This window comes from Fulmarus glacialis, unplaced genomic scaffold (assembly GCF_000690835.1).
Source record: "Fulmarus glacialis isolate BGI_N327 unplaced genomic scaffold, ASM69083v1 scaffold4662, whole genome shotgun sequence".
NCBI classification, from domain to species: Eukaryota; Metazoa; Chordata; class Aves; order Procellariiformes; family Procellariidae; genus Fulmarus; species Fulmarus glacialis.
The window spans coordinates 42,691-107,593 of NW_009197045.1; the positions used below are offsets into that span (position 1 = coordinate 42,691).

At 44.5% G+C, this 64,903-nt stretch overlaps 1 protein-coding gene across 1 annotated transcript; it reads left to right on the top strand.

Annotated features, from left to right (window-relative positions):
• The first annotated feature begins 28,164 nt into the window (after positions 1–28,164).
• On the top strand, positions 28,165–60,374 carry ADTRP (androgen-dependent TFPI-regulating protein). Its single transcript, XM_009572384.1, has 6 exons — positions 28,165–28,317; positions 35,336–35,470; positions 36,911–37,012; positions 48,965–49,080; positions 53,974–54,125; positions 60,331–60,374. Exons 1-6 carry the CDS (start codon positions 28,165–28,167, stop codon positions 60,372–60,374), a joined length of 702 nt encoding a protein of 233 aa, XP_009570679.1.
• The last annotated feature ends 4,529 nt before the right edge of the window (positions 60,375–64,903 follow it).

Sequence of the window (64,903 nt, forward strand, 5' to 3'; positions counted from 1 at the left end):
CTGGCTATTCTGCCTTAAGTTTCAGTGTTTCCAGTTGGAGCTGTTCCACTCTGTGCAAATAATTAAGCATGAACAGATCTGGTTTGGTTGCCCTCATGAAGCTTAAGGCAGAATGGGACTAGAAAAGGGTTTTCATGAAGATAGTCATGATCCCCACCACGTCACGCCATAAGGAAAAGTTGCAAATTTCCTCCACACTGAAAGAAGGAAGTGAAGTGGAAAGCCCAAAACCTGGGCAACCCGTCTCAGTCCAGCCGCAGAGTGGAATTGGAAACAAATGCAATTAAGGGAGGAAACAACGCAGCCGGTGTAATGACACGTCAGTGGAGCTGTCCTGGAAACCTTAGAAGCCAGGTCTGCCTGCCTGGGAGGAAGATGGAAGACTGAATGAGGCAACAAAGAAAGAGAGAAAATATCTGCTCGCTCCGCTTGACCTCAGCTCAGCAGGGTTTCTGAGAAATTCCTTGCGTGCTCCGAATGTGCACATCTATCGGCATCCATTATCTCACTTGGGGAAAACTCTCTTAGATGTTTGAAATCTGAGTGAATTTCTCAGGGCTGCTGAGCGAATCAAACGATATAGGGATAGCACTGGCAAGGGGAAACGTAGACGTTTGAAAACTACTCCCTTACACACCCAAATGTAACATAATCTGGCTCCTTGCAGATCTGTGTCTTGTGGTGGATTTCAAGCTCCCAGGGAAGCTTTTCCTGTGGTTGGGACATTCATAAAGTCTCCCTCTCATGTGGGTGCTCGAGCAGTTAACACCATATACGACCATGTTGCAGATGCTGCCTGAACCGGGGCACGCATCTTTGTCTTTTTATTTTACGGGGGCTCTTTCACATGACTGATGGCATTTAATAATGTCTCAGACCTTTTCCCTTCTGAAAAACGTGCTTAAAAATGACCAAAGGATTCAAACATTGAGAGGTCCAAGCCAGGCAGCCAACATGATTGCATAAGAGTTGCTTCCTTAGGAAAACCATGCTAGTAAATAATAAAATTCAAATAGCTGCTTTTCTGTTCTCTGAATTCTCTAATTCTAGCAAACTAGTTTGCCAGTAGGACTAGAAAACATTTTGTATGCAGAAGTCACTCAACCTGTATTGGCAAGATCCTAGAGATTCAAGGCCTCTGTCTCAATTTACGGGTGCTCTGTGTTCTACAGAGGTGCCAAAATCAATCCTTCATTTAGCAAAACCTTCCCCCATTTGCCTGCTTTTTTTGATGTGAATAAGTCATGGAAATTCTGTTGACTATTTTCACAGCCCAGTTGAAAAACAGATACAAATTTGTGCAAAACTGAGCAGCCTTCTCTTCAAAACACTTTCTTCTCAAGAAAAAAATTTTAAAAAGAAAAAAAACCTGTTGGTTGGCAGTGTTCATCAACCTATATAGCTGGGGTGAGCAAAACCACCTCACTTACAGACTGACACTGTTGTGGAAGAGAGGAAGATGACAAGGCAACGGCGAGGGCCATGTTCCGTACCTACCATCTAACACCCAGAAGAGGTGGACCTGCTTCCTCTGAAAAACCTCAGGCAAACATGACCTGCCACAGAAGCACCTGGGAGGCTGGGATTATGTTGACTTTTCAGGTGACCAACGTTACAGGGCTGGATAACCTAACTGGCATTTCCCACACCACCTACAACCTTACCACCACTCAGAGCTGTCCCCCTGAGTGAGGTGAGATGCACGTGGGTTGCTGGCATGAGGGACACGGCTGTGGGTCCAGCACAGCCCAAGCTGGCAGCTAATGCCAGCCTCCCTCCCTGAGGGCTGGGAGCACAGACGTTTGGGAGGAGGTGGAAGAGGAGGAGGAGGAAGGTGGTGTCAGTGGCATGTCTCACACCATGTGTAGCAGCAACTGCAGCAGCTGAGAAGGCTCCCATGCCAGAAAACTGGGTTGCAGATAACCGTGAGATGTTTCTCCCATGTACTGTGGGTCTACAAAACAGCATGTGGGTGGGTTATCTGCATTGGAGGGTGCCTTTTCCCTTAACCAAACTTGGGCCAATAGCCCATCATTTCCACCAGTACCCAGCTTTGCCTTAAGAAGCAACATGTGGCTTGAAAAGTGCCTCTGTCATCCTATATGTAAATAACAGACACCGTGCAAGCTGCATCATGTTTAACCGAAAGACAATAATAGCTTCTATAGATTTATTGTTGACTGTGTACACACTATCATGAAAATACATTTAAGAGCCTGAACACAGTACATGTTTTCTCAGTCTGTGTTCTTAAATTGATAAAATACATCTGCTCTGAAGAGCTATTACAGCTTATCACAGAAACTTGGATCTAATTTACTGTCAGCAAAAAGCTTCTTTAAAGACACTCTAAAAAATACCATAAAACATGATAATTCACATTAAGACTACATTTAAACACTGCTGAAAAGACAACTTGTCCTGAATAAAAGACAACATTCATCCAGGGTGATAGCTAGCATAAAACATAGCCAAGATTGGAAATACAAACTTTAGTGACTGGGAGTGCTTCAAGTCTTGCCTGATGAGCCTTATATCGCTCAAGTGACCTACAGTCTGCTGAAAACCATCTCTCCTTAAATCACCTCCCTTTTGAGTCCTCAAAACCACCCACCAGATGTTTGAGAAACCCAGACTCATTGCTTTTCCCCCTCCACGACTCTCCTCACCCTCCTTTGTGGATTTGGGAGCGTACCCACCAGAGACAGGCAAACCTCTGCCAGATTTGGCCAGGGTGCGCTGTGGTTGCCTGCTACAGCTGGCGCTTGGTCACTTGTCCAGGTCTTCTCCTCAGGTCTTCTCCCTGCGCTCACGCCATGAGCGTTAAGGCAGCACTTGGCGCTATGGGGGAGCGACTCCCTTCTCCCAAAGGGAAGGGCTGAGAGTGAATAATATAATGGCCAGTCTCTACCCTGTGGTGTCAGGGTCAGACCCAGCCTTCCTGATGATCTTGGGGGCTTCCAGGCAGCTGACAGCTTTTTGCAGCCCTGTCTTAGACTCTGATCCCTGCTTGCATATGGAAGAAAACTACTTGCCCCGGGAAACAAGCAGTACCAAGGTGCTGCCCTTGCACCATGGACGCTTTGACAACTGGATCCCTCTTCCTTGCAAACGCTCCCCTACCGAAGGCCCAGCGGGTGGCAGGGCAGCGCGGCCTGGCACGCGTGCGGCTGCCGGGACTGCGAGTGTTCTCCCTGCACCTCCTTAGCCATCAGGTGAGGCCGGCAGAGTCACCCCCTCGCTCCAAAACCTGCTTTCCAAGCATGCAACAACCTGCCTCCCCCCCACCCAGCTGCTCAGCAAAGCAACCACCCCGCTATGACCTGGTGGGGCAAGAGTATTGGGCTTGGCCACACTTTTAAATTTGTTTCCACTTCTGTGTAGCCCCATTAAGTGATCCCTAACAGCTGCTGTTCAAACCACATCGCTTTGTTAACTCACAGAAAACACCATGCCGCTCTAAGGCCCCTGCTCAGTGTCGCTGGCAGATGCACTTTTGTGCGAGGCTGTTCTGCCAACACCAGTGGATGAGCATCACCAGCAAAGCAGGGTTGCACGCGAGCAGGGAGGCTGCAGGAGGCAAATGTACGTATCAGGTTAGAGGTGCAGCGCCACAGATGAGTATAAAGAAGGAAAAGGAAAAACATGTAGGTAACTCTGCTCCCCCAAAAGGATCAAACTGCAGTTTTAAAATGACCAATGCCTTTGTGTTATTGCTTGAACAACTCAGCCAGATTCAATTCCTCCCTCTGAGCAGAACTCAGACTTTCCTGGAGACCTCTCTGCAGCCATGGGTAAATCCTGGGGTTTTTTTGGCAATGCTTAAGTGTTACTAGGATCACTTTGCATGCACTCAGGTGTCCGTATAAAAACACCACCAAAACCTACCCAAAGCATTCAGTACCAGGTAACTAGCAAAAGCTGGGGACATCTATGTTAAATGTTTTGGAAATACCACTGTGGAGCATGCTCCTCAAGACACCAACTCCGGCTATTTGGCTGACATTAGAAAAGGGCCTGCTCAGCCCAACATCCACAAATCAAGAGTGTTGTGCAGTAACATAGCATTCTTCACTGCAAAGAAGAAGAAAAAAAAAAAAAAATCAGATTTCATCGCTGCTTCTTGTATTACAGTTGCTTAAATGAAAGGCTTTGCTTCAAATTCTCCTGCAGTCATTTTCTGTCTTATTTCTATGTTATGCTTCCAAATAACAGGCATTCGTTTGGGAACCGCAAGAAAAAGCAAGATGTTGAGAAGCTATTGATCCGCCAGGTGGAAAACTCTACATTTCATTTCCAGGGGAAATGAAATAGCGACAGAGCAGCTTTTTTTTTTTTTTTTTTTTTTTTTTTTAGCTTGGGAAAAAACACATCATCCCTTCAGTAAAATACTGGCATCATCATAAGATTGTTTTATAATAAGAACAATCACAAAGACGATTCGTTCTTTGAATTTCGTTTTCAAGCCTGCACATCTATTGTATGCCATGCTTGTACGTATAGTCACTTGTGAATACAGTTTTGCGTCTTATTCACAGTGCTGATTAAAACTAGAGAAGAAAAAACTGCTAGCAATGCTGACACTCATCCCTATGGAAAAAGCATCTCTAAAATGACCGCTTGTGTGCCATGGAAAATGCCAAACCACAGTACCTCCCTTTCCATTAGCCACTCCACAACATTGTTCCCTGTTGCCACATCTCCTACTTCCCCAGCAAGAAAGCAAAGATGCCACCAAACTCCCCGCTATCCTTAAGTCATAGATTAAAAACTTTTTTTTTTTTCCCCCAGCAGGAGGAGGAAATGGGCCATGTATAGGGTTGCAGAAGAGTTTGGGATGTTGCAGTTCTAGACTTCTGCAAAAACATTTCTTTGCAAAACTGTGAGAACCAAGAATGCTCTGCTTGTAGTGGGGTTTCAACTTCTCATCCTGGCTTCAAATATTTTCTTCAACTAGTCCTTAGCTTACCGTGCCACTTCTCTCCAAAATAGAGCGTCTGCCCCACAATGTCTTTGGCAAAGTCTACTCTAATGTATCCTGGGCCTTCAGCAATTTTTTCAGCAGCAAAGGCAGAAGAAGTTGATACCAGCAGGTACCCATTAATTACCAATCTCAGCCACTGCTCTTGTCAGATGTAACCAGGCTGACCACATCTTTCTCTAACTTAATGAACACTGTGTGCATTGCAAGGGTCAGAGAAAACCTAGGCAGACAGTACCTGACATTGAAAAAGACCCTTTAAAAAAAAAAAAAGTCAAAATCATGTTTTTCCTGTAGTTTCTCCAGAGCGGGTGAAATTGTAGAGAAAGGACAGCTTTTAGAGGAATGAAGTGGATTCTGGCATGCTTTCCCCTTTTGTGTTCCAAGCTTTGGGTTGGAAAAGGCTGCATTGAGGGTGGTGGGGGTTTTTTTTGTTAGTTTAGTTGTGCTGCTAGACATGTATTTAATCTTTTTCCCTGATATTCCTGTTATGAGAAGTTGCAGCCAGAGTTAGGGAGACATTTATCAATAGGGAAAGCGCACACACAATTACTACAGCATGGTCTAAAACAAAGGGAGTTCACTTTTCATTACCCTGAGGCATTGAAAAGGCTCTGCCATTCTTTGCTTCATTATTATTCTCTCTCTCGCATTGAAAACTGGCATCCACCGTTTCCTAACGAAGACATGGTCTCCTTGCAAGCTTTCAGCGGAAAGACTGGAGGTGGACTACATCAGCATGGTTGAGGTGGGAAGGAACCTGTGGAGATCATCTGGTCAAACCCCCCTGTTCAAGCAGGGTCATCTAGAGGTGGTTGCCCAGGACCACATCCAGAAGACTTTTCAGTATCTCTAAAGATGGAGATTATGCCCTTAAAAGTATTTTCCTCATGTAAATGCATGAAGTGCCTTATTTTACCCAAATCATCCTTCCACAAGAAATAAATCCCATAGATGATGGATAGGTCCCAGTGTAAGCCTGCAGGTACTGCACGGTCGGGATGGGCATTCATTTCTCCCATGACACCAACCAATCCATTCACTGCTCATGTAAGAAACAAATAATCCCACTTTCTCTTTCCTCTGCCCTTTATCTTTTTGCCCCTTCACACACCCACACTTTGCCTGGGACACTGGGCCTTCAGAGGGGATTACCGAGACTGAAGGATCCTTGTTCTGAGACGCCCAAGAACTGCACAGCCAACTGTCTAATCCCCTTATCCCACCATGAGGGGCAGTAAGGGTGACAAACCTGGAAATTTTACATGGGGCAGATGGGTGGTTTTGTGGACAAAGGAGCAACTAAGCAAGTTTCAGTTCAACTAGCTTGCTGCCCTTCCCCTGGGGAAATGTAACTCTCACGTACGAATTCAGAAGCAGTTAATTATGGGGTTACCTGACCGGGTCTCTCACTGATCTCCAGTATTTGGAGATTCCTTCAGCCACTGATCCATGCATTTCCAAATTTTGCTAACATACACTAGTGCAGTTCTGCATAGTCTTGTTATCCAGGTAACTACCCTGTAGTTGTTTTTTGGGGGTGGTAGAGTATCTGGCGTGGGTTTTTTTGGTTTTGTTGGGGTTTTTGTTTTGTTTTGTTTTTATATTGAAACGTACTTAACTTTTCGACTTCGCTGACTTGTGGTGGTAACAAGCTTTGCAGACAATTGTCCCTTATGTAGGAAACCTTCTTAACTGTATGCACAACAGTATACTTACATACTTTTTGGAAGCTAGCACAGATTCCCCAGAACTTTCTCGTTTTCCTGTTAGGTGCAGTAATATCCCTGCTCCAGCACCAGTTGAAATAATTAGGAGCCATCTCTCTGAGCTTCAACAGGCTGAGAACGAAGCCTCCAGTTTGCTGTGTAAGACTTTTTGTAAAAGCATACCACAACGAGCTGCCCCACGCTGTGAGCGAGTCTTATTCAAGAAGGTGGCTGGGGCAGCAGGAGGCTGAAATTTCAAGTTTCTCTTGCAGGACTGAAGCCTCCTGCTCTTACCTCTAGTAGCAGGGAGATCTAGTACTGTGGCACTGCAGTGCCTGCGCTTTTTAAATAATCCTGTCTTGTATTATAGGTTTGTTTATCCCAGTTGTTACCATACTTAATTCTGCATTAGAAAGATGGTGTGACTTTAACAGCCCAAATAAATGGGATAATAATAAATGTACTTGCTCAGGTTGATAATTGAAAATCCTATTAATGCGGGGGAAAGCATGATCCATTTGGCTTGTGTCAGCTTACGCTTTTTTTTTTTTTGTATCTCAGATTGGATAATCAAGTTGATTTCATTTTTATTTACAGTTAAGTTTCACTGGTGAATTCAATTGCAAAGGCTGAAGAAGGGAGAGGACAGAGCCCTGTATGAAAACCAGCTGTTGACATTGGAATTTTTAAAAAAATGAGAGACATTTTCTGCATTTCTTTGCCTATCATTGCCTAATTTGTGGCAAATCACAAACACATTCCTACGGATGAAGATGATAGTGTGAGAAGACTCTCATTGTTCTGGAGGTCACAGGAAGTCGATGGCAATGGGAGGACCTGGGGTCCCCCTGCGAAGAGATTTCTAGTGTTTTTAGGATTTGAATCGAGGGTGAAATTTAATTTGACAAAACTGCTTCAAATTAATGTTTTGGCAAAGATATTGTGTACGTTATCATTCCTACCATATAGATTTGATTGCTATGTCAGGTTGTTTTCAGGCTTTTTCCACAAACAAAAATTGTGCCAAAATATGAAATTCTCAATTAAGTGTGCAGTCTATTCTGTAAGCAATCCAAGTCCAAAACACAGCATTACTCTTGTCCTTAACCCTATAAAATGCATTAGAAAGTCTGAATTCACATGTTTCAAATTAGCTCATAGCCTAGATGGGCTTGGGCTGCGATACGTTGGTATCACATACAAAATATCCCTCCTGCATGATGCCACCCAGCCGAGGGGCACGAGCAAACAAGACGGCAGCCATGGGTGCGTGGTAAACAAGAAGGGAATCGTAGTAAGGGGCAGGTACAGAATTTGCCTGCTTCTACCTGGAACAAACACTATCTACAAGCAAATCTCAGGGTTGCTAAAATGCTTCACTCCAAGGAAAAGCCAGGACATCCCAGGGAAGGGCACCAGGCAGCCAGCCTCCGTTAAAACACAGCTTGCCCCGTTTGCACAGTGCAGTGAGAGCACCTTAGCCACGCTTTAAAAAACGCACCTTTTAACCCAACCCACCCATGCCCTGGGTGCAGCACCATACTGTTTGCATCTTTTTCCTGAGGACTTACATAGTCATTCACTACTTAACTGATTTGGTTTTGCATGCTGATGAAGTCCTGCATTTTACTGGCTCTCACCTACCGACTCACTTTGATTTCTTTAATCGGGCCATTGCTTCTCTCTGTTTCAGCGAGCTGGTTTCTAATTCCTAGTTCCGCTTGATTAACCATCACGTTATATAGTTAAGGCTGTTTGTTTTATTCCTGTAGGTTCAAGATGCCAATGACATTTTTACCAGCTCTGCCTGCCTCACCGGGCTGCAGTCGGCAGCAACGCGAGAAGGAGATGCAAGACACAAGCAGAGCAAGTAGGCCGTAGCTACGCAGCTCCTAGGAAGCAGCTCTGCAAGGTAGCAGCAGGTAACAGCTTCTAATGCCTTAACATCAAAGGGAGGTGGCTCCCCCGTAAACATTACCCGGTAAAAACTCAGTCATACATCAACGGTTACTGCTGAAAAATTAAAATCTGTAGATCTTGGAATCAAACTCAGAAACGAATAAACTATTCATAGGAAATTATATCGTGTATTCCTTCATACCCATCTCTTCCTCTGTTTGCAGATTGGCCGCCAGCATATCCCAACTTTTAGACGTATGTATTGTCTGACATAATTCATCAAATAACTTAATCTACATGACAAAAATTATGCAGATGATTTGTGAGCAGACTCCACAAGCATTTAATATTCAAAATTCAAGCTGTGGTGATTAGTCTTGATTGAACGCACAAATCAGCCAGCGTCTTGCTGTATTTGAATGATTAACTCCATTTTTGGGGGGAAAAAACCACTTATGTTTATGATGAACTCAGAATCTGCTTTTTTGGGACTACTCTGATATTTTATACTTGCTTGGTTCTTTGCCCCACCCCCCCCTTTTCTTTTAAATTCCACAGAACTCTCACCAGCAAACCCATTCGCAGAAAGTAAACAGAAAAGGTGGATGTATTCCAGGAGATTCTTGTAGAAATTTGGAATTTAGAAAAGTTTTCTACAACACTTGCTCTGACCCCTGATTTTTTCAGACAAATAATGAATTCATGCTGATGAACAGTGGACAATTTGCCGACACCAAGTCAAAGTGCTTTAGAATTATTTTCTTCCTCCTGCTCTGTCTTTTTTGCCTAGGATCAGATCAATGGATGTGAAAGACCATAGACTGGGGGTCTTCCCTTTAACTATTTTCAGAGGAATATCTTGAAAGTTTCCTTTCTCCTTCTTAAGATGAAAAGTCCTTTTGGACTCCATTGTCACTTCAGCACCAGTAACGAGATCAAAATGAAGGGTTTCTTACTTCCCGCCCCCTCCCCCCTCAGTGTATACCTGGAAGAATATCAGAGGCTATCTGAAATTCTGAATATCTGCCACGTTTCCTCTCATGGCAGATGTTCTCTTCGTCCTTGGACACTGCTGCCCTTTACTTATAAGCCCAGAGCCAAGGAAGGATGCTCTAGAACAAAAAAAATATCAACTACTAGAATGCAAATATCAGTATAAATATCCTATTACTAACAGGGTTTGTAGTCAACTGCATTATATTGTTACAGCAAAATACACAAATCACCTACACCTAAGAGACAACTGAAGTGGTAAGTATCCAGTAAAAAAAAAACCAAACCACTATGGGAAGAGCATGAGTTCCCTTGGAAAACAGCCTTCCAACAAAATCAGAGAAGCACAAAGTCATGCCAAGATATCAAGTTTCACCGACACTTTGTTTTGGAAATAACATCAAAAAGTAAATGTTGTCAATACCAAAAAGGAATCTGATAGTAGTATTTACAGTTTCAGCGTGCTAAAATTAAGTTGTTTAACTTAATTTCAAAACCACTTTTGCTTCAGTTTTCAGTCAATCAGGTACAATCAGTCAATAGGTGCAATCCCTACCTATACCCTCAAGAAAAAGAGTGGGATGGAAATGCTTCAATTACTCTGAAGCATTCTGGGAAGAGGATTTGGGGTAATTTTTATTATTGTAATTATTTTGGCCAAGAATAGCACAATATGGGGATGTTATTATGAATCAGCATGAAATCACACCTGGAAAAAAATTCAGAAGAGATGGTGAAAGAGCACCTCTATCCTGCACCCAGCTCCTGGTGTGACAGCAAGGGGGTAGTTGTTCAGGTGCTGCACACGTTCAAGCTCTTTCCTTTTCCTGGCAGGGAAGGTCTAAGGATCTTTTGGGTCTTGCAGCTTCTGCCCAAGGGGGAAGGAGATGCTCAACCTCCTACTGCCAGTGACAGAGCAACCTCAGGGCAGGGACTTCCATGGTAGAAACCTCAAGAGCACAGAAAGGGTAGCAGGAAAGTTGGTGGGTATGTGGGAGAGGGAAGGGCAAACAAGGCAGCTGCTTCTGGGGATAGGGCAAAGGTATTTAACCGAAGTTTCTGCAAGAGGGAATTCCCCAGTAGCTATTTTATTGCCATTTCCGACCGAAAAAACAGGGCTTGGGGAAATTCAGCACACGGGTAAATGGCACTGAGAAATACCCAACTCTCTATCTCCCATTTCTGCTTCAGATGAGGAAACTAATTGAAGCCTACTTCTGCTCTTCAAAGCAGCTGCATCATGTACACACACACACAGTTTATATGCATCTTTTATGCATCTTTTCATGTGCCCAGGAGGAAGATCGGGTGAGGGGAATGATTCCATTTACAGAGATATAAAGCCTAGATTTGTTTCCCCGAGAAGAGCAAGGCGAGGTCGGACAAGGTACAAGTTGGCAGAGCTGTGCCTTTTCATGCTGCAGGGTATTTTTGGCAGCTCTGAGGGGGAATCCCAGTTTCAAAGTGAGCCTTGCCTTACAAACAGGAGCTGTCTTATGACGAGGAGCCCATCTCACAGGCGCTTGTAGGGAAGGGGGAGTCACACCACTCCCCGGGAAAGAGAGATGCCTCTAAAACCCAGGGAGGTGGGAGGACAAGAGGGGGGTCTGCTCCATCTTGAGGCCTCCCAACAAACACTGCTCTCCTGCAGCACGCCTGCAGGCACTGGGGCTGTGGCCTACCGCAGACGACAGCCGCCTGGGAGTCCCTGGTGACAGGGTACGGTGTGCCCAGCAGCCCCAGATCCAGCCTTCTCCCCGCCCCATAGAAACACCCCAACACACCCCAGCCATCGGAGCCCTCCCTCACCTGGAAACACGCGGGCATGATGAGGACAACGTGAGCAGGCGTGGATGGGACCCTGCGCTGCATTAAAGGATGGTGCCCAGCAGCGTTGCTGCAACATGCTTTTAGGATGCCAAATCCCAAACCTGTGACTTGTCACCTCCCTCAGAGCGGAGGGAGGGGGCTATGCTGTGGCCAGGGATGGGGAGGGGGGGGGCTCTCCCGTGCTAAAGCCGGACCCTTTCTCCCAGGACGGGGTCATTTCATACACCCAGCGACCGGATGGCAAAGCTCAAATGTTGCGCTAGCCTGTTTCAGGGGAAAAAAAAAAAACAAACCAGCCCAAGACAAAGCTGGCAGAGCAGAGGGAGCGCACCACGTGAGCGCAAGCGCCTACTCACCAAAACACAGCTGGCTGGAGTTATTTTTAGACCCGCTTTGACAGGGTCCCTTTAAATTTCACTGGCTTTTGTCAGTTTGTATCACAGAGCTAACGTTGTTTAAACAGAGCATATTATTTTTGGCCCGTGAATCACAGGACTCACTCAGAAGCCTTTTCATGCAAACCATTGAGAGGCCTCTGTTTTCACCCCACCGGATTATTACTAAAAAAGCCTTAATCACCAGGTACGGCAATTGGCTTCAAAGATTTGCAAATTAGGAGTAAGCTATCAAATAGCTTCATGGGGGCTGTAAGCCATGCAAATCCCATTGCCGTTAATGAGGGCTTACGCCGCTAAATAATAGTATCTTTTCTATACATGCACACATATATACACACACACGGAGAGCGTATAGTGCCTTTCAGCCGAAGGCTGACGGAGCGCCTGGCTGATTTACCCCCTTAGAGGAGCCACGTGGGGTTTCCCCGGCGTAGCATCCTCGCTAAACCTAACCAGCAGGCGAGCGGGGAGGTCCCCCCGGGACCGTCCTCTGGGAGCCAGTGCTCTGGGAGCAGCGGCAGTAATTGCTCGGCTGTGGTTTTAAGGGAGATGCTGGCAGAGGAGCTGTGGGAGTGTTACGAGGGAGGGCGAAGTACCAGGGGACTTTTAAGTGTTGCAGGAGGAAAAAAAAAAAAAAAACAAACCAAAAAAGACACCAAGAAAAAAAGGGAAGGGAGTTTGTTTTTCAGCTGTATTCCCAAAGACCTCTGTAAATACGTACGCCTCGTGCCTAACCGCTGTCAGCGGCGACGGAGAGCTTCCCGGCTCCTCCACGTCAGGAGGAGGAACATCCCCAGCCCCGAGCTCGGTGTCTACGTAGGAGCGTGGTTCCCCGGCCGGGCTGGGCCGCGGGCAGCCCTCCTCCTGCCCTCCAACATCACCAGCGCCCTGAGTCACAAGCTGCCCGGGGCTGGGCGCCTCGGCCGGCAGACCGCAGCCTGCGCAACGCTTGGGGAAAACAAAACAAAACCAAGCCACGTGCTCCCCTCCGCTCCGTCCCAGAGTTCGCCGTCCTCAGGACGGATTTACAAGATGATTTGCAGCTGTCGCACAAGACCGTCAACCTTCGGAGGCATCAGCCCCTTCACAGCGCTGACGGGAGGGGAGGGCAGGGGAAAAGCAAAGCCCTGAGGAGGGCACGGCTCTGGGAAACCCGGTCCTGCTGATCCGTCCCAGTTGGTACTGGCTTTCCTCAGCTTGTGCACATTCAAAACCACTATTTCAGAACAGCTTTTTTTTCTGGGAAATGTTTAAAATGCAAATTTTTTTTTTTTTTTTAATTGGGTCTAGGGATTCTCCTCTGCTCTAAATAAAAAACACAAAAGCAAAAGAAAAAAGCACATAACTTGCATTTCCCAGGTTGAAATAAAATAACGTGTTTGCTCTTTAGCACTGGGGATTTCCAGGCTCTTCCTTCTTCTGCGAGGACCAGCCCCTCAACGTTGCCGGTCTCCCCAGCACAGCTGGAGCCTGCGGCAGGGCCCGGGCAAAGGGCAGGGCATGAGCAGGCTGTCTCCGAAATAGACTCAGCTGCAGCCACGTTTCCTCCTCCCTGCCCTTTATGTGACAAGTCAGGAGCCTTGCCCAATCCTGTCTAGTCTGATTTTTCTTAACCGAGGTGAGCTGGACTGCAGTTTGTCTGAAAGGGGTAAAGAGAAGGCGGTGGGGAGGGATGCGACAGACCGAAAAACCAAGGAGGTTGGGAGGGACAAGAAGCAGGATTAAAATGGCAACAATCATTCCCAGAATAAAAATGGTAACTCCCAAGAAATGATGGCTTGGAGAGGCTCCAGACTCTCAAAACTTCATATTTCTTTAAAAAAAAAAAAAAGGGCAAAACAAAACAAATTAAAAAATAATACAAAACAAACAAACAAAAAACCCCAAACAAACAAACAAAAAACGAAAACAAAAAAAAACAAACCAGAAGGAGAAGTCTGCCTAGCCCTCTCCATTTTAAAGGCCACTTTCCCCAGGTGGCAGCTGCAGTCATGGCCTTTGCTGGCTGCACAGCCCCGTGGAGCGGGCATTTAACGCCATACCCCAGCAACACGTCCAAGCACAGCTCCTCTCCGCGCGCATTTCAATCTAACACCATCATTCGAGCATCCCAAATCCAACCATCCCAGAAGGGCCGAGAAGTGGTGCGGCACCTCAGCGATACCCGGGGTGGGAAGCTCAGGATGGGGCAGCATCGCCCCACGGCACAGCTGGGATGCGGGCAGACGGAGGTTGCAGGTGAGGCACCAGCTCTGCTGCATGCAGGTCACGTCATTTTGCCTTTCCTTGCTCTCCCCACCACAAACATGGAGCAAATAAATGCATTCAAGTCTCAGAGGGAAGACTGTAATAAGTACTCAAGAAGGGCTCAAAGCTACAGTAAGAAGAGGTGTATGAACACAAGGTCAGATGGTTGTTTCTTTCCCCTGAGCAAACATTTCCATTTTGTTCACCCTCCGATGACAGTTTCTCACTTCGTAAGGAAATCTTGGCCCACTCCAGCATCTTCTCTGCAAGACATATCATCATCTGGGACTTGTGGATAACTTACCCACTTTAAAAAATACATATCACATCCAATTACCATTGTAGCTTAATAGGGAACATATTCTTTCCAAAATAAACCTGTTGGGCCAGTGAGCTTCAAGTGACTTTCAAACAAGGCAAAACAGAAACAAAACAAACGTGAAAAAGCATGCCTACTTTCTGGTTCCCCTCCGCTACAGAAATAAAACAGGTTTTTCCTCAGTGGAAGATTCCACCAGAAGTGGAAGAGAGATAGGGTTACATCGAGAGAACAAAGCCTCCTTCATTAGGGGAGAGAGGAAAAAAAAAACATTATTTCTATTAAGAGAGAGGAAGAGTCTGATTACTGTAAGTTGCTATTTCACCTCAACAGTCAATCAAGAATAAGAAGAGAAATTAGTTAGTTTTGCCGTTGAGGACACAGAGACCTTAGCAGGTCCCAGGGAGCAGCATCAGGAGAGCTTCCCACATGGTCCCTGGGACAAAATGGCCACGAGCAAGGGGGAAGGAATTAACACCTTAATGCAGAGCAAGTGTCCACACGGGCAGCTGCTAGGATGACCTGATTTTTGGGGCAGGTCAGGAAGTGACAGGACAGTTCAGTGGCTTGCATGGCAGTCCTTTACACCATATGGCATCCCTAAGGAGCCCAGATCCCTTCCCTCTAGTGTTTCACTTGGATTTAAAGTTGCTGGGCTATGCCTCTATTCCTTCACAGGAGACAACCAGCATTGGAAACGTCTTCTCACTCCTACCCCCAAAAAACTACCTGGGTGGAAAATGAACAAGACGAGAAGGTTTGCTAATGATCTCCCACAACTTTTTGACAAAACAGCCCGCGCTGGTGGTGGGCAGACACCCGGCTGCAAAGGACACATCGTGCACCCGTGGAGAAAGGATGTGTGAAATCAGTCTCCTCCACTGGTTTCCTCGAAGCATGCCATTTCTGCAAGACTTGTGTACTACCAAAAAGCAGAGCTACTAGAGAAAGGGCAAGACATCACATTGCTTCCATTTAACCAGCATAAAGCATCTGTATTTCTTAAGAGCCGTCAAACCCAAGTTACCACCTTCAGATAAAATTGTTTGCTGACCACATGTGCACATGGTTAGATGAACTCTGGCCTCTGAAATGTTGGAAGTGGGAAAAGAAAAAGAAGTGTTTAGGGGCCAGGGGTGGGGAACAAAAAACAACACACAAGAAATCTCCTTTTTTAAGTAGCTCTGAGGCTGCTGAGTGATCTCAATGCCCGCGCTGCCAACCCAGGGGGCTGGGCAGGCCCGTTCCACCCCCCGGGGCAGCCCCAGGAGCTTCCCCTAAGAGGTGGCAGCAGTGAGGCACGGGGTGCTAGAGGTGACCTGGAGATCTCAGCCTGGCTTCTTCTGGGGATGGCCCTTCTCCAGGCCACAGCTGAGGCGCAGCCCAAAGCGTCCCCAGGGAAGGGGATGAAACGGGCAGAAACGCCTGTGCTTGGCTGGGTGCGGAGCCCATGGCAGCCTGGGCGGGAAGAAAAGGACTAGAGGGAGGGGAGGGCCAGGTGACGAAGGCTGATTTTCCACGAGGCTAGTATAGCGTCCCCGGAGAAGGGTGCAACTTTGTGCAAACAAGAACATGTTCAATTAATGCATCTCCCCGACTAGAAGAGGACTATGGCCCCTGCAGGGACTTTCAGCTGGCTCTGTACAAATCTGCTGGGGGCAGCGGAAACTCGACAGGGGCAGCTGCAACCCCAGTTCTTGTGCATTGCTTCTCTGCTCTTTCTGCACGCCTTTACCTTAGTTTAAACCAGTTGCTGGAGTCACACAGGGCCCTGGGTTTGGGGACGAGGCTGATGAAATTGTCATTTTCATCGATGTCTAAGCTACCAGTTACAGCTACAAATACTAAGCAGCACACTGGAAATACACTGGACTTACTCAAGCTTTCAATTTACTCTGCTTTAGGTAGAGGCGTAATCACAGAATAAGCAACCTACAAGTTAAATGTGACTTCTGACTGAGGAGCGGCTAACACCATGGTGTCATACAGAAGTCCAACCCAGGGAGACTCCTCCTTCCATCACAGCACTATCCCGACAGAAATGAAGCAACCCATGTAAGGTCATTCAGCATGTCGTCACAATCATTTTATAAACATATATACACACACCACACCCCCCACACCCCCCAAATAAATAAATACAGGGAATCCAGAAGACAGAATTCCTCTCCCTGCTTCATCAAACCATTTTTTGATTCTAAAGCAACAGCCTTAGCAGTATGTCCTCCTTTAAGGAAAGAATATTCAAAAGGTAACAAGGCCACTCTGAACTGCTGCTCCTGACATAGCTACCTACTCGTACAGGTGGTCTTCTACATTTGAAAAGCAAATCAGTTTGGAAAAAGTTAGTCCCCAGCTTCCTGGAGACTGTTTGCTGTTTCCTCTTTCCATTCATTTATGCCACTTTCCCCCTTGCCCTCCTACTTTCTTCCTGTAGTTCTCAGGATATTTTTCACTCCTTGACTTCATCTTTTTTGCCTGCCAAACTTCTTTCCATGGTCTAAATGCAAAGCTAACCATTGAGAGTCATTGAAAGAGAAGGTGCACTCAGTGAGACCAATTACACAGAACAGAGGGCTTTTTTCTCCACTGCAGAAATACACTTCGAATAAATTTTTAAGAGTCTGTACGTGTCCCACAGAATTATGTGGGTAGCTTCAGATTTGCAACAACAATCCTCGAACCCATCATTTAAAGATGCCCGGACCACTGCACTACTGAGTCAGTTCAAAGAGCTCACTTAAATCTATATTCTCCTACATATTTCCACATGGCATTTCTGGCATTATTTCATATTTTTGCTATATAGCTAAGACAAAAGACCAAAAAGTAAACAAGATATCCCATTTGCTGTTGACTGTATGTATTCGTAGTCCCCGTACGTTGAAGTGCAAAGCTCCTGTTGCAGACCTAGAGAAGGGCTTTTGTTCTCAGAGCTTGTCTGCTTCTCCCCACTGTACAAGGCTTGCTGATGAAATCTGTTATCTTCTCTCTCCTGTAAACTGGAGTATTGGAACGGCTTCTGCAAGACCAGCGTAGCCATGAATTCTGTGGAGTCACTGGGGAGCCACAAAAACAAGTTTTGTGGAAGAGACAGATTTGGGATTTTAACGCCATGCAGCCTAGCTTTTCTTTTTTTTTTTTTTTTTAAATTAACTGATTACTCCCCACAGATAATGTTTTCAATAATCTATAGCAAAGCCCTTGCATGCCCTGACTTTTCTGTTGTTGGGAAACAAGCTCCTATCTTATGAAAGTGCAACTCAGATCTGCTCAATATTTTATGCATGAATTTCACTCTGCTCAAGAAGATCTCCTCTGCAACAGGCTTCCAGCAAAGCAATACAAAGCTGCATTAGTAAATCCCTCTGCCAGCTTTGGGTCCTAAACCTGCAAGCTGTCCTGGGCAGAAGCCCTTCTGGTCCTTTGCAGGACCTCTCCTAATTGACTTTTGCTGTGCTCATGGAAACCATCTCCTGCATAATCCAGCCCTTGCTACTTCCACTGGTCATGTTCTGCCTGTTTTGCGTGTACGTGCACACACACCATCACGCTGCTTCTGGTTCCACTGGAAGAAGACTCAGGCATACAGCAGGAGAGAAGTTCAACAGCAAGCCTCATCTGGACAACTAGGGGAGCAGGGCTGTGGGGTGCACCACGGCTTCTACCTCCCACACAGTACAGATGCAGTCCAGGTGGCTCACAGAGTCTTTATTACTGCACTGATGGAGAAGCTTGAAGGAATGCAGCTTTGGACAGTCTGGAAGTCATTATCCCATGGCGCCGTCTTTAGAGTAGCTATTCTGCCTTGAACAAGGCTCTCTGAAAATGTACACAGCCTAACTTTTATGCTTTAATAAGTGAAATACAGCTTTACTCAAAAATAGCTGCCGGGGTATATAGATTGCTCTTTGAGAGGAATATGCGTTTGCTGAACTAGAAGAACTGTTGCGGAAAGCAAAGATGCTCTGCTCAAGGTTGTTACTAAATATCTGCAAAGAACCACAGAGGCCCAACTTCATTTAGCACAGACCTTCGCTGTGCTGTACAGTCAGCAATATTCACACGTGATACTTGGCCTTCCTGAACTGCATGTTTTACAGCTCAATTTAAAAAAAAAAAAAAAAAAAAAGGAGCAAAGGCAGTTCAAAGCATCCTCGGCATGTGCTGCAGTCATGTGCCGCATCCTAGCTACAGCTCAGGGGATTGAACTAGACATTTTCAGCAGACAGTAGTTTGATCCAACCACTGGGATTCTCAGCAAAGCCTTTTCTAGCACAGCATCAACATGCTTCAGCTCCAACACCAAGCTGGCTAGCAGATCACAGAACTTTCAGCCTTTTATATGGTAGGAGTATAATTTTCTCTTTCCCAGTCCCATACAAAGCAAAACTTCTTTCCCCTTTAAGTGTCCTAAAATAATGTTAGCTTTTGAGCTTGGAAATTTACATCCCAATGGAGAGGAGAGCAAGACAGAGAGAAAAGGATAAGGGAGCAAAATAAGTGAAACTGGGAACAATCGTCCTTTTGATGTGGCAGTCTCTGTCCCTCCCATTCTGGTGTGAACTTCAGGTCCTTTCCTTTAACTAATTACATTTGCTATTCGGTTATTCCTTATTCATTACTACAGACAGCTTGGATTCTCCTCTGTTTTGCTCCTGGTTTCAACATGAAGCACTCATAAAATACTGTCTGGTTTCATAACACTAAGCCCACTTAGCTGAAAACATCACCTTTCCTTGCAGCCATGGTAGACTGAACCAGGACTTTTTATTCCACAGTGACTACACATTTAATTAGAAGAGCAGTGGCATCTGGATTCATGCTTATTGTATGACCCCATCGGCAGACATGAGGAAAGAAACACGGACTATGCTTATGCACATCTGTGCAAATGAGAGCTGCCACCAAAGTCAGTGGAATAACACCAAGATAAAACCAAGAGCACAGGCAAGCTCTGGGCTCTTAGTATCAGCGCAGGATCACCTACTTTTTCCCCTGTGCTTTCTGCATACGTGCTAGGCTGAACTCCAGGGATTAATTTACCACCCACTGTGCAATTTTGCAGAGGAGGAAGGGATCAAAGACTAGTTCAACAACATGAAGCTGTCGCTAATGACGCAGAGGCCAATATTTCCTCTTGGCAGCCCAGGGTGCAGAGAGAGGTGGCGCTGGCACCTCATTAGGTGGCACCAGCACTCCTCTCCGTGCCAGACTGGCACTGCTGGAAGGCAGCGCTACTCAGCCCTGCATACATTTGGCTGCAAGAAAAGCTTCAACCTCGGCATCCCAGCAAAACTCCAGCGTGACTTACATGAGGCTGATGCTGATGGTACCCAAGGAAAAGCCTCATCCAGGTCTGGCATCCTTTTGACTATTTTTCCACTCTTGCCCTTTCCCCTCCCCTCCCCGGCATGTATTTTCCTGCCTTGATCAGCAGCACGGAAAGGAGTCATCACAAGTCAGACTCCCCCTCGCAGCCACCTGCAGCAGCACCGCTCAGCATCAGCGCGTGCCAGCGTGGGCAGCGCCACTGTTGTGGGGCACAATTTGGGAAGAAACAGGCTTCTCCGAATTCCTAACTGTTCTTTGTCTTTTCACCAACTTCCATCTAATGTATTGGGACCAGCACCCCTGCACAGCTTGTCTAGAAGCTCGGGTTTCCTTCTTCAAAGCAAGGGCGATGATACCCTGCCTTTTTAAAGGGTCTTGAAACGCGCAAGTGGAAAGCAGTACTGCAGCTCGCGGCTGAGCATTACAGTTAAACAACAGCAGAAAGCTTCTGATGAAAACAAGCAGGCAGCTCTGTCCTGCATGCTGCAGATGAACTCGAGCTCGTTGCCAAACACAAGCAGTTGTTTAGCTGTGTGAACAATAAACAGTAGAATTAGCTGATAACCAGCATCTTGAATTTGGCAAGGGCAGGTTTCTTTTCCACCCCCACTTTTAGGAAGCAAGAATGCAAGAAAACTCCAAGCCTTTGAGAGGGGAAACAAACACCGCCTCCCTCCACCAGCTGATCCCAGAAACATAAAGGTATACGAACCACCTGTGTTTTCACTGAGCAGCTAAAGCACGTGACCGAGAAAGTTCAGATCCCTCAAACGCATTTAGCATTAATGAAACATAAGATGTTTTCGAAGGGCAGTGAGAAAGAAGGGGTCAGCGCAAGAGTTTTGTAGCAAATGGCCGTATTCCAAACTCAAATTCCTCACAAATATATCTGATTATCTGACCAATAGCCAAATGAAGTGTTGCAAAAGCTGGAGGTACTTTTCCTCATCGCTGAAAATAGTTGTAAGGAAAGGAAACGTGCCAATGCGCTTCATGTAATGGAACTGACAGTGGCAGAAGGAAAGTTAAGGTGGATTTTGTCAAGAAGGATGTAAAAAGTGTTGGGGGGTTTGTGTATTCGGGGTTTTTTTTCTTCCTCTTCCCCTCACCCAAGTTCAGTTCTACATAGGATAACTTTTGAGGGATAACTTTTTGTTACAGCCTGCCTCGTAAACAGTTACAGCAAAATGCTCTGTAAGAAGCCACCACTAAATCAACCCAGTCCACAAGGTTGTGATGTGCTACATCAAGAGGCCCTGGCTGCAGCAGAGGTAAACCACAGCTGCTGCATCTCTCTCCCTTGCAGAGGGCGAGCTGAAGCTGTGCCCCGAGGGCAGCCTGTAAACAGAGAAAGCAAGGCTGAGGAACAGACAGAAAATGCTCTTAATGCCATGTCCATCACCTATAGCGCTGCTACAGCACACACAGAGAGCAGATAGGTGCTACATGTCAGAACTGGGTACTACCTAGCACAGCTGTTTGGATAACACATGCTCTACCACAGTACTCCGAGGCAGTAGGAAAAGGTAAAGCCACCCAGACAGGAAGATCTGTGCAAATTAAGAACTACAGTGAGCACGTATACACATGAGAGCTAAGAGGAATCTGGGGGAAGTGAACCGACCCCCTCACAAACATGTTGGTGTTGGGGAACATCTTTATGTGAGAGTCGGTCCTGGTGATCAGGCTAAGAAGAAATGGAGAGGGGGCAGTAGGCCACTTCAGTCTGGGGAAGCAGGGCATGATGTGCACAGAGGCTTGCTCTGAAGATGGGATGCCTTTCCTCATCCCATCTTCAACAAAGAGGCAAGAAAATTCAGAGAGACCTTCCCAGGGCGAAGGGGCTGGGTGATGGGGAGCAATTTGCCAGTCATTCACAGTAGCAGGAGTACTTTGCTGCTGAAGACCACTAGCTAAAACACTGAGATACCATTGGTATCCCACGCAGCTCCTGCTGCAGGATTTGCTCTTTTGTTTGAGAAAGAGGAGATGAAGAGTGGCATTCACTTGGTAAACTGGACACTTACCCACTGACAGTGCCCCATTAGAGCCCGATTGCCAAGGCAAGCCTGAGGGCCGTGCAGGGGTGTGTGGGCTGCACCTGAGCCTGCACAGCCCCCCGAGTAACCCCTGCTCCCGTAAGGAACCACTAGCAGCGACTGCTCATCACACAAGTAGGCTCCAGAGCCACAAGCTGTGTCAGACCCTGGTGATATCTTATGTGAACACAGCGGCAATGGTGTAACTGGTGTTAGGTAGGAAATCCACTTTCTGTCCCCATTGCTAGACAGGCAATCTGACCAACCCACTGGTTCAAAGTTCATTATGTTGTTGTTAGCATCATTAAAACATTGCAATCTTTGTTTTACCCTTGCCTTTGACAGACTGGAAAATTTACTTTATTCTTCAGTGTCTGGCAATGAGCAGGAACTGGACACAGGTTTGATGTACAAAGAATATTAATGTCCCCAAGGAGAGGACATCCTTGTACTTGCCAACTTGCAAGGTCCCCAGCATCTAGCAGGGTTTGGGAGGCACTTGGGGTTGTGGCATGTTTTATAACCTGTTGAGTCTTTTGTCAAGATGATACCAGTGGTGGGGAGCGAACCAGCACCTCTTCAACATCTCTTGCAGAATTACATCCGTTCCTCCAACATGCTTTAGATGTCATAAGGACATCAGAAGAACAATCATTAATTTGTGTTTCAACAGAGGTTTTCAATGTAACCTTGGACACACCAGTTCACTGCTTTGGGTTGCACTTCTCCATGCATACAGTGGGGATAAGCAGTTCTTTCTTTCCTTCCACCATTTGTTGCAATCTAAGTACCAAAGGTTGTGACAACAGATTTAGGTACTAGACTAATACGGGCTATAGATAGGCCTTTATTTTGTTCTCTAATACCCATTTGTAACAGTATCTGCTCTTTAAGGTAGATTTGCACATAAACTACACCACTTCAGTAAGCACTGATTGGTGGGGTCGGTGTTGGATGATTCTCTACTGCCTTGTATATGGAATAGTTATTTACGATTATACATAGACCATAGAAAGTCAAGAATAACATACACTAGATCTGCTAATCTTCTGAATGGCAAGTGGAAAAGCGCCACAAGTGATGTCTTCTTATAGTCATGAAAGAAGAGTGACTTACCTGGCTTTCCTACCCTTCCACCTGCAATTCTTATTCCATCAGTCCAGCAAGGTGCTCTCTACATCCACTCATAAATCTTTATGAAACTCTTCTATCAAAGAGTTATTGTGTCCTGCCCTAGAAGTTGCTGAGTTTCAGCAGTAGATGAAGAAACCCCACACAAATCATAAAACATTTTGATATGCAATACGTTATAAAACACACATATTGCAAGACCAGTTGGTACATTCTTGGTCCCCTGTAGAAACAGCAAAGAAAAAAATTAACATAAACGCATTTCTTAGCTTGCCCACCACAATCTTCTATCAGGAAGGAGTCTAGTGAGAACCAGTCATACCTCGTGTATCCAAGATCTAAAAAATACCCTATAATTTCTTCCCTAGTACACTGTGGCATCTTTGTTTCGCTCTGAACTTCAGGTTGTTTGTGTACAATCTCTCTGGATGGTCAAAGATTAATTGTGCATTTCTGACAGAAAATGGAAAAGGTAAAATTGAGAAGCAATGTTATGTATCTCTTCTAAAATTATGTAAGTGTTTGGAAGCTGTTGAGAATCAATGAAAACCATGCCTTTTATTTCTAAGCAGTATTCACCTTGCCAAGAGAGGAGACACTATTGGGGTTTGGCGATAAGGCAAACAATTACTAATTTCACTACAAGTTGGAGATAATGAGATAGGCAAGCATTTTTCCAATCAAATGTTTCTTGTTTTCAACATACCTACTTTTAGAACCCAAGTTGTTAGCTGAAAAGGTTTTGTTTTGATTAATGCCATCATTTTCATTCATTCAAAACAGTCAGAAGAGTCAAATCATTGTCACACAGAAAGTTTTGTTTCTGGATCAAAGTGACATTTTGTTTAGAAGTCTGAAAAAACATCTGGTTTAAAAGCCAATGGAACTCAACGGGAGGGAGAAACTCTGAAACCTGAACGAGTATTTCCAACTGTTGAATTGTATACCAGTCAGCATTTTGGGACTGAAAAATCCCTCTGGATTTTGGCAGTTTGGAACAAATTTTTAAAAACAGTTCAGAACAAGCGTATCGAGATGAGATAAACCACTTCCTGTCTTCTCCTTAAAAATATATATTTAAAAAAAAAAAAAATCTCACACAAGATAAAGAAGAGAGGCCCACGCAGGAGGATGCATAAGCTGTCTTTCAACTGTATAACTTTCCTGCTTGCCATACATAGCAGGTAGATGTTGCAGCATTGCCCATTTTCAGATTTTTAGTGAAATAGCTCAGGATATTTTTATTGATTTTCATTAGTTGTTGCTATCATGGCAGCATCGCTGGGCAATGCTCTCAGCTTTTATTAGCAGTTAAAACACGTTTACACTCGTCGCTCACACAGCTGTGAAGAAGAGTTGGAAAACTCAGACCCCTGGAAGCTACTAAAGCCCAAGACAAATAAAACCAGAGAGAATTAAATCTTGTGAATTACACTAACCACATGATTTTGGGGAGTTTGCCTCAGGATTTGAGGATGCCTGGAGCAGACTATGCCAGGCTGGCAGTTTTGTCAATTATGTTTCATTTCATACATCAGGACAGTCGCAGAATGAATCGTTATTACAGATGTCCCTAGGGACATAGAGCTCAGGCAGCCTCACGCTACATGCTAAAAAGCTTTCTTAGCTAATGCTTATAAGAAAATGCTTCTTCTACACAGAGCCCTGCATTACCTGCAACTAAACCGGAACGTAGCAGAGATAGGGCCTATTAAATCTGGACACACTCACATAACGCATGGAGGATGTTGTACAAGAATGGCACCGGGTCCCACTTCCAAGGAATGGCGCCCTTAATGCAAGCCAGCTTACCACAGCAGTAAACTAAAAATAAATAAATTATGAAATCCACACATGAGATAACAGAACTGCATTGAGGATAGGAACAAGTGCCAGAAAACTAGAAGAAAAATGTACTTACCTAGCTCCTCATGTTTTCTTCACCCTATAAAACCCCTCTGACCGAGGCAAGTCCCAGCTGCGTATCAGTCCCTTGTTCTTAGATTGTGCCTAGAAAAGAGAACTAGACACAAAGACCCAGTTTTGCTTTTTAAGTCCCCAAAACCTTTCATAGGGCTTTGCTTGGCTTTGAATCCTTTCCTCCCACCTAGCCTTAACTGCTGTCACCTGCCAGTAATCTCCTGCCTTGATCTCGCTTGTTCTGCCGTCACTGGATGCTGCCCTGACAGAGAGCAAACCTTGCCAGTGCAAAAATATTGAAGCATATTTGAAAGGTGCCTAACTGGTCTCTAAACAAATTGTCAGCCCATGAGGAAGCAGGAATATTTGTTTCCACCAGCTGCTTCATTAGAGACAGGCTGAGGTGGTAGCCAGGCACTATATGGTAGTGACAGACTTACGGGGGACTGCTCGATAGTATGGAAATACCATGCCTGTCAGTGGAGACACACAGTGACATTACAGACAGACATGTTGGTCTAAGATATTACCACTTCACATGGTTTGCTGTCACCTCTGTACCTGAACCATGCTAATAATATGAGTGAGTCAAGCCCATTTCAGTGCAAAGTCAGACAAGCTGGCCTAACTCATTCCCCTAGAAGAGGGCATGAGCAGAGACATTTTGTGTATACAAGGTGATTTACAGCTCCAGTTACTTGTTAACCGTTCTTCAGCTAATGGACTAAGTGGGAGCTCCCAGTTTGCTTCAGCACAAAGTCAGCTGTCGCTGCTGAAATCAGATGAGCCCCTGAAGCAGTCGTGGAGCATTGGCAGAGCACGTGAATGTGGCTCAGCTGCAGGGGAGCAGCAGATTTGAGCTGGGGTGTGGCACCAAGCAGATGGAAAATGGTATTTCCCTAAACCATCCTGCAAGATCTGCAGCAGCACATCTGCCTGTGCTCCTATGTGCTCCTTCTTTCTTCCTCCGTCCTGCTCCCTGCAAAAAGTTTTGGGCTGAATTTCCAGTTCCACTGAACCTTCAGCAGATGTTCAGACCCAGACCCATGGAGAGAAGGCATAAGATACCACTTTTCCAGTGTATTTGCTCACTGCAACACACTGGCACTGAAATAAGAAAGACTCCATGAAGTGTGGGGTATTAGACTTCAGATCCTGGCTGGCGCTCATCCTTTCTTTGCGACGTTTCTACATCTGAACTTCATGCCTTATCTAGGCTGAAGGATATGTGTCTTGCTTCTCGTATATGGGAAAACAACGCAGATGGTCTCAGTCTGTTGGACAGGTGTCCACATCAGAAAACTGTCACCGTACTTGACACCTTCCCAGCCATACTGGCCAAGATCCTCCAGAAAAGAAAAAACATACCTTGCCGTTTTGCATACATTTACATTCGTTTGCATGCATTCGGGCACCTACTGAGCAGAAGCACATGCCTTCCCATTTTTAAAGTTGCAGTATAGCAAAACCTCAGAAAGACTGGTGTGAAGATAACTCGTTAAGTGCTGGCTGCCTGGTGCCTTTGATATGCAAATCACTAATAAAAAGGGCCCTTCCATGCCGTAGTCCTATTCTGATCCTGCCTTTGTCACAGGGATGAGTTTTAACAAGGAGGAGCAGAGGAAGCAGCTCATGACAGCACTGCCCTTCCCCAGAAAGTCTGTAAAGGCCATTGAAAACCCTTTTCTGCTGGATTTCCTAGGAAAAGACCAGTGATGTTCTCAGAGTCCAAAAAACATATTCCCATCTATTTTTTTTTTTTTTCCTGGCAAGGGGTGTTCTCCTCCAGCCTCAAACAACCACAAAAGGATCTACATCTTTAGTTTTCCTAAGTGAGGCAGAAATACTTCATTGGAATTGTGATGGCTGAGGAATCTGGATGCGGGTAATCTGAATTAGGGGAGAAGTCAATGAAACACAGGAGGATATTGAAGCGCCTTAGTGCAAAGGCTGTTTCCCAACATGCATGCACATTGCTGTCTGAGTTCATAGGAAATCGTCCCACATGGAGCCTTACGTCCGGTATCAGGGGGAAAAAAAAATGCAAGAGAAAACCCAAAACAAACCAAAACACAGCAGATTGCTCAATGCTGCCTGTAGGCCAGTTAGAAGCGGGGGTGGGGGGAGGAAAAGAGATCCCTTAATGCAGTCTGCTTGGCCGAAGCCCAGACCTGCCCATGGGGAGAGCCTCCGCAGGGGCGAGAAGAGCACCCCCTCTCCCTGTCCTGCGTGGGGAAGGTCCGGGCGCGGGCTGGGGCACGGTACCCGCTCCCCGCCAAGGCCCCCGTGAAACACTCAGGTGGCAATTACTGCTGACAGCACTGCAATTACGGAGGCTCTGGCCCAAATAGGAAATGCCGTGTGTATTTTCCAGTGCTAATTAGGGCTGCTTGGCAAGGCAGGAGGGGAGGGAAAAATGAGCATTTCCATGGGAACTTTTTTGATCGCTTCGTTTTAGGATCATTGCATGAGTATCAGTTCTTCTCTTCTGTACCCCAACCCCGACGGCGCGATAATGTCGCACCAGGGAAGGGGGGCTGTCTGAAGGTGAATGGCAGCAAGTAAAGAAGCGGGTAGGCGGGACGCCCTGCTCAATGCTTAGGGTTTGTCACCCAAGGCTTTTGCCCCATGTCTCCGTCCCTGCCAGAGCTTCAAAGCGACTTGGGGTTTGGCCGACCTGCCATGCACGGGTGTGACGGTTCCCAGCTGCGTGGAGCGGCGTAAAGGTGGCAGAGCCATTTCCCACAAAAAAAAGTCAAGGCTTGCAGTGATTTTCAACCCCAAGAACCTTTGCCTACGAATCCTCTCAGCTTCCTTGCCACCTCCATAGCCTATCAACAAATCAACTCGGTTTTTCTTTCACAGACCGTTACGTTTCCCATTTCTTCCTTCGGCACAAGGAAAAAACAGTCGCAGAGGCTTCCCAAGCTGAGCTGGAGACATGGCTGCACCCATAGCTACAAGTGAGGAAAATGCCCCTTGTTTTCACTTGCTATCCAAAGCACGACAGCCTTTACACAAAATCAGCAGCAAAGCTCCCCCCACTTTTACATAAAAAAACCTAAAAAACTTATGTAACTCCACAACTAATCTTTGCTAATCTTGAGCAAGGCATTTAAATCCGGGGAATAAGCCTATTCTTCTCGCCGCCCCCCCCAGCCTATCTGTACAGTGAAAAGGGAAACAAATAGAAGCAAAGTTCACAGCCTTGTGAATATTCCTTTCGACGAGAGCAAAGTGGCAACGTGTCCTGAGTCTGCTCCGAAGTAAACCCTCCTGCCCTGCCATTTCCCATGCACAGCGACCGAGGACCTTAAGAGAAAAGCTGCTTTTGGACCGATTATCACTCGCTCTTAGCTAAAGCATGGAAATCTCTACTCTCGCAACGTACCATTGCCTTGCTTTTGTCTGGTATTTTTTTGTCACCTATTCAATCACGCACGTAAGAACAGAAGAGCGGCCATCTGAAGTGTTCCTTTACGGTGGGCAGTGGAAATATTTGACAGTCCTCAATCTGGTAAGCAAATCGTGTTGTACAGTGATACCAATATGTCTATTTGTTTGTCTGCCATCTGTGCCTCAAGACATATGCAGCTGGTATATTTGCTGCTGTTAAACTGCTTCCTTTAACGGTTTATACCCCAAAGGAAACTAAGTAGGGGTCCATGCTTGTGCTGTGAAATGTATTCACAGGTTTTATGCAGCAAGAATATTGGCTGGCGAGCTGCTTGGCTTTCAGAAAGTACTCTGAAGCTAGCTGCCTTCTTGTAAAAGAGACAAGCTATCAGTGAGGAGAGGGACAGAAAGGTAGGGCATGTCCAGCCAGGACACGTGCAATTTTGTTGCATGTTATCTAACCCTTAATTCAATACACATTATAATGCTGCTTGGAGTTTTACTTCAATTTTTTAACAGGCTTTTATGTCCTGTAAATTACAGAAAAGGTAAAACAAAGCATGGCACAGTGCTAATTTAGCCATTCAGAGTACATGCTTAGTTTGACAATCAATCAGTTGAGAGCACGAGGGAAAGAAATTCCAGCCTGCGGAGAGGAGTGTTTGTGACGCTATCACGTGTGTTTTAACAGTGCTATCAACTGCTTGCTGCGTTTCCTAAAAGTACACAGAAAAACGTAGATCGTAATGTGTTCTGGTTCTCCTAATACGCTAACGTTTCACAAGGTAGAGACCAAAATGAAAGCACTTGAGGTACCCTGGGGGAGAAGGCTTGTTCCCAGTCCAGGTGGTTCATCAGTGACTCGTGGCAGTGGTGGCAGTGGGGTGGAAAGACCGGGTGTGGGGAGAGGGTTCCTACAAGGGACAAATTTCAGGGACACTTGCTAATCTGAAGGATGACCGCAGGGACCTCTGTACCTTTTCATCCATTCTGTGTGACCGCCAGAGTTAAATAGCAGTGGGAGGTCTGGCCCAGGGTATGTTTGTCTCTACTTTCACTCTTCAGAAGGAGACACCCCATGGTGGAGTTCAATGGAAGCTTAGACGTTCCCCAGCTCCAAGTGGGGCCTTTGGAGACCTCCAGGGGGTTGGGAAATTTGGGTCCTTTTCAACCTCAACCATTCTGTGACTCTGTGAAATATTTGCAACCAAGAGGAGGTGAATGGCATGTGAGGTGGCTACAACAGCCCAGGCTTCAGGGAGCCACAGCACCCTTGTTGGTGGCCAAGCCGGCTGTGGAAGGATGAGGGCAGATATATCGCTGCAGTCCGGATGGCATATGTATGGTTTGTTGCTATGTTGTCTTTGTATGAGTACATCTAGGCTTTTTGTGATGTTTTAAAAATTAATTTTTCTGAAATGCCAGCGATCAAATGGTCAGGATTCAACAACCTTAATAGCTAATACCCATTCAAAGCCTTCCCTTCATCTGTCTAAAGGAAAAACTTCCCTGTTTATACTTCTGGTACCTTCCCTATCCTGTGGCAATGAGTGCCACAAGGCAAGTGTGCCTTGTGTGAAAGAGCAGTTCGTTTCGGTGGTGTAAACGTGCTTCCTGACAACTGACTTGGATGCCTCTTTACTTCTGTGTTATAATTTAATCGTCCGTCCCTGTTCACTTTTTCTCTGCCACTCATTAGAGACCTCTACCAGATTTTCCCCTCAGTTATTCTTTTCTGCAAGCTGGAATTCCAAGCCTTTTTCATCTCTCTTCACAAAGGGCTGCTTCTTTCATTAAAACATCCTTGTCGCCCTTTGCAGTAGTTTTTCTAGTTTCAGAAAGGGGTAAGTAGGGCAGGCTGCAGTGGTTGAGCTATGAGCACAGCATGGATTTATACAGTGGCCTAAAGGTGTTTCCTTGTCTGTTGTTTATTTCTTCTTAACAATTTTTTACTCCCTATTTGTCTTTTTTGATTACTGGTGAGCAAGGAGCCAGCAATTTGAGAGAGCTATCCACAGAGAGTCCAACATTTCTTTCCTGGATGCTGATACTTAATTTAGAACCCACTGTTGAAAAATATATAATTGAAGTTGCTTTTTTTCTGAAACGCATTACATTTCATTTACCAACACTGATTTTCGCCTGCTATTTGATCTCTCAGGCATTCAGTATCCTGAGATTCTTTGGCAATTTTGCAGTCAGGCTTTGCTTTGACAGGAGGGGAAAAAAAAAAAAAAAAAGATTTACAAAGCTTTACCACCTCAGTGTTTGCTCCCTTCCCCAGCTCATTTATGGATCTGCTGAACAGCTCAGGACTCATTAAATCTCTGTGAGCGGGGGCCTTTGCTCCACTTCTCCAGTCCTTTGTCTCCCATCTTTTAACCACTTATTGGTCCGATCACAATGCTAAAATGGAGCTGTCAGCCAACGGGGAGATGGTTTGGGCTGAAAATGTTGCCTCTCTCTCACGCAGGGAATGTGGCAATGGGGCAGGGTGTGCAAAATTACTCCTTCATGGCCGGTAGTCCTTCTTCTAGAGAGATGTGGGTTTTTTTCAAAAAAGGGTTGCCAAAAAGGGAAAGGGGCCAGGGGAGAGAAATGCCCTCATCCCCACTTCTCCCGTTGATCTGGACGGCGTTTGTTGGTATCTCCAGGTGGCAAAAGTTTCCTGAGCCGCTGTATAAGAGAGGAAGAGGGTGAGAAGACAATATGGGGCTCCACAGGACCTAGAAGAGTCATCCTATGGTTTGGCATTAAACCACTCCCTGTTGCTACTGAGGGGACATGAAGGAAGAAGAGGTGCCTGTCAACCACAGACTTTGCGCACCCGATGTGTTACATTTCTGCGCCTTTGAAAGTAGTCCCAGGAAACGCCTCGGGATGCCGGGGGGTAAGGTCCCAGGGAAGAAGAGCAGGCAAAACCTTCCTGCTGGGCTGTGCTGGTGCAGTGGAGCTGCCGCGCTGGGCAGGATTGGGCCATGCTATGGAGGCTTCCCCAGAAGCCGGCATGCAGAGCGCTTGTCCAGCTCTTCTGCCTGTCTCCTGCCAGGCTGCGATTGCCTGGCTGCTGGCACCGGCTGGCTGAATCACTCGGAAATTTTCCCCCCAAAATTCCTTGTAGCTCTTTGGAATTGCATTTAAAAATTTCCTTCTGTGGAAAGCTGCTCTGGCCCACTCGCTCTGATCCAAAATGGAAATATTGGGAAACGTGACATTTTCCGGGGATGGAAATGCAGCTTGACTCCTAGCTCTGCTGGAGGGATGCTGGAAGAATTTCTTCTAGATATGACCCTCTTTTAGCACCTCATTCAATTCCTCGCTAGTCACGCGGCTCTCCCAAGAGAGCTACAGCTCTGACGTTACTTCAGATTCATTTATCTAGTTAATGATCATAGCAATCAAGATTCAGAAAGGAAATATTTCTGTAGGGGGAAAAAAAGATACATGGGTTTTGGATCAAAGGAGTTCATTGACCAATTATTGAACAAGCAGAAATGACAGATAAAACCAATTTTGTATTCATTTGTCTGTAACACAAAACAGTACAAGCTGAATCATTCATTGCCTGAAATATCCGAGCTCATAAGAATCTGTTCACTGCTGTAAATCTATTAGTAAATCATTGCATAATGAGCACACTGCACCTTTAAGAACTATTAATTGCATTAAAAAAACTTACGCTTTTGTCTCTCATTATTGAAATACTTTTCAATTCTCCTGAAAGAGGTTTTTTATTTATTTCAAAACAGACCCAGTATTTAGTATACATATTTTCTGGGTCGCTATCGTGTGAATGGATGTGTGTCTACACTAAGGGTTGACTGTTATGTCTAATAGCCTGCTCAGAATATTGGATTTATCCCCCCTTAAGGGCAGAGCTTGGAGCCCGATTTATTTGTACTAGCTGGAGATTTCAATATACACATATGGCTAGATCTTATATGCGAAAGTAAATCATGTCAGGTTAGTTAAACAGAAGCACCCCTTTGATCACTGCAGCAGATAAAAATTAAAGTTTGTCTTTGTCACTATGACTCTCAGTTTGGAAAATTGATCTGGCCAAATTAAGCATTTCTACAGGACCTAGCACCATGGAGCTCTGCGGGGTCTAGAGAGAAAAGCAGCATCTATCCAACAGGGATAATCATATCCATATTCTCCTCTTTGGGTTAATCGTTAGCTTTCTGAGTGCTTCCAGTCTTCCTTCTGTTCATGTGGGAATACTTTAGGGGATCCTCTTTATTTACAGCCAGCGGATTTATATTCCATGAGTGGCTGCAATGGATATGTGAGCGCCAGCACTGCTGTTTGGAAAATTCACAGGACATCTGGAATAATTTGATGTTTTCATGTCAATTTTTTTTTTTTTTACGTCAACATTTTCCCATTAGCGAAGGGCTGCGAGATTTAGATGCACCTTTCTTACAGGAATAAGCCTGGAAGAGCACGGGTTTGGAGCTCTGACTCGAGTCTACCGGCAGTGCACCCTGCCAGACTGAGCATTACTAGGGATGGTTCTAGCTAGGTTCAGTTTTCTGGCTAGAAAATTACTTGTATATTCTTCCATTGCTCCTGGAAATACAGGGTGATCACAAACTGACTGAAACCCCTATGAACCCACAGTGACGGACAAGGGTAGAGGTACGAGCAGCGCAAAAACAAGCTCCTGAGACTGAGTTCAAACTTCTTCAGGAGTTGTTCTTCCCCATGTTCAGCCAGAGAAATGGGTCAGGTTACATTCAGATAAGCATTTGCCATACGGAAGATAACATTGTCCTCCCCTGCATATGACAGAATATTTACCAGGCTGAGAATGTGGCTGTTTTGGGACTGTTTCTTTTCAGAAATGTTTGGTTTAGTTAATTTTGAACAGGGGGAAGAAGCAGCCTATCCCTGTCCCATGATTAATGTAAGGCTGACCATGAGCAAGATAATAATAACCCCATCCTCTGGGAACCAGGCCTCTCCCTAATTGCTTTATTGGCAATTAGTCATCATGTGTCACCAGACTGTCACCATCCTCATGTTCATTTTTCATGCTTTTTACAGAAAGTTAGTGCTGACTCTACAGGGTGTAACAAGAGCTTCTGTTTATTACCAGTCTTTTCTTAGCTCTTCATGGACTTGGTTTTGGTCTCCTGGTGAGGCCACGGACTGGGGCAGACGTTTGGGTTGAACGTGTGCTTGGGTCTAAGTACGCTGCCGACTTTTCTGTCCGGGAAACTCCAGTACGGACTTTTCTGAACTAAACCCGTGACTTGGAGGGCTGAATCCCTACTGACTGACATTGTGCCTGCAGTTACAGAGGCTAATTGTGATGATGGGGAGAGAGGGAGAGTAAACCACATATTTAAAAGAGCTGGTTTGGGTGCCTCAGAATTGAACAAAACCGTATGTGGGTTCTGATCAAGCTGCTTGGGTTTTTTTTTTAATGTAAAATATGGCTGCTCACCCCATGCTCGTGCGAGGAAACACAGGGGTGGTGCATGACCTCCGATACCTCGTCCTGGGTGACCCTAGGCCGGTCACCCAGCCTGCGCCAGCACCTCCCTACCTCCACCACTGTGGGTCTGCCCCGGCAGCGGGGACACTGCACCGGTGGCACCTGGCTGCAGTCTACCGTGGCGACTGTCTGGACTGCGGAAAGGATAGGGAAGGAAGGGTGTATCTTTTCCCTTTGCTGGGAAGCCACAAAATGGATGGGGATGGTTGTGTATAACTGCAAGGATACTCTGGTCACGCAAACTACGGTCATTTTTCTCCCCAGGAAGACTCAGTCTCTGCAGACTAAAGCTTGCAGAAACCCTTGTTTGGCAACGGGCATGGTGAAATCATAGTCCCTGCCTTCCCTCAGATATTTTGATAATAAATGAATTTCTGATGGAAAAGCACTGCACTAATTCTGTCCCCTCCCAAACACCACCCTTCTCGGCTCCTTCAGAAACTGATGAAGTAACCGGCCACAACTTCGACACTTCGCTCTAAATAAATATCTGATTCAGAGTAAGATCATGGCAAAAGAGATCTCATCCTGAGAGCTGCAACACAGCCTCTTTCCATTTAAGCAGGGCTAGCTGGTCCAGCATTTGCAGTAGGCTGCATTTCCCATATTGCATCACTCCGCGACTCTAGCCTTAAAAAGAAGAGGCCGCCCCGTGAGTTAACAGAACTGTGCTGGACTCAGTGCAAGACCTGAACGCAAGGTAGCGGGCAAAACGTTTTTCTGCAAGGCTTTGCCTTTGTGCATCTGACAAATCTGGTTCAGCTTGATCCGCTGTGTAGCATTAGGAGAGAAAATGAAGTAATCAGAAAAGCAATATTGGCTTAAACCACAATATTGTGACGATTTCATATACAACTCGTGGAATTCTGTTTTGTCACTGGGCACTTACCTAATTCTTTACCAAATCCTCCTAGCGCTCTCCCCAAACAACCCCACCCTCATTACTTGTAAATGTTTTAAAGAAAGAAAAAAACAAAACAAACCAAAACACAACCCACCCACCCCCCCAACTCCAAAATTCATCAGTTACAAATAGTTTAACTTATTCAGTTTTAGTTAGTGAAGTCTGGATCTCTGCTTCTAAGCACTTGAAATCCTTTCCCGAATCCCTCTGAGTTCAGCAAAAGAGGTTCTGGTTTTGATAACTTCTGCACCTAATTCTCCTGTCAGAGCATTTTGAGCAACTTGGCACTGAGATCAACTGCACCCTGAGTCCCCAGAAAGAAGGCCCTGTGTTAGCTAAATGGTGGGAGAAGCTATCTAGCAATTGCTTTACAGGAAACATTTCCTGGCATGTTTTATTCTCTCCTGCTCCTGCTCAGGTACATTGAAGGTAACAATTAACATAGGAAGTGTGAAGGGGCTGGCTTTCAACGTGTCCTTCCACCTCTCCCATCTGAATCACATCACACATGTCTGTTTAGTCTATTAAATGAGATACTGTTAAAGTTATCTCCCGAACAACTTTATTTAATCAGTTTCAGTTAGTAGAAGAGATTTAGTCAACAGCTATTTCCCTCACGCAGGCTTGCAGCTCGCGAACAAAACAGCTCCCTGAAGAGCAAGAACAGAGTTCATTGAGCAACGTGCTAATGAAAGCTGGATGAGTTTCCCTCATTAGGTGTAATTACTTTAGGTTTTGCAGGCTGTCTTCTATGGGGTGTCCTTCCTGGCTGATGTGTTGAGACTAATTAAGAAACTGCGATGTGCTAAGTGCGTAATTTCCAGCAGAGACCTTCTTTTCAGTGTCCTGGCTTTCCCAGTGTCCACAGTAAGTAACCTCTGTATGTAAAAACAATGTTTGCATAAATGACTAGGAGTGTATAGCATAACATGCACATGCATAAAACAGATAAGAACTGCAGGCTTTCTTTTACCATTTGAAAATGGATTTGGACCGTTTAGAAGAAGAAATAGCGCTGAGCCTGTCATGGTTGAATCCAAAGCCTCTTGCAGAAACTTTAGGGTTGCTGTCCCCGAGCAAACACAGATTGACCCCGAAGGGTGAATGAGGTGTAACCTCTCCATTAATCTCACGGTCCAAATAGCTGTGGATTTATAGACTTAGGGCATTTCTCTAAAGGGCAGCACGGGCCAGGAGGGCACGAGAGGGTACCTAAGAGGCAGCAAAATCTCACATCGTCTCTGACCCCAGTGTGGCTTTAAACAAGCACTGGAGAGAAACAGATTCACAGGACATTATAGTCACAGCCTTCGTCACATTCACCACGGGTCACCTACTCCCTCACACACAATGCTGTTTATCGAAATGCTGTTTATCTGGTTCTGGGGGTTGGACGGGAACTAATGGGTTACTTACACACGTAGGTACTGCTCTGTGTGAGTGAAGCCTGCAGCCACCTCTGAATCTGAAAGGGCTGAGAAGTGCTGCTTAAATCTGGTCCACAAGCAGCTCAGCCAGCTGGCTCACTAAAAAAGTCCTGCCAGGGATGGAGACAGAGAGACTGGTTAATTTATCTTCCCTGCACAGCAGTATTCCCCCCCGGCATCCTCACTGTGCCTGCAGGACAGAGGCACAGGGTAGTCTCATTCTTCCAGCATCTCATATCCCTGATTTGCAACCCCAAGCACAAAGTGTGCTCAAATACAAAGTCAGGCCAAAAAAGTGCAAATCAGCTTCCAGGTATCAGTAACTGATACCAGAGTTCATTTCTTCCAGCTAAATCCTCCTCTGTTGGGAAAAAAATGGGTGCCCACAGTGCAGCTTGCACCTGCAGTTTAGGAATTAGGCTTATGAATTGTGAAGATAAGGGTAAGTTTTATGTGAACTGTCTTACCAAGATCTGGTTTTACTTTGTTACTGAGCGGAACAAATGCTGTGGCTTGACAGCCAATCCCTCGAGGAGAACTTCTGGACCATCAAAAGATCCCATCTGCAAAGGGGGGGAGAAAAAAAAAAAAAAAAGAAAAAAAAGAAGTTTAAAGCTAATCCAGTATTCCACAGAAAATGTCAGTGTTGGCAGTTTATAAAGGAGGTTTTTCTCACAGTATCAACACAGAACACTGCACCTCAGAGTAAATTCCTTTCTTTATGTTGTAACATGTGAGATATGGGAGTTTTTCTGGCAATATCACCATTTTTCATGTAGGAGATGTTTTGCCTCTTCAGAAATGAAAGCACTAGCCAAATCCTATCAATTATGTTTGTCTTTCATTTTGAAATTTCTTTCATTTTGTATTTTGGTTCCAGTTTGTGTCTATATCCTTTTGGACACTCTATACCTACAATCGAGAGCTGGTTTACCCCAAAAGCCTTGATGGAGTCATCCCGCTCTGGTTAAATCATGCTATGGTGAGTAAGAAACACCCCTGCCTCTTGCAGAGAAGAGAGGCTTTGCAACGCATGTCCCACCGTTGCATTGTGTCGCTTTCCAGAAGAGTTTCACGGCTTCTTCTTTCTCACCTCCTCCTTCCTACTTGTCTGAATCTGATGTTGAGCTGTACGCAGCAAACAGATGCATGTGCTTGAAGTTGCCTCAAGAAGCCTTTTAGCACACAAGAAATGTCAGTGAATTGGTGCTTGTCAGACCTCTGAAGTCAATGAAGTGATGTGTAGTCATAAGGGAAAAAAAATCTCGGTTGTTGTAGCTCAAAAATAAATTACTTCTGCAAACAGAAGTCTATGAAATACAAAATGGCTGGGAGTATAACAAAGCAGATCTTAATTTTTAAAAAAGGTGAAAGAACCAAAGAACATCTGACAGCTCTACAGCTAATAAGCGAATGTGTGCACAGCTTTGAATAGCTGAATTGCAATGATTGTTTACAGGTTTTCTATAAATACTTTCCAGATTTCTCCTTCATTTGCTCTGGCTGTTTTTATGATGTGTTGAATAATCACATATTTCTCATCAGTCAAGTGTAAGGCGGCTGACAGTAACATGGAAACCGTGGGTGGATTGTAAGGTCAGGGGGGCCTCATGGGGCTAATGGGAAGGGGGGGAGAAGGGAGAGGTTCAGCACTAGACTGAATCAGAGGAGCCAAAAAGTATGAAATAATCGCACAAAAGACTAGTTTCTCTCCAGACTTAATTTCTTAAGCACAACGCTTTGCAACCCACTGCAGCAGTTCCCGACGCGTATGGAAGGTAAATGCGGGAGGCTTCGGGGTTTCTGGCTGAGGACACTTGCTAAAGGTTTTGAGCAGCCACTTGATTTAGACAGGTGTATTCAGATACGTGTGCCTGGAATCCAAACACACATAGGCATGTCCGCATTACTGATATCCGAGTGATAAACTGCAGCCATCGTGCACTTTTAACCTTATCACCTGCTCTCTGCCCACCAGTTCATCTCCACAGGGCCTTTACGTGGCTAGCCAAACCTCCGCACAGATGCAGACGGGCACCACTCTCTCTCAAAACCATCGTCCACCAAAAAGAAAGATTCCTTGTGTCCTCAGCATCACGCCGGTTTCGGGTCCGGGATTTGGTACGGGCGACTGGTTGAAGTTTAAAATCTTCGCGGTAGCGGAGGTGCTGGGGAAGGGGAGGGCACAGGGTGGAGCTGAGAGGAGATGGGCTTTGCTGCTTGTTTTAATCCCGGCGCACAGCTGAGAATTTGCCCTTTCCATTTCCACATTTGTTTACGACATGGGAAGGTTGAGAGGTGCTAGAACGTACATTTGTATTTCATGTGCAAGAGCTCTTTGCAGGAATCCCTCAAGCGTATTCGTTATAACTTCTCTCCTACCCTACCTACATCTACATTTCATGACAGAGTCATTCTGACAACAACAAAAAGCTTTTCCATTTCAGAAATGTCAAAAACAGGTGTTAAAAAAGGAAAACAATTCTTCCTCAAAATTATTTTGACGAGAGAGAAACTTCACATAAAGCAAACCTCTATCACAACCTAGAATTTTATTTCTAAAGCTCTTAATACTCTGTGCTTGACAGTTCCTGGGTGGGAATTTTTCCTTCCAGTCACTATCGAGCGTAAAACATCTGCCACCAGCATAAACTGATCCCCGCTATTGACAATCCCCACGTTTTGGGACACCTTCCAACAGGTGCCTTCAGGCTTAGCTGAGGCATTTCTTTCTTCCAACCCAAAATATCCGCTGGGAACACGAGGAAGATCCAGGCAGCTACTGACACTTTAAGGGACAGTCTCCAAGTTCTGACTGCCAAGCAGACGCTTTTTCTTTGGGTTCATTTCCTTGCACATTGCTATACTTTATGGCTCTGAGATTACAGACATTTCATGGCAGATTGAGGCAGCATCTAGCGGGCTTTGGTGGCAAAAGACGTCGGTGTATCAGTAGTAGACGTCAGTGCCATATCATTTGCAGTGGGAGTGTTTTTTTTTCATCTCGGTCTATTTTAACATTGTAAATAGGGAAAGCATATGTTGTTATGTAACTGAAGAGTGAACCTAAAAAATAATCATGCAAAAACACTTCAGGAATACCAAGCTCCTTGGGTTCGCAGTGATGCTGCAGCACCTTCCTTGCGAAAATGAACTAGCCATTTATTTTTCTCACATTTACTGCTCTTACAGTGGGAAAGTGTCATCGCCCACCTGGTAGCCCAGAGTCGTACAGAGAGCATTACATTTTAGGCATGTTTTTGCACTCTGAGCAGAAACATTTTCTGTTTTGCAGAAAGGATGGCTAATGCAGAAAGGAATCTTGCTAATATTTGAAGGAGGCCAAATACTCCAGACCAGCTCTGATCTTTGCCTTTCTACTGAGTTTAACCCAAGGGCTGCGCCTCAGTTTCCACTTCTGTTTGCCTGGGATAATTATATTTTACCATCTTTATACAAAGCTTTGAGCTTCGTGGATGAAAAAAGCCCAACCCTACTTATGTCTCAAGCACAATTATTTTATTTGAACAAGATTTTCCAAATGAAAGATGGCTGAGATAAAAGATACGCTGGCCAATTCGTCAAGTGAAATTGTTTATTTCTTTCCCAGTCATCTCTTTTCAAGCAACATCTGGATACTCTCCAGAAGGCAACTAACTGCTGGAGACAGCTTGGATTAAATCATATGCATATATTATTCAACTTAATGGCAGTATAGGGGAACGTTACCTTTTGAAGAGGCTGACAGAATTGAACGCTAAACAAAGAGGGGCAATGGTGGGTCAGAAGAGATCACTCAAAACCATTTTAATCTATAACAAAAGAAAAGAGACACATCAACATTGACCAGACATGTTCACAAAAACGGTAATGGTACAATTGCCTTTTTTTAAAGGAGGTTTATATTTCCAGTCTGTAAGGCACAGGTCTTGTAAAACACAGATTTTCTTGTAAAAACCAGAATTTTCTTTATTTTCAGGCTGTAGCTAAGTTTAGTTTAGCCATCTCTTTTCCTAATTTATTCTGTAGCCGTGTTATCCTCTCACCCTGACAAAATCCAGCATTTTAGTGTCCTGGGCACTTTACTGACACACAGTTATGAACTCTACATGTTCTGAAGACCTTGTAAGCTAAATAACTAAGAATAAAAAAGGAGGTATATTAAATGGAGGCACAGAAGAAAAATGACTTACCTGGCAGAATTTCACCAAAGACAACAACAGACCCCACATGGCGTGAGCCTCTCAAGCTCCTTTGCACTTTGTCCCAATGTAGCTAAGCAGTATCTGAACGTCAAAAGAAAATGCAAGGGAGTGAAAGAACAACCTGGGTGCATACAAGTAATTTTCCTTCGCTGAAGCAAGCCACCGATGCCCTGACAGTAAGAATACCAGCAAGGCTCGCCATGTCCCCTCTCATCTTGGAGCTTCTTGGTATCTACAAGCTGCTTGTGTTCTGCCCACCTAGCTAAACCGTTACCTTCCCTAGTGTGGACACAACTACATCAACAGAAATGCTATTTTGGATCAGTATGATTTACTTCCATCTGGAAAAACAAAGAAGTTATATGAATACAAATTACTCTTACTCCTATGTGAGGGCATCTATGTGAAGGATTATATCTTCCTACAGCTATTTTAGGAAGCTGCTGCAACATTAACCAACCAAGGGGGTGCAAAATCAGTGTGTGGAGCAAAACCCGCTTGTCCAGGCCACTCTAACTGGACTCCTGCTCCAGGTGGGTACACAAGAACCACCTCAGGTTCATCTTTGACCATCTTAAATGATTCTCCTTGCAATTGGCATTTAATGCTTAATAATTCTTCCATATTTACACAAGAGAGAAACATTTCCATTTGTTTGCATTTCACGGTATCTCAATTTTAAGCTGTCTGGCAACTATGGACATTCATAGGCTTCCAATTACATGCAGCTTTTGGCAAAGAAGAAGAATGTGTGTGCGAGGGATATGGCACATGAAATTAATCACCCCACACATTTAAGAGCAAAGACGCTTAGCTTTTCCCAGCACTACACATATATTTTTTTGAAGTTTCTATTTTTGTTGACATAAACCCATTTCCTCAGGGAGAAAGTATGTGTTTCACAGACAAATGTTATGGCAGGGAATCCTCCCTGGCTGCTGCTACCCCGGCGAGCACAGGTGCAGTCTCCGTAACCCACCCCGCGAAGGAACAGCTGGAGACAAATATTCCACACCGAAGGATGTGTCACTTCAGTCTCATGTCAGCTTCCAGCTGCAGTGCAACATCAGTTTCTTAGGCTACGTATCTAATGTCAGGGAGAAATGCAATTAAAATTCTGGCATTGACGCGGAGACAAAACATTTGCTAGTAAGTAACAGGATATTGAGCCACGGCCTTACTTCCAAAAACGCATGCATGCGTGCAAGAAATGTTATCTCTGAAGCTCTTTTACCTGTGGTCATACAATTGGTCTGATGTTTCATCCATTTTTCACAATAACGCTCCCAAACTACCTACACATCTCAGAAAAAAAATAACGTTGCTTTTCAGACAAGCATGTACGGACCTGGAAAGGGCAGAAACAGATAGCAGTTGACAGTTCAGAGAGGAGTGCTGCTGGAGTTAAATTGAGCAGCAGCTTCCTGACTAATTTGTCACCACACCTGCTCAGTAATAAGATTCCTTGTGCCTCTCGCTCTGTCCATAAAACAAATCTGTGGTTCCCTGAAAATGCACTGATGGCTGAGAATATAAAAGACAGGTAGTAACTCTAAGAGAGAATTATTTCTTTAACTACATATGGCAATGTACTAGTTAAAGAAATAAAATGAACAATAATGCCTAAGCCCCTCCCACCCTGAAAAATAAAGAGAGGTTAAGAGAGGAAGAAAAATGTATAAGGACAGATTGCAAAAGAAGATTTTAAAGGAGGCATTTGAATAAAGGCAGTATCATAGCAAAATAAATCAAAAGAGGGAATTTGTTCCAAAATGAAGCCAAGAAAGGAGAGACCATACAGAGATTCAGAAAATTATGAGATGTATAAAACTAAATAGAGGTTATGGTGACAGGAAGCCATTTAGTTTTATTACGCTCAGATAACACAGGCTGTAATTGTTTATGAAAGCATCCAACCCAAGGAAATTTCCATGGAAAAGACGATGTTTCCCAACAACGAGCTGAATAACTGAGTAAACACCTCAAGGGTCAATAAGTGAACACAAGCTTCGTGAGCTTCTTAGACAGCACCGAAGTGGGTTTTTACTTTTTCTTTGCAGTAACATACCAACAGAGAAGATAGATACAAGCATGAGTTTCGGCCACGAGTGGTTGTCAGCACGCAAGCTCTGCGGGGAATTTGTCTGAAAGGAGAAACACGGGCCATTTTTCAAAAGCGCTTGATGGTGTCCAACTGTGCCCAGTGGAGTTTAGTTTGGCCAGTGGTAACTGTTTGTGAAAAATCCCCCGCTAAAGTCTCATGTTAATGGAAAGCAGACACAGAGGGTATGTAAATGCAGACGAATTAGAAACAAACAGCTATGGTCAACCGAGGCACCGTTTCCTCCGCTCTGGAGTCAAACAGGGTCAAACCGAGTCAAACTGCGACGCACGCATTAGGCAAACGAGTGATCTCAGCAGCTCTGGGGAGATTATTCATGGGCTTAAAACTCAGCCTAGGATGGAGCCTGCAGCGGAACACAAACTTTACCCAACCCTGTCTTCTCAGCCCCAAGAAACTTGCTTTTACTTATGTTCTCAACAGCAAAACGAGGATACAATATTGAATAAATACACAAATTACTCAAAATATGGGAAGTAAAAATTCCATATGGTCTTACCAAACAGTGGAAATAATATCCAGAGAGGACTATTTATCTCAATTTAAACTCATGAACCTGAAACGTATCCTGGGAAACATGCAACATAGGATAGGAAACAAAAAAATAAAGAAGCAGAAGAATGTTATAATTTCATTCTTCTCCACAGGAGATGAGTTAACATGCCAATATTTCAGATAAAGTTCAGCATACGTTTAAGAAATTTTCTTCCCCCTGTAGTCGTATACCAGAGTTTATGAGCCACAAAAAGAATTTTGCAATTTTATAACTAGTTCAGATTTACCTGAGTTTGTCAGGATAAAAGCAAAGAAACCAAACCCAAGTTAAAAATCATAATAAGTGCCAAAAAGAGCCACAGAGGATTTTTAAATCAAATGTTTGGAATCAGAATTCAGATTATAAGTGTGATTAGTTAACAAAATGTCTCTGACAATTTTGAAAGTCCCATAACTTTTATCTTTCCACTCTACAAATAAATTTTTTAAAAGGCATTTAAAATACTTCTGACCTTACAAAATTTGTAAGCTGAAAGCTTTCCTCAACAGAGGTTATTAGACAAGTAAATATATTAATATTTCAGAGAACATAAAAATAAGTGCTAACAGGATTCCTGCCAAGAGAAGGAAAAAGCTCTCTGATTCAGTTTGGTTCATTGACTGATCAGTACGCACAGCTATTGTTTTAGCCTGTTTTCCTTACCTTGGAGTGAAATAGTTTTTTTCTCCCTCTGTGATAATTATTTTTGACAGTTTCACTGTTTATATGTGAAACTGAGAAACTGTTAATTGAAATAAAAAATTAGTCACTGTTTCCAGCAATTTTTGCCAATGTTTTGATCTGTGTCAATCTGAGCTCAATTATTAAGTTTTCTTTAAAGCAAGAGGCAAACTGTATATTTTAATTTGGCCCCGTACAAATACCACATTCTTCAGACATACATCAGTTTAAGGATATAAAGCACAGCTAAATAGGGTTGAAAGTATATTTAATGACCATGCACTAGAGACCTATGGTAAAAATAACACGAATGAGAAAATACATCTTTTTTATTGAGAAGGATACGAGAAGTCTTTAAAGCCTTTCAACAGATATGATTAACCATGATATATGGTCTATCACTAACGATGCTGCCAAAGTCAACGTCTATCAGCTGTGAGAGGAAAATCATTTGGAAAGCCAACTGCATGTCGTAGGCAAAGGCCAACCACGCATTCCTCTGGTGTCTGCTGTATAAATATGCATCTGCTCTCGTAAACATGCTTGGTTATTCGGTAGAAATTCCACCGTGATTTTACCGTTAATGGACAAAATGGGCTCAGCAGAAATACATGAAGTCACCAGTATACTCTGGGATAGCAGAAGTGCAAGGGAAGATTTTCCCATATGTTTGTTGGGCCTGGGGTGTATGTGTACATGAGAAGGAAGCAGGGGGAAAAAAAAAAAGTTGTTTTATATCCACAAAGGAGAAATGCTAAACCAAAAAATTTTCATCCTGGGGGTGCATGAAGTAGCTGAGAACTGTTGTAGGAATCTGTCTCAAGAAGGCATTTGCCATGGCAAGTTTAAATGGCCCTACAAAAAGCACGTCTAGTTGATATATCCAGTGATTCCCTCTAACTAGGAATAAGCTAATAATCTATTAATAAATAAAATTGGATTAATATTTGGCAAAATATTTTTTAAAAGATACAATTATTTGCACAGAAGACACAGCACACACTCTAATAAGTCATGTGCCGGTGTCATCATTGGACTTGGGAAGAAAGCAGCTTTCCTATGCCAAATTTCTTTTTCTAAATCAGGATCAATCCAAGACCTTTAACAAACTGTTCACAAAACAAGAGGCAGACAGCCCCACTCCTGAATGCTTTCACTGCTCTTGGAAGCAGTGGAAACACTCTTCCATGCAGTGGGAAGCTGGGCTGTAAATCAGGCAGAGCAGAAATTTAGAATCATAAAATAGTTTGGGTTAGAAGGGACCTTTAAAGGTCATCTAGTCCAACCCCCCTGCCATGGGCAGGGACATCTTCATCTAGACCAGGTTGCTCAGAGCCCCGTCCAACCTGACCTCGAATGTTTCCAGGGATGGGGCATCTACCACCTCTCTGGGCAACCTGTGCCAGTGTTTCATCACCCTCATAGTAAAACATTTCTTCCTTATAGCTAGTCTAGATCTACCCTCTTTTAGTTTAAAACCATTCCCCCTTGCCCTGTTGCAACAGGCCCTGCTAAAATGTTTGTCCCCATCTTTCTTATAAGCCCCCTTTAACAACTGACAGGCCGCAATAAGGTCTCCCTGAAGCCTTCTCTTCTCCATGCTGAACAACCCCAACTCTCTCAGCCTTTCCTCACAGGAGAAGCGTTCCTCTCCCCTGATCATTTTTGTGGCCCTTCTCTGGACCCGCTCCAACAGGTCCATGTCTTTCTTGTGCTGAGGGCTCCAGAGCTGGACGCAGTACTCCAGGTGGGGTCTCACCAGAGCAGAGGGGCAGAATCACCTCCCTCGACCTGCTGGCTACGCTGCTTTTGATGCAAGGATCCGGTTACCCCTTCCATTAAACTCTTGGCTATTTCCAAAAGCAGCCAAGTTTTCCAGCTTTGCCAGTAACTTTCAAACTTCTTTTGATTTACGGGCCCTTAAGTATTTTCTCTAACTCCTCCGTAAGTGGAGGAGCCTGCCAAAAAACGACTGGTTAAGCAAATCAGCATTTTCTAAATTAGAATAAATTTAGAAATAAAAAGAAGAGCTCCCAACTGTCTTTCGTAACCACGACCAGTTTGCTATTCACCCGCAGTGCCAATGTGTGTGTTAGAGCAGCGGGCTCCCCCTCGCCACCCCCAGCTTGTCGCTGCCTGTGACGGTATCATGCTGTCCGCACATGGTGAGCGTGCTGCGGCAGGGTGCCTCCGGCCATCACCCAGGGCGGTGCCGTTCACTCCCGTGGGGCAATGAGAAACTGTAAATGAGGTGCAAAGCTCTGCTTTTCTCTCCTCTCCCCTCTTTCCTGCGGGATTCACTGTACTGTAAAGCAGCGCAAAGATGTATGAACTGGGAAAGAGAAGAAGCTGGCTAAGCGAGCGGAGACGTTGGTGGTCTTAGTCACGATAGCTTGCTCCCGGTCAGAAGAAGAGAGCCCCCATTTCTCCATGCTTTCATCCTCTGCTTCTGGACGCGGGCACTTGCACCGGCTCCGGAGTCTGCGTGGCCCTTGGTAGCTGGTTCAGAGGAAAACTGAGGCTGGGTCAGAGGTGCCCAGAGAGTGCTTGGCAGAATCACACTCAACTTCTTGTCTAGCTTCTCCCGTGAAGGGCTTGCCCAGCTCCCCTAGGTGGTCATTTCCCTGCTTGCCCTTGCTACATATTTCCCAGTATAAAGTTACATCTCTCTTGAGGAAAACTGAGCCAATTGCCCTACCCGCAACGGACATGGAGAACTCGCCCATCACAGCCATCGCTGTATCAACCTCTCAAGCCTTTGAAACCTCTCTCATTTTCCTTTTCTCTCTAGACGCAACAACGCATTCCGTCCTGATTTCAACGCCTGTCTTTGGACTGCTTTCCTGTCCGTACCTTCCTGCTGTTTGTGCTGTCCTTTTCTGGACATGCTCCAAATTATCTGCACCTGTCAAAATGGGGTGCCCTAAATCAAAGACAGAGTGCCAGACAAAACCTCATCGATTCAAGTGGAGCGGCATAGTTACTTCCCAGGTCATTCTTACACACAATATTCCTGTTAATACCGTCCCAGAATGCCACACATTTTTTCTATTAAAGCAGCATCATACTGCTGACTTGTACTTACTTAACACTCACTCTGAGAACAAAAAGCCCCAAACTAAGGAAATAAGTATATAAAATAACCTCCACCTAAAATCCGTTCGCTTCAACAAAGGATTATTTCACCAGGTCACTCCTACTAAATCCCTCGTAGGACAGCAATAATACAGCTGGAACAACCAGCTTATAGTTGTTAAAAATGTTTAAATTAATTAAAAGACTAGCAAGGACACTTCATGTATCCCAAAAGAATTTTGTGGCCCACTGGATGTCAGATGAAAACCAGGACTTACATCCACTTCGCATAATCCACTGCGAAAGGCTAAAGCCTAAAAGTGAGGACAAAGTGCAAGTTTTCCATCATTGCTGTCTTCCATAGGCATTTCGGTTTTATTCAAAGACAAACTATTGACCACCTATGGCAAATAAACTTTTTTTTAATCATTCTAAAAGCAGCTTAACACATAGATTTCTGACTAAAAGACAGTTACAGGGATTATATATGAAAACTGTGTGCACCAAAGACATTTTTCTGTTTAAATGAATCCAGGAATCACTTGTACTGATACAAGACGACCTCTGCTATCAACCAAGTGGGTTGTGGAGCTGAAGAATATCTTTGTGAAACAGAACAGAGGAAAATCTCAGTGCCAATGAGTGAGAGGAACTGGAACATCAAATAAATCTTTTCTATCTCTCTTCTCTAAAAAATGATAACTGAGATGGAAGGGTTGTTTTGGTAGTAGGACAGCCAGGTATGAATGGCAGCTCCTGGGGGCGTGCTGGGGGGGCTGAGGGAGGACGTGCAGCTTCCAGTGAGCTGTCACTTGGCAGCGGCAGACAAAAATGGATGTCTGCCTCTTAAACAAATAGGTAAAGAATGTTTTAATGCATGCTATATGTAGCTCGACGTGCATTTAAAGAATTTCATGTGTATTTGTGGCAACTTATACTATAAATATACAGCAATAAAACTTCGACACCATACTACCAGATCAGATACACAGCACAGCTTCTGACAAATACGTACATTGAAGGTACTAGAACCACTTCTAGTGGGACAAGAGGAAACTTCATACCATACACCCAGTGGTTGTGCCTTTAGGGAAGAAAAAAAATCATTAGTTTGGTGGTGTTTTCTGTTTAAAAGTCTGTCTTTCTCTGCTGCCCTTCCCCCCTTTCTTCCCCCATCTGCCCGTGAAACCATTTGCTTAATTAATAGGAATTTAACCAACTAGTCAGCTACAGTTATTGCTATAGTTTTCTCCCATTGCACCTCATTGACTATTTTTGCTGTGTATTTTCCCAGCATTGTTTAGGCCTTCTGTCCTAGGTATTGCAACTTAAAGCTATCATTTGCTTGCACAGGGAAAATTAAAAAACTTTTAGTGGGGAAATGTCACCCCAACAAATTATTTTCTGAAGTTGCCACAGATCAGCCAACGAGCTGAGGCATTAGCATCCCAAGAGCCCCACATTGTCCATTTAACATCCAAGCCCAGAAAGACTTCTGCTGTGCTCCCAACCTCCCGACAGTGAGGAGCATCCCTCTCGGAGGCAGCCTCCCCACCACAAAACAGCCAGTGCCACCAAGCTCTCTGCCCTGTGCTGAAAATCCTCTGTGCTCAGACAGTTATCATCATAAAAGCCCTTGAAACTGAAGCTGCTTAATACAATTCAAACTCTTTGACAAAAAAAGAGAGAAGGAAAAAAAGCTTCTCCAGCAAGCCAACTCTTTACTAACTCTTGGTTAAGCTTGTTTGAAGTTCCTTCATCATCTTGAATCACAGCTAACTTAAGTCCTCTGTATGTTTACCACCACGTTTTTCAGTTTACACAGAGCAGCACAACACACTGCAATTGCACTGGAGTAAATAATAAATGACAATATAAAATACAATAACGACTTGAAGAGAACATGAAGGCAATTCAGCAATTGCTTAATGAGTTCAAGGAGGAGACTTCTGACATCCTCAAGCGCACCTAACAATAGACTTCAATATCTTTTGTACTCTAATGGGAATTACCAAAAAATTTATTGCATTATAAAGTGTAAAAGGAAAACTCACCTATTATAAAGTAACGCAGATCATTCTACAGGCAGACCTCATTACAGTACTTTTTACAGCATACTAACAAGAAAATTTCCGTGCTCATTACTGCAAGGGTACTTCTCTATAAAGAAAATGAAGTATGCACATTTGTATACAATTACATTCAGTATTGTTAAATAATCTTTTGCTCATGGGCAGGCTCTTGGTTTTTGTGATCAGCAATGACCGAAGGCGAGGCACTGTGACCGGTCAGTGACGGACACTCTTTTCTCCTCAGCACACAGTTGTATTGCCATTTGCTGTCCTGGAAATCCTTGCCACGCCGCACCGTTACCCAGCAAAGAAGAAGGGATTGATCCTATTAGGATTTGTCGCTTTTCTGTATATCAGTTGGTAAGAATTACGTACTCTAAAACATTTTCTTCAAGTGATCTACTTTGTAAAACAAGGCCAAACGCTGTACTTAGATTTAAGTTCCCTCCCAGGCACATGGGAGACAGCAGTCTGTTCTGTGGAGATGTCATTTAAACTTCAGCCGAGACCCCTGGAAACTATTTCCAGACGTAGGTAGAGCAGGTTTCTTCAAACACAACACAGGTCCTGAGACCATACATAGTATCTCCTGCTCTTCTAAGGCCTCTTATAGAAAAGCAACTAAATTGCCATAAACTCTGGGGTACTTTATTTCTGCTGGGCTGGAGTTTTCATTTCTACCAGTACCATGAAATTTACCTCTGCTCGCTGTCTTGCTCACTGCAAAAACACCAAATCTCAGAGGTCTGGGGGTCACAGGAGCGGAAGAGGAATAAAACTCAGTTTGGTATTTGGCAGGGACACATGGCTGGGTTTAGAAACTTGAGATAGAAAATGATACTCAGAGCCAGGTGCAAACCGACGGGTAGCAAGGAGGCATCTGCCCCACCACCACCTCCCACTCCGCCAGTGGACACCGCCTATATTTCCAGCAATGTGCCACAGTTGATTCCAACCTGTTGGAGGGTGATCCTGAGAGAGTAAACTATAACTAACCAGCCCCCCCCAGCCCATAGCCATCCACCCACCTCCTGTGTGTGTGTCATGCACCCCTGGAGCTGGGTTTGCATCCGCTCCTGCTCATCGCATCCCGGCTGCAGTGCCGGGCTCTGGAGGCACTGCCCGCTCCATCTAACTATGGGCAGCTGCCAACACTCCAAACCACTCTGAGGGTGCCTTATGTTGAGACTCAGCTCAGGAACGGGTCCGTATAGTTTCAGGGTACGCTGCGATATCACTTTCCAGAGCTCAGGAAAAACCCGGGCCGTAGGGTGGAGGATAAAGAACAACTGCTCAGCAGAGAGGTGACTTGTCCTCATGCAAAGGTTTCTGAGAAATCACTGGGACTATGAGGGAACCCATCCTTCCCATTCCTACCAGTTCTCACTCTCAACTAGAGACTACTTTCAGCCTACCAAATGAAAATTAAAATAGAAAATAAACTGCACAGATGAAACGCTCTTGTGACTTGAAACCCATCAGAGTGGCTGTGGAAGCAATGGACTTCGCTGCTACGTTACGTAAACAAGTTAGGAGCCATTTATCCTAATCCAGCCCAGAGCCTAATAGGATTACGACCACAGCTTCCTAAATTTCTTTTCTATGATCTGGTTCACCCAGTTGCTTAACACCGGCTTTGTTTTGCTTGTCTTCTGACAGCATTTGGTTTTTACTGTCTTTGAGACCAGACAGCTCTCCAGGCAGCTATTGCAGTCATGCTTTCCCCTAAAGCCCCTACCAGCTGAGCAATTTCACCCCACATGGGAGACATGTCTCATGCCAGGACCTGAATCCTCATCAACACATTTGAGGCCTCCCCGTATCTTCTCTGAATTGATGTTGCATTGTGCTGCCGGGGTCCTGAGGGTTAGGTGGTCCCTTAGAGCGCTTGTCCCCTGTGTCCCAGGGCCCTGATAACTGGATAGAAGATATTAGGATTTCAATACTGTTGCTTTCTCTCCTCCCAAGGCAGCAAGAAACCTCCTGTCTGCTTTCTTTTTGCCTCCTTGTCTTGGCTCCCTGCAACCACAGACAACAACTTTCACCTAACAGAAAATTTTTTTAGCCTGTGCACTGAAATCTTGACACGTGTACACATTTTAATGTTGCTGCTGCAACCCGGTGATTTAATAGCCCCATTCGGCCACCTTATGCTTCACAAGCAACAGAGTCCTTCCTAAAAGCCTCTCCTTGAACTGTCACTGTCGTCGCTGCGCTTGCCCTTCCCCAGTGTCGATGGGCTGAGAACTGACTGGTCCCTGCAAGACAGCAGAGAAACCGAGCAGCCGGTGACGCCTTGCACCAGGTACCTGCCTCTGAGCGGGGCTTCGCTGTAGCTTTGAATACCCATAGTGTTCAAAAAGGAAAGGTGGCTTTCAGTTGCAGGACACCAGGGCTAAGAGAACCGTTAGGCATGTTAGTTAATTCTTGCAAGGATGGATCTTGCATCTCCTGGTTGCCTTAAGTAATGCCTTACTTCTGGAGTCATCATATTGAACACAGGGAAGAATATATAAATTTTAGAACTGGCATTTTAAATTTTAAAAAGGAAGTAACAATAGATTGTCCTTTCCCATTTCAGTGGTAATAGATTAATATAAAATAAATCTTAATCTTCACAATTTTCCACGTGTCTTCAGATAAAAGTTCAAATTACCTTTGCAAGGGAATATAAATCATTATAGACTGCACTCTCTATACAAAATTAAAATACAAAAAACCCCAAACCAAATTAAATCTAGAGACTGATGGCTTTCTTGTAATATGTCCATATTCCACCTCTTTAGGAATCAAAATATTTTTCCTTCACTGCATGCTCATTTTCAGTTCACAACCTTTTAATTTTGAATTAACCACAGTCTCAGAGAGCTCATATGTAGCCAATATGTTCTTTTCTCCTTTCTGGATCTTCCCATTTAATAATTCCCTAGAGACACTTCTTTTTCCTCCTTTAGTGAATGTGGTGGTCCCATTAACATTAATGGATGGCTAATGAGAGGACAGGATAAATCCCCCAGTTGCACCCAGCTGTACTGCGAGAGCACATCACTTCTCCCTGGTATCTATATGCTGTCCTCTATCCTATAGCAGTTTGGCAACTTTGGTTATACCCAGGGCTGTTATCTCAATCTATCCTCCCCATAATTCTGGGCATTGTCTGCTTCTGACTCACTCACTGATAGCCAAGGTAAAATCTTGGTAAAAATTGAAATTTGGTGAAATGAAATCTTCAGAATAATAAGCCTCTGAATCCTGCATGTATATTTAACAGGTGATTACCCATGAAAAATGAGCAATATGTATTTGCAAGTTGTAGGGTTCATTTTATGAAATCCCTAGCAAAAAAAAGAACCCCCAAAAACAAAACCAAAAACTGTCAACCATTCTGTGATCAAAATGAGTAAGTTCAGGAATCTGGAGGTATGCCCCAAGATAAAAAACCTGGCAACACACAGCTCCCACCAAGTCAGAAAGCTGCAAGTGCTTTAGTGCTCCTGCATTTGTTTAGGTTCGAAAATATGGGTCAGAGTGCTTCATATGAGGCACGCCAGCTGGCCAAATTGCATCAAGATAATCTAGTTCCTCATTATATAAAATAAAGGTGATTGTCACTCTCTGTTTTACTGTTTGAGGCACATTAAGAAAATAGTAGCCCTGTGCAGTGAAGAACACATGCTGGCATTTGCACGGGCTCCAGTTAGCACCCGGTCTTCAGTATTGCTGCTCAGCCTCTCTGTGGCCTTTTGTGCAGGCTTTTTTTTTTTTTTTTTTTTTTTCCAAATTACTTAGCTGTTTCACAGCCCTGTTTGTTTGGTGAAAGAACCTTAAATCTTGAAAATGAGTCTCTACACTTAACATTTCCACGCTCAGCCCAGACAGCTCTACTACCAACCCCCTCCATTTCTCCACCCTACCCCTTAGGTGGGGATTAGTCAATCTCTCTTTACAGGCAAGGTAAAAACCCACCAGTTTTATGCCCTAACCCTTCCTTCTCCAACTAGAGAAAGGAAAAAATCATCTTTTCAGCCTTTTTTTTTTCTTAGCACTCTCCCATTCCTCAGTTTCGTGACACAGTTTCAGGCTGGTGGGGCAGCCTGTTTGTCACTTCTCTTCGAGGCGTGATGCTCAGTGTAAGGTGGCAGGCTGGGTGCCATCAGAGAGAGTGGGATTGCATTCCCATGTTAGCACTGGTGGTGGAAAGCATGGCATACTGCTCAGATGTGGGTTTTTTAATCAAGAATTAAACCTTTTAGGACTCTTTGGACCCAAAGGTTCTCTTTAGGGAAGTGCTGCCCATTGTTAGAATGACACATCCTCATAACAATGCCTGGAGACCTCTCCTATTTTTTATATTCTTTACTTATTCCATACAAATATACATAATTTTATCTATAAAAATGTATTTTTCCTAAATTTAATATATAAAGAGCATTTTTATATTCTTAAGTCCAGGCATTTCCTACCAGCCACTCTTACGAGCCATAAACAATGAAAATAATGTCAGTGAACTGATAGCCACTACAAGATGTTTTCTGAGAGAAGAAAAAGGCAGAAAGAGAGGGCCTAAGTAAAAGAAAAGAAGCCCTATAAGGCAAGCATATCCATCCTCTCCCTTCTTTCCCTTTTCCAAACAGTGCTTTGCAAATGGTTCTGGCACAAAGGAGCAAAGCAGCTACATCTGTTTCCTGCCTACCTGCTCCTCCTCTTAGACCAAGAGAAAAGCAGCTGGAGAATTCCCCTTGCCCTCTCACCTCCTGAAAACTTCTTTCCACTGCCCAAAACTGTGGTCAACAGCGGTCAACAGTGGCAGGAGAGACAGTGAGAAACAGCACTTTGTCTCCCAGACCCTCGAGATCTCGATGGGGGCTGAAAAGCTGTTGTAACTAAAGAGCAAACACATATGTGAGAGCTTATTTGAATAAGCTTCACTTAGAATAGCCAAGTGCACATCCCTATTTCTGAGCATTTTGCTATTCTGCTGTTATTTTACTGTCATTAATAGCCAATGCCACCAGGGTGACAGCAGAACATTGCGTGCATTTCAACCTGCACTGAAACCCACCTAATTTAGCAGTGGCTCAAGTGTGCTTCACAGCAAATTGCCCAAATGCCGAGGACATGTATCGACAGCTGAGCTAATTTTCTCTGTATCAAGATTGTTTTGATAACTTGGCCCTTCAGGAGTTAGAAATCATGAAGTGGTTCATCCTAACTGAATGGTCCTAACCAAAGGTCATTTCTCTCCTTGCCTAGGGTCCTGTGGATTTATTCTGTAACGGGAGAGTGGGTATATCCTCTCTTTGCTTTGTTCAGCCCGGCCGGGCTAGCAGCCTTTTTCGCCGGTAGCCTTGTCATCATCATCTCTTTCTACAACTTCGGGGAGTTCCTCAACCGTATGATATGGGGTCAGTCCAAGTTCTGTTTTTCACTTCTATCCATATGAAAAAAAATTTTATCTAAAATGAATTCCTGTGATGGCCTAGGCTGGTGGGGAGAGGAAGGGGGTACTGGGGGGTGGTATTTGGGTGTCTGATAGAGATTGCCAGGTCCTAACCAATTGCTAACAAACAGAGAACAAAACTGGAGCTAGAATCCCAACCCTACCAGATAAAAGGCTGGGCCAGGTTTCTCTAATGTGGTTCGAGAAGTACCTCTTACCAGCATAATCACTGGATTCTGAATTCCTTCTCAAACAAGGGTCCAGAGAATCCAAATCTCTCTTACACCTGCATCACGTGGCGTTTGTCAGACTAGGGAATGGCACTGACAATTTATAGGAAGGCATTAGTGTATCCAAGTGAAAACATGGCAGCAGCTCCGTGAGTACAGCACTTCAGAAAGTTTTACAAACTGTTGAGATCACCTCCCTTCTGCTTCGGTAGCGGTATAATCAGTAATGATTTAAAGAAAATGAAAGGCAGCTTCCTTGGACAAATGGGCCATTAGAAAAAAAAAAAAAAAGTAGTTTAGGAGGACACATTCAACAGGTGGAAGAAAAAGAACTGATGAGGCAGCTTTGGGGGTTTGGCATGGGACATTATTATTTATTTATATATTTTTTTCCCCCATTCTAGTTTCCTCTCTCCTTTTTCATTCAAGATTAAGTTTTTGAGGATGAAAGTGTTTCTGTCAGCAAAACGCGTGTATTTTATTTGGGACAAATGTGTGAACATTTGCAATTTCTTAAACTAGCTTTCTGATGAAAGAAAACACCTCTGAAAATAAGACAACCTCCCTCTGTTCTCAGGGAGCATTTGATGCCTGATCCGTTTTGTGAAGTCTCACATGCTTGTCAAGCCAAAGTAGTGTGTCTGTAGCTAGTCTCTCACCATCCGTACTCAACTACCTAAAAGCAGCAGATTGACTTTCAAATGTGCTGAATAACCAACTTTACCGCTTGATACCTTTGCAAATAAGATGCTTGCTCTACATGTCCATGTTTGGAAATTTTGGCCGAATTCTATCTTTGCATAAACATGATACGAGATGAGGATTGCTGGTAAATGAAAACAGATCTGCAGCCTTTCTGCACTAGCTCTGGTTTAAAAGGCATCACATAAATAGTAACTATTACTAATCAAAGACCACATCATCACTACAAGACAGTATAGGTCTTTATATGAGATCTGATATCTGATACATCTAGGTATCAAATTTTTGATCGCTGAGTACGTATTAGTAATTTCAGGCCTAGAGCATGCCCGATGCATAAGTTGGAGATAATCAGAATTAAAATAATTTGACTTCCAAGGTGTTAATTGATCAGACAAAAGGTCGTGCCAAGCAGAGATCAAATTAACTGGAAAAATTAGACACATTTTGAACAGCTGACTAAATATACTCACTTAAGAGATGTTAATTTAAGATATTTCTAAAGAAACCGTGGCAAGCACTCAACTTTCTTTTCTGTGCACACAGAAAGGCTGAAAAGGCTGAAAAAGTTGTGATAGCACGAATGTAACCTCAGAGAATATATATAAACCCAGCATACATGACATCCTCCATTGATATCTGGTGTGCTCTTGCAATCCATGGAGGCCTCCTGTGTGTGGTGGGTCGGCCTCTCCATGCATACTTGATATTCTTCAAAGGAGCCACAAAATCATGGCCTTAATTACATGGTGTTTTCATCCACGTGCAGGACACTCCCCCTGAGTTACAGTTCCCCGTGTTTGTGCAAACTCTTGCTACTTCACGTGCATCCTCAGCTCTTCACCCCCAGGACTGGCAGCATTCCCTGGATTTGCTGTACGCCGATAAAAGAAGCTGCAAGCTGCACCCCAATAGCTGGCAACTCTGCGGGATCTGAGGCTGCAGTTTGATAATACAGGGCCTTTGGCAGCAATAACTTCTCACTAAGCTCCTGCCCACCGCCCCTCGCTCCTTTCTACTCCCCCACACAAGCCTGTTTCTTGCAAGCAGGAGCTGTTTTCAACTGGGATCATTTTCTCGATCCATTTCCCAGCTGTGTCCACCCAAGAGAAGGGTAGGACTTCCTTAAGCTGGTATTGATAACAAGGTCCCAATAAGCATTGAAACACAGCCAGAGGAAAGCTATTCCAAATTACAGTGTGCCAGAGTCTTAATATGTTCCTGACTGAGACAAATCCTTGGCTCAGCGTTGCCAGAGTAAAAACAGCTGCAAACTGAATGAAGACGCGATTCCAACATACCTTTCTTCTCACAGCAAAAATGGCTCCACGTACTTTTTTTCATCCTACCCTTTCCTGTCTCACCTTCCCATCACAATAAGGGAGATGATGCAGTTAAAATAACCCTGCAGAAAAAAAAAAAACCCCACACAAAAAGCAAAACAATCTGTGGTGGTAGTGGATAGACCTCTTTATCTCTCCGTACCCTCCACCCTGCCCACCTCCTCCCTCCCCCAAAAGAAAGGGGACATGGAAGGGCACTTCTGCCTCTCTTTTGCTTCCTGCAAAAGCCCAGTCTCCCAAAAGCCCAGTTTGAGTTACAGAGTAATGCAGTTGTCCACTAGGTTCCTATAGGAACATCTGGAAACACCTCCAATAAGACCTGTAGCCACCAAGCAATTAGAGCTGATGCTGGGGGCATCTGCCGAGGCGGAGAGCCCTGCCCGGGCTGCTGCGACCAGGATTCGCCCCAAAGGGAAAGGCTCTGGGGCCGCTTCTTCTTTTCCTTTCTTTCCCACTTGAAGGAAGAAAGCTTGCTGAGTTTGCGCCCAGACAAGCTGTGTTTATTCGAAGGTGCAAGAAGTGATTAACAAATAGCTCCGCATGAGTGGCAAGCCTGGTTTCCTTCTGGACTTACCTCCTGTGGCAGACCGTAGGCTGCAAATGAAGCTTGTCCCACTGCATACCATGCTTCATATAGGCTCTCTTCCATGTTCCTTTATAGCTTCAGGCCACTATCACTTTTCCTAAAACCAGTTCTGTAAATACTTACTCTTTTTCACCCTTAAAGGTATATTCAGTTCCAACTTATTCCAAAGTCTATGGATGGCAGCTTTCAGCTTCAAGCAAGTAATTTTTAAAGCTATGTCCTGTGCTTGACCAAAAAGATACAATGTCATTTCTGAGAGCTGGAAAATCCAGGCTGTCAAATAATATAACCTTGTTTTTCCTTTTCAGAACAACCAAAAGATGCCAGACCCTAAATTTGTTTTATTATTTATAGACAAATTGTTTCATACAGTATTGTAGGTTTTAAAAATGTATTATCTCTCATGTGCCTCTCCCTCCCCTTGCACAGTTGGATTGGTGGTAACTAAGGCAACCCAGCTGCACAGCCTGAGAGGCACAGAAAATAGTACCAGTAATGACTTTTTTTTGTTTTAAATCCCAGAGTTTCTAGAGTACTAGACAATGTTGAGCAATACAGAAACTCCAAAGAGGATAATTGGAAACAATGGGCCGATTCTTTTACTGCCATAAATTTACCTCAGCCAAGAATTTGGCTGCACGGTCCGAGTACCAAAGATGAACAGTGCTATAGCTTCTCCCGTTCCCAATGGGTAGAAAACATCACGCAGGCAACTGATCTCATGTACTTTGACCAGTCAAACTAGAACCCTCAAAAACAAAGCAAAGCAGTTTCCCCTCGGGTTTTGCTCCTGGTGAGACAACCAGATCCTTGGGAGAAATTCGGATCAAAGTTCTCCACATCAGACAGACAACATTTCAGGTGAGGTCTCTTCTCTGGCACCAGCATTTGAAGATGGGGCAGATTCATTTGTCTTCCACCTAACACACCTGAAAAAACATCCAAAACAACATTCATCAGCTGCTTCATTTCAATACTCTGAAATGCGGGTGGATAGGAGCTATAGCTGGCAACAGCTACCCGCTCCGCCAGTGGTTCAAATGCCTCCAGAGGGACGCTGGGCAAACCACTTGTGAGATTTTACAGCCACAAGGCCTCTGCCAAGTCCAGAGAAATGCTCATCCCCAGGTGGTGGAACTGTCCTTTGGGAGAGAAATGGGGCAGAAAGGGAGGCTGGCTCTTGGAGCGGGCAGCAGCTCCCACAGACACATGCCTGGATGCTCACTGTCCTCCAGAAGCGAAAGCTTTGGCCAGCAGTTGGCTGAGGAACACCAAGGGGACAAAGCCAGAATTAAAGGTATTGTAAAGCAAGGGATAAGGCAGTACAACAAGAATAAGGGCCATTGCTCTCAGGAAAAAGAGGAAACTTATGGTGGAGTAACTTCCTCGTGCCCAGTGCATGGATGGACGTGCTCCTCCAGATCTTCTACAAGCTCTTCAACATCTTGCGGAGACATTGCTGAAACGTATTCACCTAAGGCCGAGCTAAAGTTAGACGGCAGTCTTCTCTTCAACGTATTTTTCCTCTTCTCTTTGGAGTACTTTTGCATTAAATGCATTTTCCAGAAACACAGGACATGTTTTAGGAACTGATTGTTTTCCCTGGGTTTTATTTTTGTATTTACATGCTTGTGAAACCAGGCTCTCTTAATACCCTGTAGTCAGCTATTGGGAAACCCAGCCTATGTGACGGCGCATGAATCTGTGCGATACGAATACTGTAATACGATTGAATTCTCGATGCTCTCATTCTTCTGAGCAGCTGTTGAGATTGCAGAAACCCGAGTGGCAAATAAAGGGGATGCAAAGCGCAACTGTACGGGGTACGAAGTCGTTCTGCCATTCTACTGGTACAGGCTTATGAACAGCCATTTTTTTATGAATGTTAAAACGCTCATGTTCTGCAGGTAGTTATCAATCCAGATACAGGTTCCACCCTTTGTTATTATAGTGTCCAGCAGGGATTTTTAAACTGAGCCTCCTTTCCAGAAGATATCTTCATTTGTTCTATGATGCCTTTAAAAACAAAGAATAAGAGTCCAGGCTATATCTGTTTCTTTCAGTGAACAAATAATGTTTATATCTATGATTTCACCGTATTGCTAGTGATGAATGGAACTCAAATTTAAGAGGATTTACAGCCTAAAGTTTGCAAACAAAATATAGGTATTTACTTTTGTCTCATCTGTTCATCCTAGTTGTGCCACAAACCTGTGATGGCATATTTATAACCTACATATTTGTCACTCCCCCAAGCTGCAGTTTACCCCTCGGGTAGAGGAGTCTAGCTATTTAAAGGACACCTGCACCATCTGTCACATGCCCTACTCTTGCTGACAAGTTTATCTGATGATCCACTGGAGGGAGACCGGATCGGAAGCTCTGGCAACCCAGGGCTTACGGTTTCATCACTGGGGGCCAGACATTAGCAGGTGCTTGCTAATATGCTGTCCCTGGCCTAATAGGCTAGTCTCTTTTTTGGTGGAGTTTTTTCTCTCTCAACTTTAAAATTTCTGTTTGGTCAGAACAAAATACTTACAGGATCATTTGGGAAGGAAGAAATGCCAGAATTTTGTTCCATATCAGGTCAATTGCCAAATGCTGTGCAGGCTGGAGATAAATAAAACACAGCAATTAGTGTTTCAGAGCCTCTGAGGTCTATGGAGAAGGAAAGCACCTTTAAAAGAGGGTTCCCTGTGGGTAAATGATCATCAACAGGGAAGAAGAGAGGCTGAGAGAGTGCTTTAGATAAGGGTACCCAAATATATTTGGTTATTGCCACACAGTAGCACATCTGGTCTCTAGCTGGTGCTTCAGAAAGCTGTGGGTCTTTGGTAGGTCCTCTGCCATCCTGGCCAGACGCGTGAGGATGCTCCAGATATCCTAGCTGCGGGATTAATCATCTGCTGCCTTTTCAGATGAGCTTTATTTTTAAAGCTTTTCACGTATTCTTGCACCGAGCTAGGCTTCTTTGGTGGCAGATACTTTTTCCCCACTAGCAAAGCACCATTATTGTCAAGGGATGTGGCCCACGGTAGATTTCAAACCATTCCTCAGTAGTCGAGTAATCCCTTACTTGCTAGGGACATCCCAGGCTCATTCGACTTCTGCAGCACTTCGGCATTAGCAGCCGGTCCAAGCCATGGACTCACAGCTTGCTCCCCCTCCCAGGCAGGTTCGGTTCCCCAGGGATGTTGGGCGGCTGGGGCCAGGTTCACCTCCTCCTCCCAACAGTGTGCGTGGTCCGAGAGAGGAGTTCTCTGTTGTGCCTTTTTTCCCAATAATCTGTTCTCCTCTGCCTCCAAACAGGAGATTCAGTAGTAATACTGGACTACAGGCGGAAAGGCAAGTGAATCCTCCTCTTCAAGCCAAACGATGTCTCCATGAATGCTGAAGCCATGAAGTAGAGGAAAATAAATGCAGCTGTGATAAATCCTTTCTCCAATGCATTGCAGCTTCTGGTGAAGCCATTATGTCATCAGACATATGGAAAACCGGTGGAAAATATGAAATGTTTGCCTCTTACATGATAACTCCGCAACTGCTATGAATAAGAAAATTGTGTTCATCTGTTTACACAGATTTCTCATCTCTTGCACAATGTACGTGAGGATGTGTCCGTGGTTAAAAATCGTCGCTGGTAAACGAACTCCCTCATCAGCTTGGCACAACTCTGCAAAAGACCTCTGAATGCAAGCCAGCTCTTGTTTGGATTACCCTTCATCAAGTCTGGAAAAAATTAAGAGGAGGGGTAATTTTAACAGTGCTGTGACTTCCAAGCTAGCTAGATAACAAATTGGGCTAACAAGGACTGTAATTAGGAATGTCTGCTCAGAAAGTTCACCATGAAGCCAAGTTCTTCTAACGAGAAACATTCTGGAATATTAATATGCATAATATCTCCCCTCCATTTTAACAGGAAATCTGATCGCAATACATTCTTCCTTTTTCTTGGTTTCAGTTAATCTTGCAGCAAAAGTAACCTAATTATACTGACTGTATGATTGCTTTGACAGAAAGCATGTTAATTTAAAGCACTGTTTAACATAAAGCTGCCTGCCATATAATTACACTCCATTCACATGTTTACTAATCTTGCTCAATATAGTTGATTTCTGTTATTAGCCTCAACATCTTGTTAACATCTAAAACACTGGAGATCTGCTTTGCAAACCTCCAATAAACAGGCAAAACCGACAGTAGCATAAGTGTTCCTTAATGGTCAACATGAAAAAGAAAGATCTCTGTTATTAGCCTTGCGTTTAAATGAGGATTTGAAACTAGTTGCAGTACTTAAATGTCTAACTCCATCTTCACTGCCAAACCCCCTAGCTTAGAGCTACTGTACACGCAGTTCACCAGGGTGTTATTTTCATCTTTCAAATGCTGCTGGAGCTTAGTAAAAACGAAACACATTGTAAGCTGCCTGTGAGCAATAAAAAAAATAATGTGTATACATAAGATTGTTCTTCTCACATGTTAAGCACCTGATAAAATTCTAGTCTGGGAAGTTAACATACTAGGGCTAGACTGTAAACTAAGTTAACTCAATGAAAGACGTGCGCGCATTCAATAATTCCCAGCTTATCTGGATAACTCGCTCCAGCTAACCTCGCAAGGGGAATGTAAGCAATTACACACACACTTCCCCCTCCTTTTCTGTTGAAGCTAAAGGAGAACATGGAAAGAATTCAGCTGAAAGATGCTGAAAGAAGTATTTCAGAGAGGCAGGCAGAAAAACCATGAAGGAGATTAGAGAAGAGGAGAAAGGTCAGGAGACTCCCTGTGCAGGTTTGTTGGAGTGGGGTTTTTGGAGGTTGGGGTTTTTTTCTGGTTTGGTGGGGTTTTTTGTGTTTGGTGTTTGTTTGTTTGTTTGTTTTTTTAAACTAACAGTCCAGTGCAAGCAGTTTAAATGTCAGAAACTCAAAACAAAGCCTGGGCCCTGACATGGAGGGGCACTTATTTCCACGTCCAGCCAGGAGATGGACAGCAGATCTTGCCCTTGGCTCCTGCTCACATCAAGATTCACCTTTGGGACAGGGTGGGGGATGTTTCTTTCTTTGAAAAGGGCTCAGAAGAGGCCCTGCTCTCTGTTATGTCCTGCACGGAGAGGCTGGATCCCAGTCATGCGCTTTGGGGAAGCGATCAGGAACCCCTCTCCCCAAAACACAACTGCCGGGATCTCGGGTTTGCTTTGCTCCTTTCTCTGATGCACACGAAGCCCTGTAAGGAGGAAAGTGTACGCCATTGATCACGAACCCGCATTTCCCCCGTGATTTCAAAAAGGCTTTACTGAGGTACACTGAGTAAGGGTCTGGCCCTTATGACGTTTACACTAGATTTCTCTTCCCAGTCTGTTTGTCTCTCTCGTTTTATTTTGAGTAAGTATGCAAAATCAGTCAGAACTGTTTATTTATAGCTGTAGATTTTCATGGCTGTATAAACTAGATGTTATTACTGAATGAGATGCCCGCCCACTCACCCAGTGCAGCTGTACAGGAATCCTTTCATGCTGCTCGACGGTACGCAGTCTCCGTCGGGAGGAAAATGACATGCTCCCAGTCAGACCAAGGGACTGCCGCTTAAACCCTCGGGCGAAAAAACAGCAATTAATTTTTTCCGCAGTACAGTGTGCAATATGACAACCACAATTTCCTAATAGTATTTAGACCTGCCACTTTTGTTTGGTAGAGAGAAAATGAAGGTTAAAATTCACCAGAGCAAAAAATCCCAAACTAGAACCTAGCCCTGGACTTTCTTTTTATAAGTTTAAGTGATTTTTCTTTGGAGGAAGTGAGGGGGACGGGGACAGTCAGGGGAAGTAAAAGTAAAATTGGTTGTTATTTGAGACAGAGCACCATGAGAAAAATAAGGACCCATCCCATACGCACACGGAGAGCTACTTCCAGCAGAAACAGCTGGAAAGCAATATCCACCACGATTAGGAGCTTTCATCTTAGCTCACACCTTTGTAACAGTTTACTCCTACAAAAAGCATAGGCAAGTGCTAATTTATTCCCTCCCCAATTTCCCACACAAATTTCTTGGTTTGGGTCTCTGCCAGAGCTTCAGGGTCACAATCTGACCTCAATAACATAACTGAGGATTGTTCCAAGCCTTCAGTGGAAGTACTGAAGATTTACTTTGATGGATATGGGGCTGGGATCTGGCATGCAGAAAATATGCATTTACATTCTACCAAAGTATCTAAAATACTTGCCCAGAGAGGCTGAAATTCAATTTGAGACCTTGTATTCACTTGGCAGAGCACATAATTAAATATTTTGTGCCACAAAATGAACCAGAGAGTCTCAGGGGTGGTGGTAAGAGGAGGCTTAGAATCAACCATGAGACCCAAACTAAGACCCATTTCCCAGGCAAGTTATTCAGTAAATATTGGAAAAAATCATTGCATTCATATATGGGTTCACAATAATTAACCTTACTGATTATCTGGTTACCTCAGAGGAAGAGGTTATTGGCTGTGTGGAGTCATATGAATAACCTCAATATCAAGTTCTGCTCTTGAGCTAAAGCTACTGCTTACAGCTAAGAACTGTTTGTGATTGAATTAACCTTTTGGAAAAAACAGCAGGTAAAAAACAAATACAATTACAATAGGCGAGACCTCGTACCAAGTGGTCGAAAGCTCCAAAGTGAAATTTTTGCCTTTTTGAAGTCTCCAGAGGCCCCACCCTGCAAGGAGTTCAATGTTTCTGAAAAGCAAACAAATATCTAAGGTGTTTGATGTCAATACACTTTAGTTTAACTTCCAGACATTGGTGTTTAAAAACACTGGTTTGAGTAAAACCTCTAGGATATGACCCAATAACAGTTCTGAGCTATAAAATTTGATACTACTACTTGGCGTTTCAAATGTTACCTTCTAGCAAATGCTCTCAAAACATTTAAGCAGATCTTCAAGTTCCTTTCGCCTTGCGAGGGTAATTCCCCTCGCTACCCAGAGAGCAGCACATATATAAGAAAGTAAAGCTTTTTCCTTCATCTGAGACAAACAGAACTACCTTCTCCGAGTACGCAGGACGATCTGGTGTCGCTGTCGGTAAGGACTACGTTCCTCAAGGAGAAGAGACGGAAACCTACATAAACCAACACATACCTGCTTTTCATTTTGAGATGTTCAATCAAGTTTGTGGCATGGAACCACTTAGCAACGATGCCATCGCCAGCTGGCAGGTGAAAGACACGTCCGTCACTTAGTCTACTAAAAGTCCGTGTGCCACAACACGCCGCCACTCCTGCCTGCGTGTGGAAACACCAGTTTTTCCTTCTGCTGCTTTTCTTCCACGTCAGGATCAAAAGCCCTGGTAGCAGCATCTCCTGGCCCTGACGCAGCACACAGGCGCGCTGCACGGCACACGCACACGGAGAAAGGGTCTGTCTGTGAAGAGTTCAGGCCCCCAGTTTACACGCTCTGTGCCGCAGAGGTGACTGTCCCCGGGGCCCGGAGGTGACCTTTCCCGTGGCAGAGGCGATGGGGCGGGCAGCACACCTCCCTGCCTGGCTGATGGAGCTCTCACCCACGGGCTTGCAAGGACTCGGGCTGTTCTTGTCCAGGCCCACAAATCACCTTTCCCTGCCCCAGCCAGCAGCGGGAACTCCCAAAATCACGGGGACAGCCTCAGCTCCCGAGTGAGAGCTCGCACGGGCTGCGGGGACGGGACAGCTCTGTGCAGCGCGGCGCGGCCGCAGCAGGGTTCGGCGGGCCCGGGCACCGGTGCCCAAGCGGGAAGTGAGGACCCGTGTGTATAAGAAGAGGAGCTCCGTGCTGAAGCACTTGTTTCCCTCAGGCTTTTCTAGAGGCTGGCAGGGAGAAGGGCAATTTTGGAAGTGTGCCTCCGAGAGGGAAGAAACACGCTCT

What these genes read in the sequence shown, in the direction of transcription:
- ADTRP (XM_009572384.1), top strand. Translation starts at nt 28,165, where the DNA reads ATGGAAATCTCTACTCTCGCAACGTACCATTGCCTTGCTTTTGTCTGG. An exon ending in ATTTGACAGTCCTCAATCTG is followed by an intron (nt 28,318 to 35,335) that starts GTAAGCAAATCG and finishes TAATTACTTTAG; the next exon opens with GTTTTGCAGGCTGTCTTCTA. An exon ending in CCTCAACCGTATGATATGGG is followed by an intron (nt 54,126 to 60,330) that starts GTCAGTCCAAGT and finishes GCCTCCAAACAG; the next exon opens with GAGATTCAGTAGTAATACTG.